The sequence below is a fragment of the Oncorhynchus masou genome, chromosome 29 (assembly GCF_036934945.1).
Source record: "Oncorhynchus masou masou isolate Uvic2021 chromosome 29, UVic_Omas_1.1, whole genome shotgun sequence".
Lineage (NCBI taxonomy): Eukaryota > Metazoa > Chordata > Actinopteri > Salmoniformes > Salmonidae > Oncorhynchus > Oncorhynchus masou.
In genome coordinates, this window is record NC_088240.1 from 52799881 (window position 1) to 52871969 (window position 72089).

At 43.5% G+C, this 72089-nt stretch overlaps 1 protein-coding gene across 3 annotated transcripts; it reads left to right on the forward strand.

The window, feature by feature from the left end:
* The first annotated feature begins 10963 nt into the window (after positions 1-10963).
* On the forward strand, positions 10964-48511 carry LOC135519980 (lysophospholipase-like protein 1). Of its 3 annotated transcripts, none has more exons than XM_064945269.1 (5): positions 10964-11109; positions 43104-43203; positions 45445-45614; positions 47539-47654; positions 47952-48511. In XM_064945269.1, exons 1-5 carry the CDS (start codon positions 11052-11054, stop codon positions 48201-48203), a joined length of 696 nt encoding a protein of 231 aa, XP_064801341.1. In that variant the 5' UTR covers positions 10964-11051; the 3' UTR covers positions 48204-48511. The 3 variants fall into 3 exon arrangements, with proteins under 3 accessions (XP_064801341.1, XP_064801342.1, XP_064801340.1); XM_064945270.1 differs by lacking the exon at positions 10964-11109 and adding an exon at positions 42276-42424; XM_064945268.1 differs by lacking the exon at positions 10964-11109 and adding an exon at positions 42277-42487.
* Positions 48512-72089: the final 23578 nt, after the last annotated feature.

A 72089-nucleotide genomic window follows, 5' to 3' on the forward strand; every position in this document is an offset into this window, starting at 1 on the left:
TCCCCTTTTTCTCTCTGAGAACCCAATTACAGTTTTAGTCCTTCTAAAGCTGATGTTTGCTGTTTCAAGCATCAGGGTCACGGTACTCTATCTTGATTGCATAAAATCAAAACTAAAGCTTCAGCTCTCTGTTCATAATGGTCTTTTCAGTTTGCAGAAACACTGGACACAGACGACTGACAATGTTTTTGTCCATGAAGTCCTTAGTTCTGTAATCCAGAGTTTTTTTTTTTGTGTGTGTGTGTGTGTGTGTGTGTGTGTGTGTGTGTGTGTGTGTGTGTGTGTGTGTGTGTGTGTGTGTGTGTGTGTGTGTGTGCGCAATCGGGAGGTTAGTGTTTTTCGTCATGAATCTTGTTCTAGAGGCAGCTCTGCAGAGTGGTAACTACTTGGCGCAGCCACAAAGGCATACAATCTGATTCTCAACCTAACCCTTAACCCTAAACTTACCACACTGCTAACCCTAATGCCTAACTCTAACCTTAAATTAAGACCAAAAAGCACATTTTTGTTTTCATTCATTTTTACAGTATAGCCAATTTTGACTTTGCCTGGCATATCTAAGGGGAAAATCGCACAGTTCTGCCTCCAGGACAAGACACATGACAATAAATGTCAACCTGCATGAGTGTGTGTGTCTTTCTCTCTCTCTCACACACACACACACACACACACACACACACACACACACACACACACACACACACACACACACACACACACACACACACACACACACACCCCACCCCCTCTTTCGACAGAGTTGTTTGGGTAGGACATGTGAGTCAGCAGTGTATTGAATAACCCAACTCTGCGTTCTCCGTTGTGGAATGGTCCCCCTTATTGAATAGAGCGTTGTCTCCCAGACGAGTCCCGGCCTTGATTCGGAGCCAGGAAACCCAACTGTCCCTGTCCATCAGTGTGACGAGACCAATGGAGGATAAACCCAACGACCTGGCTGGAGAAGTGCATCCTGGGAAGGGGGTGGGAGTCCAGGGTCCGGGGTGCTTCACTATGTTCAGCTTCCACTTGGGTGGGGAGGGGGCACTTAGCTGCAAATGGATCTACTCCCAAGTTGCTGTGTTATCTCAAAGATAGGCCGTGATTCAACAAAATAAACAAAGCATAAAGCGGTTTTAAATATTTGTCAGTAGACACTGTATGTGTGTATTGTCTGTGTGGGAGAGGAGAACAGGAGTAGTAAGGGATAGCGTGTGATAGACACCATGTGTGGGTGTGTGTTTGTGCAGAACTGCTGGTGAATGTCTGCTTCACTGTCAGCAAGAAGTTCTCTCCTTCTTGTATGAAGGCTGACTGTGGTGTCCCTGCCTGGGATCAGTCAAGACGTTTGAGTCAGAGCAGCATGGGAACGCTTCCCCACTGGTTCTCCCATCCCTGGGGTGTCTCTCAGTGTGTGTGTGTGTGTGTGTGTGTGTGTGTGTGTGTGTGTGTGTGTGTGTGTGTGTGTGTGTGTGTGTGTGTGTGTGTGTGTGTGTGTGTGTGTGTGTGTGTGTGTGTGTGTGTGTGTGTGTGTGTGTGTGTGTGTGTGTGTGTGTGTGTGTGTGTGTGTGTGTGTGTGTGTGTGTGTGTGTGTGTGTGTGTGTGTGTGCGCGCGCGCGTCAGTAACCGAAAGGTCGTTGGTTCGAATACCCGAGCCGACAAGGTGAAAAATCTGTCAATATGCGCTTGGGCAAGGCGCATAACCATAATTTTCTCCAGGGTGAGGTATTACTATGGCTGACCGTGTAAAAACACACATTTCACTGGACTTGTGTGTGACAATTTATTTAACTAGGCAAGTCAGTTTAGAAAAAAATATTATTTACAATGACGGCCTACCCTGGCCAAACCCGGACGACACAGAGCTAATTGTGCACCGCCCTATGGGACTCCCAATCACGGCCGGTTGTGATACAGCCCGGAATAAAACCAGGGTCTGTAGTGATACCTCTAGAACTGAGAAGCATTGCCTTAAACCGCTGCGCCACTTGGGAGCCCAAACAATAAAACATGTTTTTGATTTTTTTGTCTCCCCAGTGTCTCGCCCTGTGTCTCTATGTCCAAGTGCCCCTCTCCCCATCCCGGGCCTAGGCAGCTGTCCCCCCCAGCCCCAGTCACCCTCTTGTCCCATTGTCAAGGTCAGTGGAGGAAGTGTTTCTCTGTTAGCAGGAAGTAGAGGTCAGAGGTTAATCTGTCTGCTCTGCAGGAGACGATGCACAGGCCTTGCTAAACACAGACAGCGGCAGGGAGCTGCCGTTTATCAAGCTCAATCACACTTGCACTCATTCTCTCTCTCACATACAAACATGTACGCACACACATGCACTCATACTTTCACTCTCTCAAGCACACACACACACACACACACACACACACACACACACACACACACACACACACACACACACACACACACACACACACACACACACACACAGCAGGCTTCCATCCTCACATAGTTTGGTGTGCGTATGACCCGAGGTCCCCTCTAGCGTGGGTTTGAGTCTACTATGATGTCACTTCACAGGCCCTGGGACGATGGTGACCCAGCTTGGCCTGCAGCGGAACGGAATCCCTTTCAATCTGTCTCTCTTCCTCCCCCTGCTCTTGCTCTCTTATCTCGCTTGTTGAGGGGAAAGCTTTTATCTTTTTCTGTTTGTTGTTGTTATTGTTTTCTCAATGTCACAACTTGATAAACTGCTCGGAAGTGAATCTTAGGGTAGAGTTGTAATCATTTTATTCCCTGCCAATATATACTACATGCTCTCTCAAATACGCACGCACACACAAATATGCTCTCCTTCTCACAAGCAGTGTCCTATAGAACAGTGCTTCCCAAACTGTGGAGTCGGCATGTGGGGCACGGGGGTCCAGCCCCTCACAATATATATATAGTTGAAGTCAGAAATGTACATACACTTTGGTTGGAGTCATTAAAACTTGTTTTTCAACCACTCCACAAATTTCTTGTTAACAAACTATAGTTTTGGCAAGTCGGTTAGGACATATACTTTGGACAACAAAGTCAAGGTATTGGAGTGGCCATCCCAAAGCCCTGACCTCAATCCCATAAAAAATATGTGGGCAGAACTGAAAAAGTATGTGTGAGCAAGGAGGTCTACAAACCTGACTCAGTTACACCAGCTCTGTCAGGAGGAATGAGACCAAATTCACCAAACTTATTGTGGGAAGCTTATGGGAGGCTACCTGAAATGTTTGACCCAAGTTAAACAATTTAAAGGCAATGCTACCAAATACTAATTGAGTGTATGTAAACTTCAGACCCACTGGGAATGTGATGAAAGAAATAAAAGCTGAAATAAATCATTCTCTCTACTATTTTTCTGATTTTTCACATTCTTAAATTAAAGTGGTGATCCTAACTGACCTAACACCGGGAATTTTTAGGATTAGGATTAGATGTCAGGATTAGGATTACATTTTAGGATTAGGATTAAATGTCAGGAATTGTGAAAAACTGAGTCTAAATGCATTTGGCTGAGGTGTATGTAAACTTCCGACTTCAACTGCATATATAGTACCAGTCAACGTTTAGACAAACCTACTCATTCAAGAGTTTTTTTAATACATTTTTTACATTTTCTACATTGTAGAATAATAGTGAATAAATCAAAACAATGAACTAACAAATATGGAATCATGTAGTAACCAAAAAAGTGTTAAGCAAATCAAAATATATTTTAGATTTTAGATTCTTCAAAGTATCTATCCTTTGCCTTGATGACAACCTTGCACACTCTTGGCATTCTCTCAACCAGCTTCATGAGGTAGTCACTTGGAATGCATTTCAATTAACAAGTGTGCCTTGTTAAAAGTTAATTTGTGGAATTTCTTTCCTTCTTTATCCGGTTAAACTAATCAGTTGTGTTGTGACAAGTCAAGTTTAGTGTACAGAAGAAGTCATGTTTGGTAAAGACCTAGTGCATATTATTGCAAGGACAGCTTAAATAAGCAAAGAGAAACGACAGTCCATCATTACTTTTAAGACAGGAAGGTCAGTCAATCCGGAAAATTTCAAGAACTTTGAGAGTTTCTTCAAGTGCAGGTGCAAAAACCATCTACAAGGTAGAACATAGAACATAGTAAACATAAAGAAAAATGTTTGAATGAGTAGGCATAGACTGGTAATGTATATGGAACTCAGTCAGTCTTTCAACGTACTCTTGAAAGTTGTAATAGTAGAAGGTACAAGATGTACAAGGTGAAATTTCAAAATTGGATACTGCATCATCAGTTTTCCTCTTGTCATGTCAGTCATTGCATACCTTGGAGAGCTATTTATAGCTAGTAGCTAGCTATAGTTATAGTCAGAAATGCCCAGATCAACTAGCCCATGTCAGCTATGTTTTTTAGCCCATAGATTTTGTTGTAATTTTTGAGTCACTCAAATATCACATGAATAAACAGACATGGCAAAATGTATAGAATTATAATAAAATGTACTTTAAAACTGCAAGATTTTCTCTGCACCCCATGACAAAATGTGTATAATTGCAGGAAATAAGCTTTAAAACTGGCAACATTTTCTCTCCACCAACAAGAGGGGTGTGACTCGTTTGGGTCATAAAATATTGTGTGGATTAGGATCGGGTGGGTGGTGGGCGGGTTTGAATAAAGGGAAGACAATGCATTCAAATTATTTTCAAGTCTAAACTTTACGTCCTAACTGTAGCACGCCAAATACACGCCAATTGCCAAATGCTTTTGAGAACTGAGGCAAAAAAAAAAAAAACACTGAGGCAAAAAAGGACAATATCGGAGTTTAATTTAATAAGAGAAAAGCTGGAGATAAATAGAAGGGAGGGGCAGGACAGTATTCTAATGTTTGGGAAAGATTTGGTAAAGTGGGATGATATTATTGAGGCGCTAGGCAAATTTGACAGTTACAAGACGGGGACTTCAAAATGGCACGTCAGGGGAACTGTAACAGTACTGTTCAGTTGGGTTAAATGGAATAGTAGCCTAAATTAAATCTGGACTCTAACTATAAGTCTATAATCTCTCACATAGCCTAATATAATGTTTATTGCTGTAAAATGACACACCAAATGTACATTTTGGCACGAGAACAGGAGTGAGAGAATGAATGCCGGTTAGGGAGCGTCTTTAAAGGTGCTATATTTATTAGCATCATAAAGGTGATAGTATTTCAAAAACATAAAATATACATCCAAGCCAAACTGACATCTTATCAAAAACAGCTTTTAATTTTCTCAAAACCGGTCAAACTGATGTCATTTGAAAATTTGACGCGGAAAATCCCTTCCCATTTTTGTGGGGGAGTTATTGCATTTTCTCCACGGTCCCTAAAGTATTTGCTGCACGAGAGAATTAGCGATGAACTCGATTGAAGAATGCATTATATCGATTCATGACGTAATTCTGGTGAGCAGGGGTTTATTTAGTCTTCTCGGGCAACACGTAATTAAAAAAGAGAACCTGCATGTATCTAATTATAGACAAGTTGACCAAAAGCGTACCAAAAATGACGGATATTATAAGCAGAAACATAGGCCTATCTAAAAAGGCCTGTCAAATATCTTTCCGTCATCTCTAATTGTACAGCGTATTTTCTATATTTGTGGGTTAGGGTTGTGGGTGGGCCTCATATTTTCACATATAGTTGAGCAGTTGCGGATGGGTTATTAGCAATTGCGGATGGGTGCAGCTGAACAAACAGCATTACTAACACACACACACACACACACACACACACACACACACACACACACACACACACACACACACACGGAGCTAGTGATTAACTCCTTAAAGGGCAAGTCCACCACTTTACAAATTCATATTCATCATCTCCAGGTACAAACCAGTGTCTACATATGTGAAAAATGTGCATTTCTATGATCTGTGTTTAAAAATATTTTTCAAAAGCTTCTCTGTGACATCACAGGATAGGTCAAAAACGGTGATTTCCAAAACCTACAATGAGTTTCTAGCTCAAGGGAGGGTATTTTCTTTCTCCCCACATCACCGTGAATCTGGTGTTTGAAAATCACTGTTATAACTTTTGATGTCATTGGGTAGAACTTTTTAAATGTATATTTTTTTCTGAAAAACTTAGAAATGCACCGTTTTCACGTACTAAACTCAGCAAAAAAATAAAACGTCCCCTTTTCTGGACCCTGTGTATCAAAGATAATTGATAAAAATCCAAATAACTTCACAGATCTTCATTGTAAAGGGTTTAAACACTGTTTCCCATGCTTTTTTAAAATTTATTTTTTTATTTCACCTTTATTTAACCAGGTAGGCTAGTTGAGAACAAGTTCTCATTTACAACTGCGACCTGGCCAAGATAAGTTCAATGAACCATAAACAATTAATGAACAAGCACTTGTGGAACACCTTACAGACGGTAGGCAATTAAGGTCACAGTTATCAAAACTTAGAACACTAAAGAGGCTTTTCTACTGACTCTGAAAAACACCAAAGAAAGATGCCAGGGTCCCTGCTCATCTGCATGGACGTGCCTTAGGCATGCTGCAAGGAGGCATGAGGACCTCAGATGTGGCCAGGGCAATAAATTGCTATGTCCGTACTGTGAGACGCCTAAGACAGCACTACAGGGAGACAGGACGGACAGCTGATCGTCCTCGCAGTGGCAGACCACGTGTACCAACACCTGCACAGGATTGATACATCCGAACATCCCATCTGTGGGACAGGTACAGGATGGCAACAACAACTGCCCGAGTTACACCAGGAAGGCACAATCCCTCCATCAGTGCCCAGACTGTCCGCAATAGGCTGAGAAAGGCTGGACTGAGGGCTTGTAGGCCTGTTGTAAGGCAGGTCCTCACCAGACATCAGCGGCAACAACATCACCTATGGGCACAAACCCACCGTCGCTGGACCAGACAAGACTGGCAAAAAGTGCTCTTCTCTGACGAGTCACGGTTTTCTCTCACCAGGGGTGACGGTCGGATTTGCATTTATCGTTGAAGGAATGAGCGTTACACCGAGGCCTGTACTCTGGAGTGGGATCGATTTGAAGGTGGAGGGTCCGTCATAGTCTGGGGCGGTGTGTCACAGCATCATCAGACTGAGCTTGTTGTCATTGCAGGCTATCTCAACGCTGTGCATTACAGGGAAGACATCCTCCTCCCTCATGTGGTACACTTCCTGCAGGCTCATCCTGACATGACCCTCCAGCATGACAATGCCACCAGCCATACTGCTCGTTCTGTGCATGATTTCCTGCAAGACAAGACAGGAATGTCAGTGTTCTGCCATGGCCAGTGAAGAGATCGGATCTCAATCCAATTGAGCATGTCTGGGACCTATTGTATCGGAGGGTGAGGGCTAGGGCCATTCCCCTCAGAAATGTCCGGGTGTCTTGGTGGAAGAGTGGGGTAACATCTCACAGCAAGAACTGGCAAATCTGGTGCAGTCTATGAGGAGGAGATGCAAATGCAGCTGGTGGCCACACCAGATACTGACTGTTTCTTTTGATTTTGACCTCTCCCCCTTTGTTCAGGGACACATTATTCCATTTCTGTTAACCACATGTCTGTGGAACTTGTTCAGTTTATGTGTCATGTGTTGAATCTTGTTATGTTCATACAAATATTTACACATGTTAAGTATGCTGAAAATAAACGCAGTTGACAGTGAGAGGACGTTTATTTTTTTGCTGAATTTATATGTTGACATGGGTATTGTGCTGGAGATAATGAACATGAGATTGAAAAGTGGTGGAGTTGCTCTTTAACTCCAACAGATGCATGGTTCCAGGCAGGCTCCCTTTCCGGAGTGTTATGAAAACAGTGGGAAAGAATGTGAAAAATCTGCAGCATTCATACAGAAGACAATAATCTAGCAGGTATGAAGACAGGGGTGGAGAGAGAAGATCTACAGAGGAAGAATCTGTAGTATGTGTGCTCTTTAAGTTGGTGTTAGGTGCCATAACTTCTCTAGCACATTGTCTCCCTGTCGGAGAAGGGAGAGAGGGGCAGAATGGGGTGCGCGGGAGGAGAAAGGTGGGTAAGTGTCCGTTCCTTTCATTGCGAGCCAAGAGAACACCACAGACAAGGAAGTGTGCGAGTCATGGCGCAGACAGTTAGCCTAGGGACATACTGACTGTTGTGACTGGGGTTCAACTACACAGAACCCCTCTCTCTCACACACACTCTCTCTCTCTCTAGCACCCACACACATATACACACATACTGTATATGCATACACACACACTGCCCTTTGGCCAGGTCAGCTCACCCATTTAAGTTATGTAGCTGTGCATAGAACCGTCACTGGGCCCAAGACTTGGTGACTGCGCCAATCAGGCAGGCAACATTTGACTGACACACTCCAGTGACTTTCCTCCAACCCTCTATTTACAGACTATTGAGAGGTAGAGGAGGTACTCTGCTCTCCAAAGTTCTTTTCTCTCCAGTTCCCACAATGCCCATTTTATTCTGTGTCCTCATTAGGCGTGTGCTACAAAAGGACTGCCCAGGGTCAACGGAGCACAACACCATGCACTCTACGCACCCTAAAAAGCTAATAAAAGCTGTTATATTAACAAAGGTTTCCTGTCTGAAGTACAAGAGATTCCCTCAGCGAACCACAATAGTTTCCTGGCCCAGCAGCAGCCACGGCCTTTCCTCCCCTTTATCAGTGAGGGAGAGGGACAAAGACAGAGACAGAGACAAAGACAGAGAGAGAGAGAGAGAGAGAGAGAGAGAGAGAAGGGGATAGAGAGAGAGAGGGGAGAGAGAGACAAAGGCCTGTGTGAGTATACCTTCACCAGTGTTGTTTGTCTGGCAGACAGGTGGAGAGACAGACAGCCAAGTGCTCAGATAGACAGGTACATTCTGGTGCAGCCCAGAGAGAGAGAGGGAAGAAAGAAGAGGAGAGGAGTGGAAAGGGCACGCGACAGAGGCGTCTCCACACCGTCTCCACCATCAATCTGTACAGAAAGACAATCCGGAGAGGTAGCGTGTGAAGCACAGCTCATCTCCACATCGGAGGAAGTCGCCTTTCTCTCTAGCCCAGTAGCAGGCACCAGCTACCACGTGAACCCAACACCCTCCAGGAGTATACAGGCCCCAAGGTGTCACCCAATACACCTCCCATACAGAACAAGGTGTTCCTGCAAGCTCAGGAAATTAGTCCAAACATGAATGCCAGAAATGTTTGTGGCAATGAAAATTACTGCATAAGTGAGTACTGTATCTGTGTTTGGATACCAGTGCTTGTTTCTGTGAGTGGGATAGAGAGTGTGAGAGCAAGGGAGAGAGAGAGAGAGTGAGTGTGGGAGAGAGTGAAAGAGAGAAGGGGAGAGAGAGAGAGAGACAGAAACTCGTCTCAGGTTGGAGTTGATCTGACAGCTGGGTAACATTAACCAGCCTGTATATGAAGCAGGGATTATGGAGTTGAGTTATCTGATATGTTCATAGCTCTCAGACCTCTAAAAGCATAATACTTGATTGCACATGGATTTACTATAATGCTAAATGGAGTCAGATAAACATTTCAATAGGCTACTTGCATAGTCTTATCACAGGTCGATTGTGAAAAATATATTGTATAATATCACATATATGAAATATTACCCCATTACACCCTCGCTCTCTATTTTGAAATACACCCACACTCATAAACACACGTAAAGAAGCATCTTCACGGTCTGGAGGACTACTATCTCACTTGTTGTGGTGGTGTGCTACTGCTGTACAGTGGTGTGGTGTGGAAAATATGGCCGTGTCATTCTGGGAACATTGTTGGACTTAAAGAATGACTAAATAACATTACAGACTTATTACTGTTATTTGTCTTCCATTTTACTGGGAAGGGGAACAGCCTTGGCTACTATCTCACTTGTTGTGGTGTTGTGCTACTGCTGTACAGTGGTGTGGTGTGGAAAATATGGCCGTGTCATTCTGGGAACATTGTTGGACTTAAAGAATGACTAAATAACATTACAGACTTATTACTGTTATTTGTCTGCCATTTTACTGGGAAGGGGAACAGCCTTGGCTGCCTTGTTATACACCCCCCACCCCCCCCCACCCCAGCAGTGGAGAGTGGAGATCCCCAGGCCATTCCAGCAGCATTAGTCTCCTGAGCCAGTGTGAGGCAGGAGATTAATCATAGCGCGGGGAAACACTTGTTAGATATAAATTCTAATAAGGCCGTATAAACCTCATGGAACAAGCATTAGAGGCATGCAGTGTGGAAAGCACTCCCGAAGAGTGTGGGACAGGAGATGGAGGGGAAACGGAGGTCAGAAAAAGGAGGGTGTTTAGGTCTTTCACCTTCGTGTGCAGAAAGAGAGGGGGGAAGAGAGAAAGAGAGAGAGAGTGACTCCAGGAGCGGGGCAAGGCTGAGTTCCCAAAGTGTGGTGTTGATAAGAATGCTATTAGTATAGCTAAGTGACGAGAGTAGGGATGGTCGCTGTCACATTGTTCCCATGAAACCAGATAAATGTGAAAATGACAGTGATTCCTTCAGGAGAGAGATGGCTATGTGATACAAATTAACTACAAAATAACTACTGTAGTCTCGAACACAGAGATACATTATAAAGTGGAACTGACAGCATTTGAACAACATCAAATCTTATACAAATCTGTTTATATACACCCCCGGGAAGAATATGATATATATTTTTTTTTTTTCTGAAAAGTGAGCACTTGATATGGTCATTTTTACATTTTCATAAATTCATAGAATGTTTGGGAATGACGTGTAGTAAGGCATTTGTGAAAATTATATAGAAATATTGAGTGGGAAAGCCGCCGTGCGTTTGTACAATTAATAGACACTGCAAATACTGTAAATAAAACCTAAAAAAAGATCTGTCTTGTCCCAGAACGGAGTCTATGCAGACCAGTGCGCTATAGCCAATCAGAGCTACAGTAGACCTATAGGCAAATAAGCCATTTGCTAGACAGACCTGCCATCATTCACTTTGAACTCAACTGTGTAGGCAGTAGCAATAGTGTGACTTTAGATCATTAGAACGCGTTCGCCAAAAAGCCACCTGAATTGATTTCTGCAAATATGTAAATGCCATGGGAGTCCTCTTACATTTGGAAACTTCAGTCCTATTGACCAAACGACCATTGAAAGGTAGGCTCTCTCTCCCTCAGTTATGCATATCAACAACAACAACTAATGCTAGCCAGAGAGAGATGAGCTCAAATCTAACGAGGGAACATTATATAAACCCTCTCAAACTTTTTCAGCTAGTTGGCAGTCAGAATTTTACTGATAAACGATGGGGAATAGTAGCCTTCTCGTCCTTCTGCATCTTGCCTGCCAATGTATGGTTGCCCCAACCCACATTTTGCTAGCTAGCAAAGCAATTCACATTTGTTGCTTGCTAACCAAATGACACCTGAATCTTGAGCTGTAGCCACCAAAAAACGATACGAGGGTAAGCCTGACACTCACCCACTCCTCCAATCACATTACATCCTCCCAGCAGCTAGCTAACGATAGGCTCTGTCACAGACAGAAGGGGTTAGTTATAAATGCAGTATCGTTGGCTTCGTGTTTTTAGCTTGCTAAATAAATAACTAGCTACATAAACAGATATACTAGCTCAGGGACGTCAAACTCAATCAGCGCACGGGCCATGTAAAAAAAAAAAAAACGAATTCGCGGCACATTGTTTTATTTGAACATACTGTAATATAATGTCCAATTATGCTTTATATAGCATTTTAACGTATTAAAACAAAATACGTTGTTCAGCCTTTGCTGCTATGCTTGCACGTGTGCATTTTTTTCACCTTTATTTAACCAGGTAGGCTAGTTGAGAACAAGTTCTCATTTGCAACTGCGACCTTGCCAAGATAAAGCATAGCAGTGTGAACAGACAACACAGAGTTACACATGGAGTAAACAATTAACAAGTCAATAACACAGTAGAAAAAAAAGGGGAGTCTATATACATTGTGTGCAAAAGGCATGAGGAGGTAGGCGAATAATTACAATTTTGCAGATTAACACTGGAGTGATAAATGTTCAGATGGTTGTGTACAGGTAGAGATATTGGTGTGCAAAAGAGCAGAAAAGTAAATAAATATAAACAGTATGGGGATGAGGTAGGTAAAGTTGGGTGGGCTATTTACCGATAGACTATGTACAGCTGCAGCGATCGGTTAGCTGCTCAGATAGCAGATGTTTGAAGTTGGTGAGGGAGATAAGTCTCCAACTTCAGCGATTTTTGCAATTCGTTCCAGTCACAGGCAGCAGAGAACTGGAACGAAAGGCGGCCAAATGAGGTGTTGGCTTTAGGGATGATCAGTGAGATACACCTGTGTTGCCATCGTGACCAGTGAACTGAGATAAGGCGGAGTTTACCTAGCATGGACTTGTAGATGAGGGCCAGCCGACTAGAGCATACAGGTCGCAGTGGTGGGTGGTATAAGGTGCTTTAGTAACAAAATGGATGGCACTGTGATAAACTGCATCCAGTTTGCTGAGTAGAGCATTGAACAGCGACATCGTTCTGTGCTGGCTAAAGCATAATATGCTGCAACCCGAATCAAAAATTATTTAAAAACTCCAAATAACAAAAACGTAGCTATTAGGTTGTTGTAACATCTAAACATGTAAAATATATATATATATATATATATATATACATATATATATATATTTATTTATTTATTTATTTTCAACTACAATATATATTGTAGTTGAGTAGCCAGCCTAGGCTACTGCTCAAATGTTGCTGTAATAGGCTCATGTTTCTCCTTTGCATAGTGTTTTGTTGCAGGTTTTCTTTCCTTGTCAAGCTTTAAAAACGGATGCCAGACCACAACATTTTCTTAGCCTAGCTAGGACTATGGCATGTGTCTGTAGACTTTCCCTCCACTGCGCGCTGAAAACGGGACATATGAAAGCAGCGCAATTGAAGTTGAATTCACCAATGTGAGCGCATCAGGCTGTACTTTCAGAAAGTGGAAGACTCAACTGTTGACTCGTTTATTTTGTGTTTGATACATGTGCGGTAGGAGGCCTATTAGCCACATTATGACTTACTTGTGATCATTGTCGTTGGTAGTTTGATTGTATTGACATTCTTATAAAGTTGGTTTTGAAGCATAAACTGGGAATTTGATATTTTTTACTGATATTATAATAGTCTGTTTGTTTCATATATGAAAATAAGTTAAATGCTGTCAGTTCCAGGTATCTAAATGTACATTTGGAGCAAAGTTGAGTTTGAATTCCTGCCTTGCTTGGTCTCCCATCATCCTTTGCAAATGCACAGCGGTGTCAGTAGGCTGAAGAGCCAGTGGTCAAATGAACCAGAGGACACTGGTGAACAGCGACATCGTTCTGTGCTGGCTAAAGCCAGCAGACATCTTTACTGTAATCCTCCACTGCCAGACTGTACTACTTCTCTCTCTACTTTACGTGCCCCTAGTTCACTAGAGCTGAGGTCAATATAATGACAGAATGGAAAAACTGACAACTCATTTCTCTCTCTTCCTTATTCTTTCTTTTCGTTTTAACTGTGATGAATTTAATATGTCGAGAAGATCATGAAATCTAACCAAACATGAAAAGCATGGCCACAACGGCCATAGTTTCCAAGTTTGTTAACTCAGTCAAGTAACTATCCCAGAGCGTTTGAAATGCGTCCATCCACGATAAGTGTGCTGCACTTCCTCTGCAATCTGTTGACCGTGGCCTGTCTTCCACACCTCGGAACTTTCAATTTCCTGCAATATTCGGCCTACATTTCCCACCAATAATGAAAAGAAAACTTCCAGGCTGGATTGTAGAGATATTTCCCACATTCAGTTGATTGCGTCCATTCATCTCCTTATGCTGTACCACATAGAAAAGAACCACCACGTTATATGTTTATAAGGATTTTATTGGTGGCTCGAAGGATCCTCATCAACATGTACCATGTAAGTGTATTACCCACGTGTAGGAGATGCACAGCAGTCATTTTTCTGCACTATTGCATGTATCTACCACAGCCTGAGTTGGGGTGGCCATTTTATTATGACTATTTATAAGTAGGGGATTACCAAAGTGCCAGCATGGCTTTTCAAATTGGTGGTAACTCCTTTGCTGTGGACCGCCACGGCTGTCTGTCTGTCTGTAAGGCGCCTCCCTGTACGACTTCTGTATTTCCATACAGGTGTTGCACCTCTCCTGAGTTAGGTGTGCCCTCGATTAACTGCCTGTCAACTGTTTACACCTTCCTTACACCTGGGCGTGTACCATCTGATCCAGCGCCTCGGAGCAGTCACAGCTGGGTCTCTTTCTCTCCCTGTTCTCTCTCTGCCTGTTTGGCCCTTTCTTAGTGAGCAGCTTTTGAGCAGCTCTCTTAGTGTGAGCTTAGTGGACAGATAGGAGCCTGAGGCCCCCTTCGTTGTCTGTATGATTGTCTGCTCAGCCCTTTTCACAGCAGATTAGTGTAAAACCCTTCATTACACAGAAAAGGATTAGGTTCCCCTCAGGGGAGAACAGAATAGGTTAGCTTTGGAAGCCGACAGTTTTTATTTGTGACCATAGGCGTGATGCGATGAGACGCATGAGAGGGTGCCAAGCGGCGTGGAGGTGAGAGTGCATGGAAGGGGATGAGAAGGAGTGAGCAGGGGAGGGGACGGCAAGTCTACCACACTCATACATGCCTCACAGGGGTGTCATGCACCCCCAAAATATGAGGGGGCACAAAGTACGGAAGGATGGATGGTGGGTGGTCCGAAGGGGGGGCCCCCTCTGTAATTAAGTTGGAGAATTTTGCATTTTTCACCTGAAATCTAGAGCCATTATCATTATACTTAATTCCATGTTCAAAAAAATCTATATTTTTCTGCAATATTTTTCTGCATATGGATCTCTGGGTAAAGGATTGAAAGGAATGTGAGTCTTATTCTGTAGGCTAAATGTAGTTATTGCTTGCTTTTCTAAAAACTCTACCAACCTTGCCAGCAGGCATGCCAGCTAAGATGAACTCTTATGATCTTTTTTTCTTTCTAGAACCTAAAAGGGTTCTTTGCCTGTCCCCATAGGAGAACCATTTGAAGAACCCTTCTTGATTTCAGGTACCACCCTTTTAGGAACCGAAAATGGTTCTACGTGGACCCAAAAAGGTTTCTCCTATGGGGGCACCCGAATAACTATTTTGGAACACTTTTCTCTAAGAGAATAGATAGACAAGCTAGCTACTCTAACTTGATTGATAACCTAAAATGGCTTGTTGGTACCTAGTTATGAGGTTGAGAGATTGGGAATCTGTCTGGGCTAGTTAAAGCCAACTTCATAAAATTGCTAGGTGCCTAGTATTATAACAGGACACCTATGATGCCATACCTCTGGAATCCTCTAGGTTGAAAATAATAATTTAAAATGAGTCTGTAATGATTTGTGGGTTTGCAACAGGACACACATGTTTTAAAAGATAGGCTTTTGATTTCACTGGGTGGGCCATTTAAATGTGAAAGAATACTGTATATGTGCAGCCTCAAGCTGGGACATGATCCTGAGACTTATCTGATTCTGGAGACAGATCACATGAGACTGTACTTACACCTGTTTTCCATCCAGCTAAGCTCTTTAAAAAATAAAAAAAGTTTATTTAACCAAGCACGTCAGTTAAGAACAAATTGTTATTTACAATGACGGCCTACCCCGGCCAAACCCTAGACGATGCTGGGCCAATTGTGCGCCGCCCTATAGGACTCCCAATTACGGCCGGTTGTGATACAGCCTGGAATCGAACCAGGGTCTGTAGTGACGCTTCTTGCACTGAGATGCAGTGCCTTAGCCGCTGCGACACATAGGAGCTCCTAAACAAACTGTGGAAACTCTCACACACACACACACACACACACACACACACACACACACACACACACACACACACACACACACACGTGTCACCCACCCATCTCCATGACTCATTAACTACTCCAATACTTGTCTTTTATCTCCTAAACACTGTCAGGATAGAAATAAAGACCTCATGATGGCAACATTACCTTTCAAGTGACAACAACATTTACACTCAACTTTAGGGTTTGTTTTGGCTGACGGAAGGTTAGAGTCATTGTGGTAAGTATGAGAAGGAGTGTTGACAGGGTCCTAATGCTAACTGATGTCAAACTGGAGAAGCATCATATTTGTGCACATCCACTCTTGGAAGCCCAAACGTTAATGGTTCCCCATAAACATGGCCAACACCATGTCTGCCTACCAAAATCAGAATGTAGACTACGAAACAAAAACAAATGGGCTATCATATTATCGCTGGCAAGCAGACTATCCTCTGGCATAGTAGAGCACAGACAAAGAGCAGAGCAATAACATGTTTGGCACTGTGCTAACTGTGGTGGGTATGATGTGCCATTTCTCTCTGAGGCAGTTGTCAGGTTGCTTGACAGAGTCTCGTGCACTTGACAGAAAACCGTCATTGACTCATACGTGCACAGACAAGGGTTGCCCTCATCATGATCATCAACGGCAGCCAAGGGGGCACGTCCCTCATTTTTAGCCTCCATTCATTTCATACACGGTGCCCCCTGTGTGCGCTCCAATCAAGCCCTTTATATCTTCCAAACATATACACAGATATTACATCACACAGCAGGCCAAAGCACAGTGCAACCTTGTTCCTCAACGCAGCACAACACACACAGTCAGTCATCAGATGTGTACAGAGCCTTTCACGGGAGAGAAGGGAGAGGGGGACCAGAGTCCAGGGTCTCCTATGCCCCCCTCCCCCCAGTGAATGGGGGCTGTAGCCTGGGAGTCCATACACAGCACAGGTCTGTTTCTGTGTGTTAGACCTACAGAGAGTAGATACCCCTGTCCCCAATGTACACACACAGCTACATAAAAACCACTCGTAAACACAAACACATTCACTCACCAGGCACAGGGCAACGCATTTATAAACCAACACACGTAAACCCTCCACACTCCCCCTTTACCCTCAGAACAGCTTCAATTCGTTGGGGCATGGACTCTACAATGCGTCAAAAAAGTTCCACAGGGATGTTGGCCCATGTTGACTCCAATGTTGATTCAGTAGTAGCTAAGATGGGGAGAAGTCTGTCCATAATAAAGCGATGCACTGCCTTCTTGACAGCACTATCAACAAGGCAGGTCATACAGGCCCTAGTTTTGTCGCACCTTGACTACTGTTCAGTCGTGTGGTCAGGTGCCACAAAAAAATTGCAATTGGCTCAGAACAGTGCAGCATGGCTGGCCCTTGGATGTACACAGAGAGCTAATAATAATAATATGCATGTCAATCTCTCCTGGCTCAAAGTTGAGGAGAGATTGACTTCATCACTACTTTTATTTATGACATGTTGAATGCACCGAGCTGTCTGCCTAAACTACTGGCACACAGCTTGGACACCCATGCATACCCCACAACACATGCCACAAGAGGTCTCTTCACAGACCCCAAGTCCAGAACAGACTATGGGAGGAACACAGTACTACATAGAGTCATGGCACTCTATTCCACATCAAGTAATAATGCAAGCAGTAAAATTACATTTAAAAAAACAGATAAAAAAACACACCTTATGGAACAGCGGGGACTGTGAAGCAACACAAACACTGGCACAGACACATACACACACACACACACACACACACACACACATACGATAACATTCGCACTATACATACACATGGATTTAGTAATGTAGATATGTGGTAGTGGTGGAGTAGGGGCCTGAGGGCACACAGTGTGTTGTGAAATCTGTGAATGTATTGTAATGTTTTAAAATTGTATAAACTGCCTTAATTTCGCTGGACCCCAGGAAGAGTAGCTGCTGCATTGGCAGCAGCTAATGGGAATCCATAATAAATACAAATGCTTTCCAGAGTTATGTCAAGTTGGCTGGATGTCCTTTGGGTGGTGGACCATTCTTGATACACATAGGAAACTGTTGAGAGTGAAAAGGCCAGCAGCGCTGCACTTCTTGACACAAACCGGTGCGCCTGGCACCTACTACCATACCCCGTTTAAATATTTTGTCTTGCTTATTCACCCTCTAAATGGCACACATACACAATCCATATCTCAATTGTCTTAAGGCTTAAAACTCCTTATTTAACCTGTCTCACCCACTTGATCTACACTGATTGAAGTTGATTTAACAAGTGACATCAAATGTATGCAGATGATACAGTGATATATGTGCATGCAAAGAGCAAACAACAAGCTGCACAAGAACTCACTACTGTAATGGTCCAGGTTACAAAGTGGCTCAGTGACTCGTGTTTGCATCTCAATGTGAAAAAAACTGTTTGCATGTTCTTCACAAAGAGGGCAACAGATGCTACTGTCAGGGGAGAAGCTCCAGGTGGTATCTGATTTTACGTATCTTGGCATCATACTTGATTCCAACTGCTCTTTTAAAAAGCATGTGAAAACCAAATTCAACCTAGCTAATTTCCGATTTATACAAAATTGTTTGACTACAGAGTTAGCAAAACTGTACTTCAAATCTATGATACTCCCCCACTACTGCTTGACTAGTTGGGCCCAAGCTTGCTGTACAACATTAAAACCTATTCAGTCTGTCTACAAACAGGCTCTCAAAGTGCTTGATAGGAAGCCCAATAGCCATCATCACTGTTACATCCTCAGAAAGCATGAGCTCCTGAGTTGGAAAAATCTTGTGCAATACACCGATGCATGTCTTGTATTCAAGATCCTAAATGGCCTGGCTCCCCCTCCACTCAGTGTTTTTGTTAAACAGAAAACCCAAACATATGGCAGCAGATCCACATGAGAGGTGACTGTATAGTTCCCTTAAGGATAAGCACCTTTAGTAAATCCGCTTTCTCTGTGAGAGCTTCCCATGTCTGGAATACACTGTCATCAGACACATAACTGCACCACCTATCACACTTTCACAAAATGTATGAATACATGGCTAAAGGTCAATCAGATTTGTGAACATAATCCCTAGCTGTGTATTGTCACTTTCCATGTTGTCTGTTGTCTGTAGCTTGTGAGGTGTGGAAACACTTTGTTGCTTTTATGATTTTAGTCTTGCTGCCTTTTGTTCTTTGTTGCTCTGTCTGTATGCTATGTCTTGCTTGTCCTATGTTGCTCTGCGTGTGCCCACTGCTCAATGATTGTCTATAATGGAATTGTTTTTAATAACCTGCCGAGGGGCTGCAGTTGAAAATTAGTCAGCTGGCTAAAACCGGCACTTTTACTGAAACGTTGATTAATGTGCACTGTCCCTGTAAAAAAAATAACTAAACTCAAACTCAAGGGATTAAGCTTTCACCGGGATTCACCTGGTCAGTGTGTCATGGAAAGAGCAGGTGTTCTTAATGTTTTTTACACTCAGTATACACACATGCTATAGACATACACAAACCCAAAACTACACACATATTATAATACATTGAAATACATACACACTACTACATGCTGACCACACTGGCCGCGTTACAAAATAAATGCACACATGTTATTATTATTCAATCATTTTTGCCAAACTGCTCACGCGTGAATGAGTGTCTGCGTAGCCAGGAGCTTTTAGACGCTTGACGTGCTGCAAGTCCTGCCATTCCCATCTCCTCATCGTTTTTTTTTACCACCTTTTTTCTCCCCAATTCTAAGTAATTACTGTCTTGTCTCATCGCTACAACGCCCATACGGGCTCGGGAGAGACGAAGGTCGAGAGCCACGCGTCCCCCGAAACACAACCCAACCAAACCGCACTGCTTCTTAACACAGCGCGCCTCCAACCAGCTGCACCAATGTGTCGGAGGAAACACCTAGTGACCTGGTCAGTGTGCACTTCGCCTTGCCCGCCACAGGAGTTGCTAGTGTGCGATGAGACAAGGATATCCCTACCGGCCAAACCCTCCCTAACCCGGACGACGCTGGGCCAATTGTGCATCGCCCCATGGACCTCCTGGTCGCGGCCGGCTGCGACGGAGCCTGGGCTCGAACCCAGAGTCTCTGATGGCACAGCTAGCACTGCGATGCAGTACATTGGACCACTGCGCCATTGGGAAGGCCCCGTCCTCATGGGAGACCCATGAGGCGGCACACAATTGGCCCAACATCGTTTGGATTAGGGGAGGGTTTGGTCAGCAGGGATGTCCTTATCCCATTGTGCTCTAGCGACTCCTTGTGGCGGGCCGGGTGCCTCCGACACATTGGTGCGGCTGGCTTCCGGGTTAAGCGAGCAGTGTGTCAAGAAGCAGTGCGGCTTGGCGGGGTCGTGTTTTGGAGGACTCATGGCTCTCGACCTTCACCTCTCCCGAGTTCGTAAGGAGTTTGTAACAAGTTTGTAACTGTTAATTGAATATCACAAAATTCGGGAGAAAAAGGGGGTAAAAAAATGTTTATAATAATTTAAATGTATATTTAGCCCTATGTTTTGAATTAATCATCACCTTAGAAAGCTCTGTCCATTTTGTTGTGTTAGGCTTTGAAACAACATCCACAACGACCATGTTTTCCACTCAGCTTCAACCCGTTGTTGAACTTCTTTCTTCAAATTGATCAATCATAGTGAGGTGAGTTTTAAAAGCACATACTGTTTTGATGTGTTTGGTGTGATTTTCTATTGTATTTGCATCGAGTGGTTAGAGGGACAACAGTGCCCCGAGTACCAGGCCATTCGCGACTTGATGATCGTTGGCGAGTTGGATACTTTCAGAGGGCATAAAAGGAGATTACAGTGACTCAATGGTCACGTGGAATTTTACTGTTGTCATGACTCATGACTGCCGGTGTGGCAACAGCCCTAATTGTGACCCGACCCATTCCCCCTTCACACACACGCGCACACACACACACACACACATCCTCTCAGTGTTTTCTTTTCATTCCTCTCAGCATAGATCAGACCTGAGGCTGAGGCAATCGCTCCAGGAAAAAAGAGAGAACAAACGAGGAGAAGAAATCATTAGAGCATCCCAACAGACTGCCTGCTTGGCAGAGCTCATTCCGGTTAGCCATAAATCATTAAACCAATCATTAGTGTGAAAGGAACTTTTTAAATAACCGCTAATTAAGTTGATTTGAAAATAACATATTTATTATTGTTGGTAGTGGCTCTGAGGCGGTTTTGACAGGGTAGTAAAGGTTTGTGATTTAGGGACCCTATCGGTTTCCCAACGAGCAGAAAGAAAGTCAGTAGGCTAAGAGACAGTGACATCAGTGTGTCCACACACCCTCCGATTACAGAACTTAAATGTTGCTTTTCATGAATTTTCCAGGTTGTTTAACAAGACATTGATTACACCAGCTTGCACTTACTGTGCATAATTAATTACTTTTTAATGTCCCACCGTTTAACTCTTTCTCAACACCCATTATATCACATTAAAACAGATGTTGAAATTTACGAAATTACTTTGATTTATAAGAAAAATAGATATCTTTTCACAGGTAGAGTTGTTTAAGTAGAGTTAGACTCCAGCTACTCACAATGACACTTGATTCAGACATTTTGCTATTCACTGTTATGACTTCAGCAAGACCACCAAAATATCAGCAAACAAGAACATCAACACTTCATCAGTATAACAGACCACCAGAAAACATCACACACTCAATCATGGCTGTCAATATGTCATAACATAATTTTCTTCAACGTATTCATGTCAAGCACAACAAGGGTCATAGTTCCTAAATCTGTTGGTCTCAAGGTAAACATTTTCCCCTCTTGCTTCAGCCAAAGGGTTTGTTTGTTGTTTTAGGACTGTGCTACCGTTTTCTCTCTCGCCTACTGAAACCCAGACCAGGAAGTCAATGTTATAGGTACAGTGCCTTGCGAAAGTATTCGGTGACCTTTTGCCACATTTCAGGCTTCAAACATAAAGATATAAAATTGTATTTTTTTGTGAAGAATCAACAACAAGTGGGACACAATCATGAAGTGGAACGACATTTATTGTATATTTCAAACTTTTTTAACAAATCAAAAACTGAAAAATTGGGAGTGCAAAATTATTCAGCCCCCTTACGTTAATACTTTGTAGCGCCACCTTTTGCTGCGATTACAGCTGTAAGTCGCTTGGGGTATGTCTCTATCAGTTTTGCACATCGAGAGACTGAAATTTTTTCCCATTCCTCCTTGCAAAACAGCTCGAGCTCAGTGAGGTTGGATGGAGAGCATTTGTGAACAGCAGTTTTCAGTTCTTTCCACAGATTCTCGATTGGATTCAGGTCTGGACTTTGACTTGGCCATTCTAACACCTGGATATGTTTATTTTTGAACCATTCCATTGTAGATTTTGCTTTATGTTTTGGATCATTGTCTTGTTGGAAGACAAATCTCCATCCCAGTCTCAGGTCTTTTGCAGACTCCACTTCTTCCAGAATGGTCCTGTATTTGGCTCGATCCATCTTCCCATCAATTTTAACCATCTTCCCTATCCCTGCTGAAGAAAAGCAGGCCCAAAACATGATGCTGCCACCACCATGTTTGACAGTGGAGATGGTGTGTTCAGGGTGATGAGCTGTGTTGTTTTTACGCCAAACATAACGTTTTGCATTGTTGCCAAAAAGTTCAATTTTGGTTTCATCTGACCAGAGCACCTTCTTCCACATGTTTGGTGTGTCTCCCAGGTGGCTTGTGGAAAACTTTAAAAGACACTTTTTATGGATATCTTTAAGAAATGGCTTTCTTCTTGCCACTCTTCCATAAAGGCCAGATTTGTGCAATATACGACTGATTGTTGTCCTATGGACAGAGTCTCCCACCTAAGCTGTAGATCTCTGCAGTTCATCCAGAGTGATCATGGGCCTCTTGGCTGCATCTCTGATCAGTCTTCTCCTTGTATAAGCTGAAAGTTTAGAGGGACGGCCAGGTCTTGGTAGATTTGCAGTGGTCTGATACTCCTTCCATTTCAATATTATCGCTTGCACAGTGCTCCTTGGGATGTTTAAAGCTTGGGAAATCTTTTTGTATCCAAATCCGGCTTTAAACTTCTTCACAACAGCATCTCGGACCTGCCTGGTGTGTTCCTTGTTCTTCATGATGCTCTCTGCGCTTTTAACGGATCTCTGAGACTATCACAGTGCAGGTGCATTTATACAGAGACTTGATTACACACAGGTGGATTGTAATTATCATCATTAGTCATTTAGGTCAACATTGGATCATTCAGAGATCCTCACTGAACTTCTGGAGAGAGTTTGCTGCACTGAAAGTAAAGGGGCTGATTAATTTTGCACGCCCAATTTTTCAGTTTTCGATTTGTTAAAAAAGTTTGAAATATCCAATAAATGTCGTTCCACTTCATGATTGTGTCCCACTTGTTGTTGATTCTTCACAAAAAATACAGTTTTATATATTCATGTTTGAAGCCTGAAATGTGGCAAAAGGTCGCAAAGTTCAAGGGGGCCGAATACTTTCGCAAGGCACTGTATTTGTCTTTTGTGTGTTTGTGTACAGAAAATGTGTGTACAGTATGTATGTATGTATGTATGTATGTATGTATGTATGTATGTATGTATGTATGTATGTATGTATGAACGTACGTATGTATGTGTGAGATGTAAAGCAGTGGAGGCTCTTCAGTGGAGGAAGGGGAGGGCCATCCTCATTGAATTTCAGAATTTTTTAAATAGTGAAACATATAAAAACGTATCCTTTTTAGCTAAAACTATACTAAATATATTCACATCACCAAATAATTAATTAAAACACACGGTTGGCAATTAAAGTCTACAGTAGTCTCAACAACAATCTGTAGGGTAGCACCATGGTGTAGCTGGAGGACAGCTAGTTTCCATCCTCCTCTGGGTACATTCACTTCAATACTAAACCTAGGAGGCTCGTGGTTCTCACACATCTTGCAGCATGAACTGAAATGTCCACCCATTCAAAGGATCAGATAATTGATATAGTACTGGAAGCATACGCTACAACTAGCTAGCACTGCAGTGCATAACATCTGGTGAGTAGTTGACTCGAGAGAGAAAGACAATAATTGAACAGTTTTAACAATTTAATTTCTTCAGATGGGAGAGAGAGAGCGCTAACTTTTTTTCACTTTCAATTACCTAGCTAGCGAATGCAACTAGCTAGTTTAGCCTACTTAAACACCCAGCTCAAATAGAGAGGGATGCTATGTTATCTGACTAGCTATGGAACTCTTCTGGGTGAATGGAATATGAATGACAGTCATCCAATATGCTGTAATAGAAATAAGGCCATGCTCATTAAAAAATGATCGTCCTCCCTCATCTTTAATGACACTGAACGCAACTGATATAGAGTACAGTAAATGGTTGTGGCGTGGGGAAGGGGAGGGAGTTATCGGGCACAGAGGGTCTTTTGAGCAGAGTGGTGCCAGGGAACTTTCACAATGAGCTCCCAGATGGAAGGCCTGATTACAGATAATGTGCCAGTACGTGCCGCAGAGGCAAAAGAACAAGGGGGCCAAACCCATAGCTCTTGTTTCATGATCTGTCTCTCTCTCTCCCCTGTTGCATCAACCAGCATTTTATTATTAGCATGCCAGAGCCACCATAGCTGTCATAATAACCCAGGTTCCCATCTCTGTGAGCTTCTTCTATGTCTTTAATGACAGGGGATAATAGATCATTGTTCTCTGTACTCCCTGGAGGGAGAAAAACAAGATGAGGTGGGTCCCGCTTACCTGAGCGTGGATCCCACCAGGGGCCCTTCTCTACTGTTTAAAGGCTAGGACAAATAAACAGCCACCGTTGGATGGGTGACATGCAACATTTTATAACTGGGGTAACCCACTTCTTCTCTGTAATAAAGTACATTGGCATATGACTTGTCTTGCAGCCTTGCTAACCCACTTTGCTAAATTAGCTAAGCTCCTAGCTGTGTTTGTAAAATGTGTGTTTGTCCTTTGTGGAAACTGTACCAGGGGAGGTACTCTCGCCCCTTAAGCAGCATTGGAAATTATAATGTTCTGTGTTTCCACAATATACTTAGGGGAGCCTTTTCACAACCTCATAACAAACAATCCAACATCCCTGTGAATTGCTGACCAGAGTAGCTAATTCTTTCTGCAATCCTGGGGGGGGCATACAGTAATAATAGGCAATTGGGAAAGATTTCAGGCCATGGAATATGCCATGGGTGAAAGGTCATATTGAGTCAGAGATAAGGTATGTTGCCCTTTCCAGATTTTGGGGTTCATATAAGAGAGCCTGTGGACAGTAAGGTTGAAGGGGGTGAAAGCCCTCTGTGTCCTACTGGGGGCACATAGAGAGTGATGCCACAAGTGAAGGCAGAGTGAGCTTATTTAATAAATATACACTACCGTTCAAAAGTTTGGGGTCACTTAGAAATGTCCTTGTTTTCCATGAAAACATACATGAAAATGAGTTGCAAAATGAATAGGAAATATAGACAAGTCATTCACAAGGTTATAAATAATTATATTTCATTGAAATAATAATTGTGTCCTTCAAACTTTGCTTTCGTCAAATAATCCTCAATTTGCAGCAATTACAGCCTTGCAGACCTTTGGCATTCTAGTTGTCAATTTGTTGAGATAATCTGAAAAGATTTCACCCCATGCTTCCTGAAGCACCTCCCACAAATTGGATTGATTGGCACTTCTTACGTACCATACCGTCAAGCTGCTCCCACAACAGCTCAATAGGGTTGAGATCCGGTGACTGTGTCGGCCACTCCATTATAGACAGAATACCAGCTGACTGCTTCTTCCCTAAATAGTTCTTGCATAGTTTGGAGCTGTGTTTTGGGTTATTGTCCTGTTGTAGGAGGAAACTGTCTCCAATTAAGCGGCGCTCACAGGGTATGGCATGGCGTTGCAAAATGGAGTGATAGCCTTTGACCTTCAAGATCCCTTTTACCCTGTACAAATCTCTCACTTTAACACCACTAAAGCACCCCCAGACCATCACATTGCCTCCTCCAGAAACTTTTCATTTTTTCTGCATCTCACGAATGTTCTTCTTGTGATCCGAACATCTCAAACTTAGATTTGTCTGTCCATAACACTTTTCTCCAATCTTCCTCTGTCCGGTGTCTGTTCTTTGCCCATCTTAATATTTTCTTTTTTTTGGCCTGTCTGAGATATGTTTTTTTCTTTGCAACTCTGCCTAGAAGGCCAGCATCCACGAGTCGCCTCTTCACTGTTGACGTTGAGACTGGTGTTTTGCAGGTACTTTTTAATGAAGCTGCCAGTTGAGGACTTGTGAGGCGTCTGTTTCTCAAACAAGACTCTCCTAATGTACGTATCCTCTTGTTCAGTAGTGCATTGGGGCCTCCCACTCCTCTTTCTATTCTGGTTAGAGCCAGTTTGCACTGTTCTGTGAAAGGAGTAGTACACAGCGTTGTATGAGATCTTCAGTTTCTCACATGGAATAGCCGTCATTTCTCAGAACAAGAATAGACTGACGAGTTTCAGAAGAAAGTTATTTGTTTCTGGACATTTTGAGACTGTAATCGAACCCACAAATGCTGATGCTCCAGATACTCAACTAGTCTAAAGAAGGCTTGTTTTATTGCTTCTTTAACCAGGGCAACTGTTTGCAGCTGTGCTAAAATAATTGCAAAAGGGTTTTCTAATGATCAAGTAGCCTTTTAAAATGATAAACTTGGAATAGCTAACAGAGCTTGCCATTGGAACACAGGAGTGATGGTTGCTGATAATAGGCCTCTGTACACCCATTAAAAATCAGCCATTTCCAGCTACAATAGTCATTTACAACATTAACAATGTCTATACTGTATTTCTGATACATTTGATGTTATTTTTATGGACAAAAAATGTGCCTTTCTTTCAAAAACAAGAACATTTCTAAGTGACCCCAAACTTTTGAACGGTTGTGTATATTTAACCAAGCAGGATGTAGAAATAACTAGACATCAGTGCCCCGTGTTGTCTGACATCATACTGTAATCAAACAACAATTCTCTCAATAATAAGACCATGGCAGCTGTGTACGATGGCAGCTGTGTCATGGCTGGTTGATCTGGAACCTAGAACGTGGAACTGTAGAACCCTTTCCACATAGGGTTCTACCTGGAACCCTTTTGGAATAATTTTTTGAAAGAGTGTAGAACATAGAAGCTGGAACTGGAACCTAGAACATTGAACATAAAAAAACATTAGGCACACCTGCTCTTTCCATGACATAGACTGACTAGGTGAATCCAGTTCAAATGTATTGTTAAATTCATTTCAATCAGTGTAGATGAATGGGTGGAGACAGGTTAATGAAGGATTTTTAAGCCTTGAGACAATTGAGGCATTGATTGTGTGTGTGCCATTCAAAGGGTGAATGGCCAAGACAAAAGATTTAAGTGCATTTGAACAGGGTTTGCTAGTAGGTGCCAGTTTTGAATGTGTAAAGAACTGCAACCCTGCTGGGTTTTTCCACGCTCATCAGTTTCCTGTGTGTGTCAAGAATGGTCCACCCAAAGGACATCCAGACAACTTGACACAACTGTGGGAAGCATTAGAGTTTGGACACCTTGTAGAGTACACGCCCCAAGTCAATATTAGGAAGGTATTCCTAATGTGTTGTACACTCAGTGTATAATATGGAAATGGAATCTGATCTGGTAGAGTGGATACAGTTCTACACACACGTCTCATAAAAAAAATTATCCTCCGTGCATTTTGGCTACCGTGGCAAAGCATAGTAGCCATATTATGGCATAGCATGGCTGTGTAAATGCAGGCTTCTACACAAGATTCCTCTTGTTCAAATTCACGTAGCTGTTGGGCACACAAGTGCTCACACGCACGCACACAAACGCACATTATACCAAATGAATTCTTTTTTTTAAAAGTATTGAGTACACTCATAACAGGTGTATGAGGAAATGAGAGAAGGAGACACGGCTGTTCTGCTGTTTGTGTCAGAGGTTTGTGCCATTGGTTTCCCACCTGGGACTCCCAAGCCACCTTTATTCCCTTTATTCCTGTTCCCACAAGAGATCTGAGGGATAAATCATCACAGGACTCTGACTTAGGGTCATCTTACAGCAATAAAGACTCAGAGCACCTGGGTAGTGCAGGTGAGAGACAACGATATGGAGTTTATCCTTAGAAACCACAAGGTCACTTAGTTCCCACACACACATATGGATGTAATGTAATGAACCGAATGTAATCTCACCTGCTCTCCTACTCCCTTACTGCACTGTACAGAGAGACACATGCACAGTGGTCCTCTGTAGCTCAATTGGTAGAGCAACACCAGGATAATGGGTTCGATTTCCGGGAGCAGCCATATGTTAAATATACAGTATGCACGCATGACTGTAAGTGAATTTGGACAAAAGCGTCTGCTAAATGGCATATATCAAATCAGGTTTTATTTCTCACATGCACAGAATACAACAGGTATTACCGTGAAATTCTTACTTACAAGCCCTTAACCAACACTGTAGTTTTAAGAAAATAGAGTTTAGGAAATATTTTCTAAATAAACTAAAGTAAAGTAACACTATAAAAGAACAATAATGAGGCTATATACAGGGGGTACCGGTACCGAGTCAATGTGTGGGGTTACAGGGTGTACAGAGCAACACACACTTTGCCTTTCCCTAACACAAACGCATTCAAATACAGGGAACACAGAGACTGTAGGACATAGTGACACAACTCAAGAAATCAGTCCAATAGCAGACCATCACATAGGCTACAACTGTATGTATGGTATGTATGTATGGTACTGTACTGTATATGCATCATATTGTCGACATTGCGTGGGGACCCCATTGAACCCACTCCAGACCCCCTTGGCCCACCTCTGAGGATCAGGTTATACGCCTCTGGAATGGGACCCATGTCTGTTCCTTCACTTATAGCGCACACATTTTCCACACAGCCGGAATATCTTTTATACTTTGTACGATTCCTGCAAAGATGGAAAATAACCGAGCTGAAGTCCAAGGCAGGGCCTTGTTCACACAGGATTATAAATTACTAGCATAATGTTTGTCTTACTGGGCCAAATCATGTTTATATCATATAAGAAGAAGCAAAAGCATGGTGTTGTTTGTCAGCCAGAGAGTAGCACCATAAATCATTAAAATATCTATGAGATTTCCAACCATGTAAACCCCAGTGATTTAGTCAATCTGTATCAGGTTTCCAGTTCCTGCAATAGACAGTGCAATACAGTCATGGCCAAAAGTTTTGAGAATTACACAAAGATTAATTTTCACAAAGTCTGCTGCCTCAGTTTGTAAGATGGCAATTTGCCTATACTCCAGAATGTTATGAAGAGTGATCAGATGAATTGCAATTAATTGCAAAGTCCCTCTTTGCCATGCAAATGAACTGAATCCCCCAAAAACATTTCCACTGCATTTCAGCCCTGCCACAAAAGGACCAGCTGACATCATGTCAGTGATTCTCTCGTTAACACAGGTGTGGGAGTTAACGAGGACAAGGCTGGAGATCACTCTGTCATGCTGATTGAGTTTGAATAACAGACTGGAAGCTTCAAAAGGAGGGTCGTGCTTGGAATCATTGTTCTTCCTCTGTCAACCATGGTTACTAGCAAGGAAAGACGTGCCGTCATCATTGCTGTGCACAAAAAAGGGCTTCGCGGGCAAGGATATTGCTGCTAGTAAGATTGCACCTAAATCAACCATTTATCGGATCATCAAGAACTTCAAGGAGAGCGGTTCAATTGTTGTGAAGAAGGCTTCAGGGCACCCAATAAAGTCCAGCAAGCGCCAGGACCTTTTCCTAAAGTTGATTCTGCTGTGATGTCGGGGCACCACCAGTACAGAGCTTGCTCAGGAATGGCATCAGGCAGGTGTGAGTGCATCTGCGCGCACAGTGATGCGAAGACTTCTGGAGGATGGCCTGGTGTCAAGAAAGGCAGCAAAGAAGCCACTTCTCTCCAGGAAAAACATCAGGGACAGACTGATATTCTGCAAAAGGTACAGGGATTGAACTGCTGAGGACTGGGGTAAAAGTAATTTTCTCTGATGAATCCCCTTTCTGATTGATTGGGGCATCCGTAAAAAAGTTTGTCCGGAGAAGACAAGGTGAGCGCTACCAGCAGTCCTGTGTCATGCCAACCGTAAAGCATCCTGAGATCATTCATGTGTGGGGTTGCTTCTCAGCCAAGGGAGTGGGCTCACTTACAATTTTGCCGAAGAACACAGCCATGAATAAAGAATGGTACCAACACATCCTCCGAGAGCAACTTCTCCCAACCATCCAAGAACGATTTGGTGACAAAAAATGCTTTTTCCAACATGATGGAGCACCTTTCCCTAAGGCAAAAGTGATAACTAAGTGGCTTGGGGAACAAAACATCGATATTTTGGGTCCATGGCCAGGAAACTCCCCAGACCTTAATCCCATTGAGATCTTGTGGTCAATACTCAAGAGGCGGGTGGTCAAACAAAAATCCACAAATTCTGACAAACTCCAAGCATTGATTATGCAAGAATGGGCTGCCATCAGTATGTGGCCCAGAAGTTAATTGACAGCATGCCAGGGCGGATTGCAGAGGTTTTGAAAAAGAAGGGTCAACACTGCAAATATTGACTCCTTGCATCAACTTCATGTATTGTCAATAAAAGCCTTTGACACTTATGAAATGCTTGTAATTATTCTTCAGTATTCCATAGTAACATCTGACAAAAAATATCTGTTGACACTGAAGCAGCAAACTTTGTGAAAATTAATATTTGTCATTCTCAAAACTTTTTTCCACGACTGTAGTTGTGGGGTCTTTCTGTACTACAATATTTTTTACTATTCAACTATAACATCTTTGGCTATACAACTAACATATTTGACTATTTTAGTATTTATTTAACCTTTATTTAAGCAGGGAGTCAAGCTGAGACTACGGTCTCATCTCATTTCAAAATCATGGACATTAATTTGGAGTTGGTCCCCCCCTTTGCTGCTATAACAGCCTCCACTCTTCTGAGAAGGCTTTCCACTATATAGGCTTGCGAAAGTATTCATCCCCCTTGGCATTTTTCATATTTTGTTGCCTTACAACCTGGAATAAAAAAAAAATGTGGGGTTTGTATCGTTTGATTTACACAACATACCTACCACTGAAGATGTAACATATTTTTTATTGTGAAACAAACAAGAAATACGACAAAAAAAACTGAACCTGAGCGTTCACCCCCCCCCAAAGTCAATACTTTGTAGAGCCACCTTTTGCAGCAACTACAGCTGTCTCTTGGGGTATGTCTCTATAAGCTTGGCACATCTAGCCACTGGAATTTTTGCCAACTCTTCAAGGCAAAACTGCTCCAGCTCCTTCAAGTTGGATGTGTTCCGCTGGTGTACATCAATCTTTAAGTCATACCACAGATTCTCAATTGGATGACTAAGCCATTCCAAGACATTTAAATGTTCTCCCTTAAATCACTCGAGTGTTGCTTTATCAGTATGCTTAGGGTCATTGTCCTGCTGGAAGGTGAACCTCCGTCCCAGTCTCAAATCTCTGGAAGACTGAAACAGGTTTCCCTCAAGAATTTCCCTGTATTTAGCACCATCCATCATTCCTTCAATTCTGACCAGTTTTCCAGTCCCTTCTGATGAAAATGGTGGTGTTCTCGGGGTGTTCTCTCACCACCATGCGCCAGATATAACGTTTTCCTTGATGGCCATAAAACTCAATTTTAGTCTCATCTGACCAGAGTACCTTCTTCCATATGTTATGGGAGTCTCTCACATGCCTTTTGGCGAACACTAAACGTGTTTGCTTATTTCTTTTTTCTTCCACAACGATCTTGACCAACCATTTCTGTATAGACCTCACTTTGTGCACGTGGGCATTATAATGCTGAACCAGGAAAGGGCCTTCCCCAAATTGTTTACGCAAAGTTGGAAGCGCAAGGTTGTCTAGAATGTCATTGTTTGCTGTAGCGTTAAGATTTCCCTTCACTGGAACTTAGGGGCCTAGCCCGAACAATGAAAAACAGTCCCAGACCATTATTCCTACTCCACCAAACTTTACAGTTTGCACTATAAATTCGGGAAGGTTCTCCTGGCATCTGCCAAACTGAGACTTTTCCTTCGGACTACCAGATGTTGAAGCATGATTCAACACTCCAGAGAACGCATTTCCATTGTTCCAGGGTCCAATGGTGGCGAGCTTTACACCACTTCAGCCGATGCTTGGCATTGCACATGGTGATCTTAGGCTTGTGTGCGGCTGCTCGGCCATGGTTCGCCCATTTCATGAAGCTCCCGATAAACAGTTATTGTGCAGACGTTGCTTCCAGAGGCAGTTTGGAACTCGGGAGTGAGTGTTGCAATTGATAACAGACTATATTTGTGCATTACGTGCTTCAGCACCCGGCAGTCCCATTCAGTGAGCTTGTGTGGTCTATTACTCCGCGGCTGAAGTGACCATGTCACAATAACAGCACTTACAGTAGACCGGGGCAGCTCTAGTAGGGCAGAAATGTGGCGAATTGACTTGTTGGAAAGATGGCATCCTATGACAGTGCTGAGCTCTTCAATAAGGCCCTTCTACTGCCAATGTTTGTCTATGGAGATTGCATGGCTGTGTGCCGCTGTGATACACTTTCCAACAACGAGTGTGGCTGGAATATTGCCATAGTTAATAACCGGATTGAATGCTCACTGAATATTTTTTTTTGCTGCTATTTAACGAAAGACAGGACCTGTTCCTATGGAAGAAGCCTATTTTATTTCTTAATTTCTTAATTAACTAACTGATCAACATGGTTTTTGAAAGATTGTTTTTTGTCAATCCAGACCATCAAAAGTACATATACAAAAATTATCAGATGCATTTTAAGTGATTTGGAAAATAACATACTTGGTTTTACCTGCATTAAGTACTCATTTCAGTTCAACAAAGGCTTTCTGCAGGGAAATAGAGGCAGATTGAAACTCTCACAGAGCCTGGTTAGCTGTGGGGGCAATAGCATACACCAGACAACTTTTGCCCCTTTCTTGTAAAACTGGCGCCTCTCCCAAAAGTGGTAAACATTTTCAATGTACTCCAAATTCATTGAGGAACAGTAGGATTTAAGCCAGTAGTGTAGCTAGAGGAGATAACTAAAGCATTCTATTGTTGGTAGAGGACCGGAAATGAGTAACTGCTTGCCTGTCTCCTTTAGCCTGCCTATGAGCCCTCTAAAGTCATCTTTTAATTGCTCCAATATAGGAGGATGGATGACGTTTGTATCAACATGAATGACGACTGTGAGCATTCGGGTGCATCTCCATCGCTCCAGGGACCTGGTGGTAACAGGGACCCAGGGAAGCAGAATGTCCTAGCTTTCATGACCACCACATCCCTAACTATGGAGCTCCATATAGCAACCAACACTGGAGGATGACGAGTGGGTCACTGCGAGCCTGTGGGACGTGCTATGGGGGCTGATCCAGGGGCTGGCCGGCTCTGTAACCCAGGACCAGATCCAGAAAACAATGTGTTGTTATGGGAATGTGGTCCAAGGTAGGATCTTCAGTGGCTTATGCAGAGGAGCCCAATCTCGTAGAGTACCCTGGGTTATCTCCTCGGTCATTTACAATTGTCACATCAAAAACTGCATGCAATCTTAGCGTCTCCTTAGCCAAAGCAAGACATTCTTTTAGGATCCTGTTCTCCTCTAGTAGTTCAATGAGCTGGTATTTTGAGGCAACAAGTTGCTTACGCTATTTACAAGTGTAAAAAGTCAGGACACTCTTTTACTCCGGTGAACATTTCACAGGTCTCATATTTCATGGCTACTCCAAATCAGAGTAATCCAACATCCTTATACTTGGGTCAGAAACAGCAGTCCCGGCTACAAGAGCCAACCGCATCACGAAATAAGCTTTTCCTGTGAGGGCTAGGTAACCGAGCTTGCCAAGTAGCCTGCTAACGTTAGCTCCAGGAAAAGGCAAAATCCAGCCAACACGGTATGGAACAGCACTAAACACTCAGTGTAAAATGTACAAAGCACAGAAGCAATGTATTGCCACTCAAACGTCCTCCTTCCTGGTCATGTGACAGTATTCGAGAGTCACCATTTGTCACTGTCCCGTGTGTGTGTGTGTGTGTGTGTGTGTGTGTGTGTGTGTGTGTGTGTGTGTGTGTGTGTGTGTGTGTGTGTGTGTGTGTGTGTGTGTGTGTGTGTGTGTGTGTGTGTGTGTGTGTGTGTGTGTGTGTGTGAAACTGTATAACATCTATAATTATACAACTATAACATATTTTACTAAATAATGGTTTGTAGAGAATGAAAACAATGTAAACCATATGCTATGGCCGTCTCACATACTAGATCTAAAGTCAAATTAACACTTCTGGAAGATTCTGGAGCTGCTCCTGAGATAGCGTTTTCCATCACCATCAACAAAACACCAAATTATGGAATTTCTTGTGGAAGAATGGTCTCACATTCCTCCAACAAGGTTCCAGACACTTGTAGAATCTATGCCAAGATGCATTGAAGCTGCTGTTCTGGCTCGTGGTGGCCCAACACCCTATTAAGTCACTTTATAGTGGTGTTTCCATTATTTTGGCAGTTACCTGTATTTGACTATACAACTATGACATCTTTGACTATCCAATTAAAACCTTTTTGACTATACAACTATAATGTATTTTGCTAAACAACTAGAATATGTTTGACGATACAACTTGTATACCTACCAAACAATGAATGACTAATTGATTCTCACCTGTAACTGCTGTTGTCCCCTGTTTTGCTACATTTACAGCCATCACATTTCCTCCCCCAAGCTCCTGACTCATGTGACATTCTCAGCAATAACATTCCAACCTTTACCGTTATTATCACCTCAACCTGTAACATTACCCGCTGTAAACCTTCACTTTTTGGGGACCAACAATTGATTCCCATTAAAAATCCTACTTTCCCTAACCCCTAACCCAACCTTAATCCTAACCTGAAACCTTACCCTAACCTTCACCCTTAACCCTCACCCCTAACCCTAACTTCTAACCCAACACCTAACCACTAACCCCTAATCCTACTTCTAACTCGAAACCTAACCCCTAAGCCTAAAATAGCCTTTTACAAGTTGGTTTAATATTCTTGTGAGGACTTCTGGCACTCACTAGTATAGTAAAAACGTGTACACACACAAACACCCACCCACACACACAGAAACTGTTACATAGCACATGTTTACCATGAACTTCTGAAATTCTCCTCTCTGAAACACACCCAAATTGCATTTGTGGGATTCTTCCAGGTTGCTATGGCACGGGTAGTTGCTATAGTAGCAAACACAACTTTAATTGTGTTTATAATATTCGGCAGCTCTGTTACTCGCAAGTGTTGCAAATCATTATTAAACCTAGTCCTTACATCACCGGGGGATACACATACATGAAAAGATACGGTTGAAGTCGGAAGTTGACATGCACTTAGGTTGGAGTCATTAAAACTCGTTTTTCAACCACTCCACAAATTTCTTGTTAACAAACTATAGTTTTGGCAAGTCAGTTAGGACATCTACTTTGTGCAAGACACAAGTAATTTTTACAACAATTGTTTACAGACAGATTATTTCACTAAAAATTCACTGTATCACAATTCCAGGGGGTCAGACTTTTGCATACACTAAGTTGACTGTGCCATAAAAGAGCTTGGAAAATTCCAAAAAATTACGTCATGGCTTTAGAAGCTTCTGGTAAACTAACTTCTGACATCATTTGAGTCAATTGGAGGTGTACCTGTGGATGTATTTCAAGGCCTATCTTCAAACTCAGTGCCTCTTTGATTGACATCATGTGAAAATATAAAGAATTCAGCCAAGACCTCGGAATAAAAAACCTGTATACCTCCACAAGTCTAGTTCATCCTTGGGAGCAATTTCCAAATGTCTGAAGGCACCACGTTCATCAGTACAAACAATAGTACGCAAGTATAAACACCATGGGACCATGCAGCTGTCATACCGCTCAGGAAGGAGACGCGTTCTGTCTCCGAGAACGTACTTTTGTGCGAAAAGTGCAAATCAATTCCAGAACAACAGCAAAGGACCTTGTGAAGATGCTGGAGGAAACAGGTACAAAAGTATCTATATCCACAGTAAAACGAGTCCCATATCAACATAACCTGAAAGGTCCTCTCAGGAAGGAAGAAGACACTGCTGCAAAACCGCCATAAAAAAGCCAGACTACGGTTTGCAACTGCACATGGGGACAAAGAACGTACTTTTGGGAGAATGTCCTCTGGTCTGATGAAACAAAAATAGAACTGTTTGACCATAATGACCATCGTTATGTTCTGAGAAAAAAGGTGGATGCTTACAAGCCGAAGAACACCATCGCAATCGTGAAGCACGGGGGTGGCAGCATCATGTTGTGGGGGTGCTTTGCTGCAGGAGGTACTGGTGAACTTCTCAAAATAGATGGCATCATGAGGAATTGAAAAATTATGTGGATATATTGAAGTAACATCTCAAGACATCAGTCAGGAAGTTAAAGCTTGGTCGCAAATGGGTCTTCCAAATGGCCTCAAGCATACATCCAAAGTTGTGGCAATATGGCTTAAGGACAACAAAGTCAAGGTATTGGAGTGGCCATCACAAAACCCTGACCTCAATCGCATAGAAAATTTGTGGGCAGAACTGAAAAAGCGTGTTATAGCACGGAGGCCTACAAACCTGACTCAGTTACACCAGCTCTGTCAGGAGGAATGGGCCAAAATTCACATAACTTATTGTGGGAAGCTTGTGGGAGGCTACCCGACACTCGTGACCCAAGTTAAACCATTTAGAGGCAATGCTACCAAATATGAATTTAGTGTATGTAAACTTCTGACCCACTGGGAATGTGATGAAAGAAGTAAAAGCTAAAATAAATAATTCTCTCTACTAATTATTCTGACATTTCACATTCTTGAAATAAAGTGGTGATCCTATCGGACCTAAAACAGGGAATGTTTACTCAGATTAAATGTCAGGAAATGTGAAAAACTGAGTTTAAATGTATTTGGCTGAGTTGTATGTAAACCTCCAACTTCAACTGTATGTTGAACATAACATTATTTCTTGGCATTTCTTTATAAACAAACATAATAAAACTTGGGTTTTCTCCCGTTTTCATCTCAATATTGCAACTCGATTGCAACTCTACTCACTACTATCCACCCTATCACTAACAAGACCTCTGACCCTTCACCATTGAACTTTCCACTGCCAGAGAACGTGCCAAACCCAGTCCCCGGCTGCACAGCTAAAATCAGATCAGGGAGTTTAGAGTGTGGGGTGGGGGGGCTGTCTCCAAGGACCTCATATGTCACTGCTGTGTTGATAAGTGAGATTTATGACCCTTCACCTTAAAACCTGGTCGCCCAACTATTCTCTCTCCATCACGGCCACTTCTTGTGTTCTTCAGGCCCAAGTGTTTGGAATTCTGCCTCTGTCTCTGGGGAAATCCCTGTCACCTGTCAGTGAAACCCATTCAGTGTTGCATGTGAACCTGTAACTCAAGACTCCAAGTTGATGATCCCCATTGCCCCCCATACCACCACTCTCTCTCGCTCTCTCTCTGAAATCAAGTCACTCCTGTTGGAGGGGGCACCATCATCTTCTGGCCCTTTTTATATTCTGGCTGGCAGATTCCCAGCATCATCTGCTGCTCGGTGGCGACAGGAATAGAAGCTGGGTGGGGATGCTAGAGTGGACATTGGTTAGCAATAGCCCTACAGTGTCATTTTGGAAATTGCCAGTGGCAGGTGAGCTGACACGGAATGAAAGCGATAGTCAAAGCTGAGGCTCATGGCCATGATACCTGAGGTTTCAAGTACTCTACCGTGGCGCTACTTCAAAGACACACACGGTCAGTGTCTCAAGGGTGCATGGACCATGGTGCCAACAGGGCTTTAGATAGACTATGACCTTTTTAAAGAGACATAAACAGTCGAACAGTGGCTTGTGCATTGAGTTTAGCCAGGGTTGAGCATCTCAAGAGAGGCACAAAAGTAAGGCTACCCTGTTAAGCAGGGGATGTGGCACATTTGCATCACACCACCATGACATTTATTTTGATCAATTATTTTGTGGGAGGGGGGGGGATAACACATAACTTTGTATTTTCTTCCCGCGTCAGATTTCAAAGCAAGGTTAGAGGAAGGGCCGGGATGTGGCACTTAGAGCCCCTGGGATGGGACATCAGAATTGAATGACGTGGGAACAGAATGTTTTGGGGTGGGGTAGAGGGGAAAGGGGGAGATTAGATCAGGAGTCGGATTTCACATTTCCTCCTGTATCTCTCCATATTCAGCCAGTCAGATAAACGACAGTGATTCCAATGACTCGGTCGGGGCTTATCTGTTTGAATATAATATAAATTCAATATGGTCTCGGACACAACCAAAATATTACAAGGGTCATTCTAATTTGTTGGGGGGTTCAAATGAGTCATTATACAGAACTGTGTGTTGCATCACTTTCTCTCTGAATTTCTCTCTCTATTTCATGCCCCTCAACATTTTTGCTTCCCAGTCATTCTCCATGACATGTCCTTCAAAACAAAGAGGGAATCTCCATTCCAGAGGGCCTCCCCCATCCAAAATCAACCCAGAGAAGAGCCTGTGCTGTGCAAAATGCTGTGGTGATGCTCTAACTTCACCCTTTATTTTCCAAAAATACAGTTGGAAGTTGGCATGAGCGCAAACTGTGACCGCTCACAGCTCAGAAAACACTGCTTCCCACTTTTCCTGTGTAATAGAAACCTTTCTGAAGTCAGAGCTACAGAAGCTCTGTTATGGTTAAATCATAGGCCCGGGGAGAGCAGGTGCTTCCCCAATACTCTGGGGAGACGTTGCCCCTGGCCCTGAGCGCTGGTCTAGGATCAGCTTTCCCTAGCCCACGTCTGACCTCAACTACTATTAGCTAATGAAGCAAACGTTTAGAGGCAAACTCTATACCCCAAGTTTTTCCTGCACTGACAGCAGACTTTCATAGAGGGAACAATGTGAGAGAAGGGCGGCTACAGTAATATGGCAGGGCCAATGGGGTTGATGAGGTGCAGCTATGGATGCAGTGGTATCTGAGAGAGGGTAAAGAGAGTGGATATTCATAGCTCTGATAAAAAGGCAAGGAGAGCATAAAGCTTATTCCTTCCAAACTCTGCTCTTAAACTTAGATACAACTATCACATCAAAATGGTTGTGTAAACCAAAACTTCTCCATAAAAGTACACTTTTCCCAGTTGACCTTTGTGCTGGCATGTATGCTTCTGATTTTCTCGTTAAGGGAGAGAATGGAGAATACATCCATCCACATCAAAGTGAACCCTGAAAATAAAATCACATCGGCAAAAAATTCCTTGGCCTCCCGTGCACATTCCTGAAAACCCAATACCTCTGCACCGCTGTAGGTAGGAGGAATTATGGATTGGGTACATAATGACAATACATTTACAGATATTAAAAGCGAAACCGTCAACAGCTGACTTGGCTGGTTCCAAAAGAACATGGGCAGAGGCGGTGGCATTGTTTCTCCGTTCGTTTGCTTGTTAGGAGCCCATTGTGTTTACTTAGGTTTTTTTCTCCGTAAAAATTTATGGTCGGCCATACTTTTATGTTGGCTGAGTTATGTGGCGCTCTCTGGCAGGGCTGCAAGCAGGGACCTTTGAAGTGAGGCCATAAAACGCGGTGAGAGAGCAGCCAAGGCAGCACACTGTATTGTGGGTTGAGGCAGGACACGCAGGTCAGTAGAGTCAGCGGCAACGGCACTATACAGGATGTGAGGACAGGTCCTGATCATACAGAGACCTGGAGCATCTGCCAAGAGGACACTAACACCTGTACTGCATCCACGTCACAGATCACATAGTAGGCATAAATAAATTGTTACTGCCAAGAAGCCTTGGCAGTACTACAGTAATAAAACACTGATATCTAGATGACACAAGGCCATACTGTAGATATGTATATTCCCAGAGCTGGGAGTCCAATGATGTCATTCCTATCATGTGTAAGTGTGAGTCAAAGTGGACTGAAGTATGATTCATATGTGACTGCTGTGTTGAGTCCATGTTGAGTCCCTTTGAGTTATGAGTGTACTATGTAAGATCAAACCAATCCCCTTTAGCCTGCCTAACTGGAAAGGGGAGAACAAGTTTCCATTGCTGGCATTTTTCCTTTTGCTAACTAAGTTCCCTCTATAAATAAAAACCCTGTCATGGACCTGAATCACAGAAAGACCTCTGAGTGTAGTTGGAGTGTGGTGATTATTTCATCAGCACTGATCAATGTGAAGAAGCTACCTTTCCACGGCAGCCCCCAACGGGCTCACCAGTGAGCTCACATTTAGAGAGAAAAAAGTGAAAAATGAAAGGCAAAAGAAAAACAACAGGGTGAAAAATTGCTGCGATCAAAGTGCTAACTCCCCAGTCAAACTTTCCAATATGATAAAACCAGAAGCAGGAATTAACAGAAGCAAGGATTGTCCTCTACGGCTTAATGTCTCCCATTTTTATTTCACTTTGAAAAAAAATATATATATAGTTAGGAGAGGACAGCATCTGGTGTAAAGCTCTGGGGGATTTGGGTCCCTAAATGAAGACAGATCAGCTATTTCTTTCCCTGAGAAACGTGTGTGTGTGTGTGTGTGTGTCATGTTTAGTTCTGACTCAGTCTATAACAGCACTACTGAAAAAATCACAGTTTGATTTACGTCTTCCACAGCTACTGTCGGTGGGCCACCAGAGCCTCTACTGTTTACTGTTTATAACAACCAACCTCTGAAAGCCTGAGAGAGCGCCAAACCCACTGCAATGCTTTACTTACAATCTGACCCCACTCTAAATCTTTATTTTCCTCTCTCTCTCTCTCTCTCTCACTCACTCACTCACACACTGTCACACACACACAAATACTGAGAGTTTTAACAAATTGTTCAATCTCTTTTGGACTTGTATGTGCTATTGCTATTAGTTATTACTATGAGCCACATGACTTAGCCACTTATAGGGTGCATGGGTTAACCTGAGTTAGAATGAGCGAGTGCTTGTTTGTGAGGGGCAGGGGTATGAGTGCTAAAGTTATCTTTGGAACATATTTTTTCACTGTCTGGTTTAAACCTGCAAAAACTCAAACATTTGTTATGACACTGCTGCAACGGGTATCTCACGGAAGCAAGGTAGCACACTTTAACACCAACACATGCACACCCAGATGCTATCATAGGCAATAACAAGCAGGTGAGGATAGAGCTGGGCAAGGTAGGCACAGGGACATGAGTACAACACTGATGATAAAGTGTGAGGTGAGATACTTGTCACTTATCAGTCAGCATCACCTATCAGTCAGCATGATACTTATCAGTCAGCAGCATGAATCACTCAGAGGGAATTCATTCCAGCGTGCCATCCAAAACATGAGCCATCCATAACAAGGCCACACAATGGGCTTCAATTAAATGTAAAATACATTTTGTTCTTTTGAACAACTCACACAAAACCCACATTAGATGTATTGAATATTTATTTCACCTCTGTCTCTGTAGTGAAGCTACTTATACCAAGAAATAATCATGAAAACAATTAAAGCACACATTTGTGGTGCTCACTGATTTAAAAAAAAATATATATTTTAAAGTTTGTTAATGATTGAGTGAATGTGTCATGTTTCACACCATATTCCACATCAACCTCCAAAGAGACCTGTGCATTCCTTTGTCATACAACCATTGTGCAATGTCAAATAAGGAATAAAAGGACAACAACGTTACATGGCACAGACACCATGACCCAGACATGTAGGCCTAATATCAAGTTTCACATCAACAAGCCTGTTCTAAAGAGGGGAGCTTCCCATGTAAAACATGTTAGTGAAAGGTTAATGAATTATTTATAGTCTGTTCTATTACACAAAATGGAGGTAATGACCCCTGAGTGGGTTTATAGTTTTGGTATTTGGCACAGCAAGATAGCCACCCACTTTCAAGCTGATCCCTCTCTGCAACATTATTGAGGGTCAGGGTTGGGACACAGTTTGTGTGGTCCAAGGCAAGTGAAAATGACCTGAATCTGAGTAAAACAGGCCCATGTTTATAAAAGATAAGACATTAGAATGTGTTTAAACGTATTTGTAGATCCAGACATTCCATTAAATCACTGCACACATGATAGAGCACACTGACATCAGTTTTTGTGGGGCTACTAAAACTCATACTTTAGTGGCTCTAAATCGCATCAGGGGGAAATTGGTCCTTGCCCATGAATTCTGACATACTCATCCTACAAAGGGGAAGTGAAAATGTATTGTAATCATTTACCAAACGTAGCCTTCATAGCTGCCTTGGAGCATGCGCATATGCATCGTAAATTCCCTAATCTTTGAGTCTTCCGGATTGAGAAAAATGTGCATTCGGAAACAACCTATCGGGAGTTTAGGTTTTGGTCATCTGTAAACCGCATCTATCCAATCACAGAGGCCTGTCCGTCTGCTCTGTCGTCTCGCAAGACACAGAGAAGTCATGGCTGCCGTACCGAGCAGCAAACTTCTAGGCAAGTGTGTTGCATCTCCAACCGGGAAACACTCCGCGTCGGTCATCTTCTTACACGGCTCAGGTGGTTACGTTTTACACAGCTCCCGATGTTTTAGTGACATTTCTTCAACGGTAACTACGCTGAACTAGCCTCATAATAACTAGGAGTTTTGGTAGGTTAGCGACCTGTAGCCTAGCCTGTAGCATTGCCAGAGTACCTTCGATTTAGATACTGAAAGCTTGTGTACAGTGATGGACAGACAGGACTGGCTGTCTTTTGAAATGTATAACTATACAATGTGGCTTCCACGCAACCTTTAACTGCGTTATGATATGGCCTACTGTGGCAAATTAGTAATGTAGCTAAACAGAAGCTACGTAGATCGATACATTCAATTGAGTGGTCAGCATTGGGAAATGTTAGTCTAAGGATACTTAATACTTAGACTAACATTTCCCAATGCTGACCACTCAATTGAAAGGATACTTAATACTTGGGCTTGATCACAAGAGAAAAAAACAGAATGCTATATGTATTTATCTGATATCTCCCAGATAAAATACATGTTAAATAAAATACAAATATTCACCAGTCAGTAGCATGTGAACGGGATGTTGGTGAAACCAAGGTTCTGCTCTGTAAGCCTCGTGACTGGTGAGTCAGTTATATTGGCTAACTGTTCACTTCTGCCATGCAGGAGACACTGGACGGGGAGTGCGAGCATGGGTCAAAGAGGTTTCGGTACCAGACCTGGCTTTCCCCCACATCAGAGTGGTATATCCCACAGCTCCAGCCAGGTATTTTTATTTGTTTTATTTTACCTTTATTTAAATAGGCAAGTCAGTTAAGAACAAATTCTTATTTTCAATGACGGCCTAGGAACAGTGGGTCAAATGCCTCGTTCAGGGGCAGAACGTCAGATTTTTAACTTGTCAGCTTGGGGATTCGATCTGGCAACCTTTTGGATACTAGTCCAACGCTCTAACCACTATGCTACCTGCCGCTAAATGCAGTACTGCAGTCAAGCTGCTGAAACCCCTCAACACACAGACAAAGCCCTTCAACTGTTGTCTTTGAAATAACTGAACTAACCCAGACAGGTGGAACATCTGGGCATCTATTCATAAAGCATCTCAGAGTTGGTGTTTTGATCTAGGATCAGTTTTGCCTTTAAGATAATAATGATTATGATTATACACTGCTCAAAAAAATAAAGGAAACACTAAAATAACACATCCTAGATCTGAATGAATGAAATATTCTTATTAAATAATTTTTTCTTTACATAGCTGAATGTTGCTGACAACAAAATCACACAAAAATGATCAATGGAAATCAAATTTATCAACCCATGGAGGTCTGAATTTGGAGTCACACTCAAAATTAAAGTGGAAAACCACACTACAGGCTGATCCAACTTTGATGTAATGTCCTTAAAACAAGTCAAAATGAAGCTCAGTAGTGTGTGTGGCCTCCACGTGCCTGTACGACCTCCCTACAACGCCTGGGCATGCTCTTGATGAGGTGGCGGATGGTCTCCTGAGGGATCTCCTCCCAGACCTGGACTAAAGCATCCACCAACTCCTGGACAGTCTGTGGTGCAACGTGGCGTTGGTGGATGGAGCGAGACATGATGTCCCAGATGTGCTCAATTGGATTTAGGTCTGGGGAACGGGCGGGCCAGTCCATCGCATCAATGCCTTCCTCTTGCAGGAACTGCTGACACACTCCAGCCACATGAGGTCTAGCATTGTGTTGCATTAGGAGGAACCCAGGGCCAACTACACCAGCATATGGTCTCACAAGGGGTCTGAGGATCTCATTTCGGTACCTAATGGCAGTCAGGCTACCTCTGGCGAGCACATGGAGGGCTGTGCAGCCCCCCCAAAACAAAATGCCTCCCCACACCATGACTGGACCCACTGCCAAACCGGTCATGCTGGAGGATGTTGCAGGCAGCAGAACGTTCTCCACGGCATCTCCAGACTGTCACGTCTGTCACATGTGCTCAGTGTGAACCTGCTTTCATCTGTGAAGAGCACAGGGCGCCAGTGGCGAATTTACCAATCTTGGTGTTCTCTGGCAAATGCCAAACGTCCTGCACGGTGTTGGGCTGTAAGCACAACCCCCACCTGTGGACGCCAGGCCCTCATACCACCGTTTGAGCAGACACATGCACATTTGTGGCCTGCTGGAGGTCATTTTGCAGGGCTCTGGCAGTGCTCCTCCTGCTCCTCCTTGCACAAAGGCGGAGGTAGCGGTCCTGCTGCTGGGTTGTTGCCCTCCTACGGCCTCCTCCATGTCTCCTGATGTACTGGCCTGTCTCCTGGTAGCGCCTCCATGCTCTGGACACTACGCTGACAGACACAGCAAACCTTCTTGCCACATCTCGCATTGATGTGCCATCTTGGATGAGCTGCACTACCTGAGCCACTTGTGTGGGTTGTAGACTCTGTCTCATGCTACCACAAGTGAAAGCACCGCCAGCATTCAAAAGTGACCAAAACATCAGCCAGGAAGCATAGGAACTGAGAAGTGGTCTGTGGTTATCACCTGCAGAACCACTCCTTTATTGGGGGTGTCTTGCTAATTGCCTATAATTTCCACCTGTTGTCTATTCCATTTGCACAACAGCATGTGAAATTTATTGTCAATCAGTGTTGCTTCCGAAGTGGACAGTTTGATTTCACAGAAGTGTGATTGACTTGGAGTTACATTGTGTTGTTTAAGCGTTCCCTTTACTTTTTTGAGCAGTGTATATCCTAGGTGAGCATTCCTACTCCAATGCTTTATGAATATGGACCCTGAATAGCATTTTAAATAGGCTAAATAGCCTAATACCCTTTTCATACTACCGCACTGAGATGAATGAACCATGTGAATAGATCATTTCCAAGCCAGTGCGGTTCGGGTCAGCACAATATTTTGGAAAGGGGTACATCTTCTTCTCCTCCTCCGATGTGACCCTCACTACCCAAACCTTTCCTCATTCCATAGCTAAACTTTGAATCTTGTTCTGTCTTCTGTTGACCCCTCAGGCCATACACACCCATGCGGGGGGCTCTGTCCAATGTGTGGTTTGACCGCTACAAGATCTCACACGACTGCCTGGAGCACTTGGAGTCTATAGACGCCATGGCCAACTCCTTGGGAGCGGTTATACAGGAGGAGATCAGGGCAGGAGTACCAAAACACAGGATGATCATAGGTACTGTCTCACACACATACACGCTAATTCTGCTGCTACTAGAGCTGTTTGTTTTATTTCCCTGTCTCTTTCCGACCATATGTCAGATTTGGCTGTATGGTCTCTCCTTCACTCGTTACCTTCCTCATGACTTCCTAACTCCATGACCCCCTCCTGAATGTGTATTATGCACCTATCCACTTGCCCATTTGCTTGATCTTGCTCTTTCTCTCTCTACACACATCACTCTCTCTCTCTCTTGGCCTTGGTGTTCTCAACTCCCTCTGTCATGATATAAAATGAAGAATGCAAGTTATCAGGTTTCTTTACCCTTTTATACGCTGCCAATTATGAACCGTAAAGTATTTCTGGAGGGATTCTCGGGTTCAGCAAATCCTTTTTCCCAAATAGTTTGGTTATCAGGTTCGCGTGTAAATGACAATGACATAAAACCGCTCGGATCAAGCTCCATAAACACTATTTTAGAACCTAGGTAAGAGTTCCCACAGGAAATATGTGGGGGGGCCATCGCAAGTTTTATGTCTCTGTAAGAGAACAAATGATAGCGTCCATGAAAGGGGAAACCGATGGGAACATTGGGAAAAGGGTTAACCTACAAGCCCTGAAATATATAAATATACGGAAATAGTTGTGAGTAGAAGAAGAAAAAAGAGCTGAGCGTTTGTGTGAAAGGCCCAGTGTGGAACGCCAGAAAAGCCCCTGAACTCCACTCGAGAAAGTGATTCAAAAAACACATGTTCCTGGGAGAAATATTATCTTCCTAAATCATAACATTTTGTCATTAACTATAAATACTCATTGGAATCAGTCGGCATACTGGAGAAACGGGAGTGGTCTGTACCCGGAGTCCACTTGCAGGGCTGACGGACTGACAAGCGGCAGAACTTTCCATGGAAAAAAACTTTCAAGTACAAGCCGCCGCCGCAGGCTTGTGTGTTCATGTTTTTCACTCTTTAAAAAAGCACGGATCCGTTGGGAAATCTCAGAAAAGAGAAGCTATCGCCACAGTCATGATTTCACACATATAGGCTCACACACACACACACACACTGAAAACACACAGCAGCACTCTACCAACCAGCACAGCGGAGGGGTATACGAAAGAAGGAGACATTAGAATGTGAATGTATGATTGAGGTTTGTTATCGTGGATTGGAATGAAGACTGAGAGTATACCAGAAAGACAGTCTCAGAGTATGTACTCTTAGAAAAAAGGGTTCTTCAGCTGTCCCAACAGGAGTACCAAAAAGGCTTCTACAAAGGGTTATCCTATGGGGACAGCCAAAGAACCCTTTTAGGTTCTAGATAACACCTTTTTTTGGTTCAAGGAGTATAGCCGGTGAAGTAATGAAAGAAACAGAATCTCATGGACAAATGTTTTATTCGTTGGGCAAAGCGTGTGAACTCCCCCCATATCTCCATTCTTCCCTTCCCCCTCTGACAGGATGATGGGTACTTTCACACTTTCCCAGATGTACACCGTGTGCCCAGATGTACCCAGATGTGTGAGATTAAGGACGGGCTCGTGAACGGATGCCGACTCCTGAGGAGCGAAAAAGCTGATGATGTGGAACTATGGAGTCTGTTTCATTTTTGATGTTTTTTTTATTGTCTTTCTCAGTCAAAGGCAGAGTATTTTCCACTTCGGACCGCTTAAACTGCCAGGATGGCTTAAACTACTGTTACTCATACATAATAATAAATGAATATATTTATTATTATGTTCCTATCTTATATTATTGCCAGTATGCACAGTTGGAAAAAATGTGATTTTTTTTTTTTTTTTTTTTTTTTTTTTTTTTTTCTGGGAAAAGCACTTTGGATACAATATTCAATACACATTTTCAGTGAATACCTGTACAAAGACACCTAATGGAACCCAGTGCAATGACATGTTCTGTTTTGTCTTGTTCCTTGTCCAAAGGGGGTTTTTCTATGGGCGGAGCTATGGCCCTCCACCTGGCGTGCCGTTATCACCCTGACGTAGCAGGAGTCTTTGCTCTGTCCAGCTTTCTCAACAAAGACTCTGTAGTATATCAGGTAAGGCAGGCTGTCACTGGTATGTCTACTAAACTGTCCAGAAAATATTCTAAATCTTGATTAGAGCGCCAGAAAACTACAACTACATACTCAACTGTCCTTTGAATGACAGATAGTGGTAGAGAAATATTGGTGTATTGATATACAGTTTCCCAATTCAAAGATGCTCCATGTCAGTCCCAAGATCTTGCATTTATCAGGAGTTGGCTGCACTTGGTTCTGACAGAGATATTGGGCCTATAGAATGTGCTAGTAAGCAGTCTAGAAGTGTCTGACTGATTCTTCTCCCCCTGCTAGGCTGTGGAGGAGCGGGCAAGGGCGGGGAGCCCCCTCCCAGAGCTATTCCAGGGCCATGGGACAGGAGACGAGTTGGTGTTCCATAAGTGGGGAGAAGAAACTACGGCCCTGCTGAAGAAGGCTGGGATGACTACCACCTTCCACTCGTTCCCAGGCCTCCAGCACCAGCTCTCCCGGCCAGAGATTGAGTTACTGCGCTCCTGGATCCTCACCAAGCTGCGCCCGGACAGTCTAGGCGCCAGTGGGCAGTGACCAGTCAACCCCACACCACTAAACAGACACATTAACAACACGCTATTAACATGTTAATAACACGTTCACAGTATTGAGCTGCTTTAAAATGAGCCAAACCAAACGGTACTGCGCTGGCCTGGTAAAGAATTGCCCATAGTTTCTGGAACAAAGCTGGAAAAGCGAGCCAGCACGGTCAGGTCGGTACTATAGTGTGAAAAGGATATTAACATGCTGAGTGGGCCGTGGACCACCTCCTCACAACCTCTGTTGGACACAATACCGCTTTTAAAAAAAATCTGTCAATAAATGTTTTTTTTTTGCTTGGACACTGTCAGTTGTGCTTGCTTAGTGTCCTCAACAGCTGTGTGGTTCCCTTCAAAAGAGAACATGTGATAGTTGAGTGCTTATAACCACTCCCTCTGCGCTTGTACAGTCTCCACTCTTAACACTTCAGCCTCGTCTGTCTAACTCTGATAGGATATGGGAGCATGCTCTGCCTCCACCCCTATCGTCTAACTAACACTAGAGTCAAATTAGTACCGTTGCTGTAGAGAGAACAGGAATTGTTTAGTCAATCTTGCTCGCTCTGTTTTTTTTTATACACCATTATCGTTTTGCGCTGGGGAATGTGTTGAACATGTGTGGGGAAGGAGGGAGCGGAGGTCTGTTCTGTTTGCTCAGTAGTTCTGCTCCGTAGCACACATCGCCTCATTGATAGTTATTGGGAAGAAGCAGTTAGCTATTCTTCCCTTCTTCCTACCTGCAGCCTCTCGGCGTTGTGCTTAAGGTAGTCCGGATGTTGGGCTGCCTTCACTAGTGTAGGGCTGCAGGCCAGGGTCAGAACACAGGAAGATCATGAGTGAGCAGTAGTAACACCAAACATAATGAGTTATGGAAATGATTCCCGTTTCTTGTGTAGTCCTGGCTATAAATTAAACATCTGTCAACATCAGCAGTCACCCTTTGGAAAATACTTTGAATTATGATTTTTGAAATTGTATCCACAAACCTTTAAAATTAACATTATTTTAATGAGTTTATTATATATTTGTGGGTTACATGATATAGTCTATAACAAATCACCAACTTAGACATGAATAAGGTGGGGGCCTCCCGAGTGGTGCAGTGATCCAAGGCACTGTATCGCAGTGCTAGCTGTGCCACCAGAGACTGGGTTCTAGCCCAGGCCCTGTCGCAGCTGGCCGTGACCGGGAGGTCCATGGGGCGACGCACAATTGGCCCAGTGTCGTCCGGGTTAGGGAGGGCTTGGCCAGAAGGGATATCCTTGTCTCATCGCGTACTAGCGATTCCTGTGGTGGGCCGAAGCAGGTCGCCAGGTGTACGGTGTTTCCTCCGACACATTGGTGCGGCTGGCTTCCGGGTTGGATGTGCGTTGTGTTGAGAAGCAGAGGCTTTCGACCTTCGCCTCTCCCGAGTCCGTACGGGAGTTGCAGCGATGACACAAGACTGCAACTACTATCAAATAAAAGACATGAATAAGGTATGAACAATGATAGCTGCTCAGTTGAACCAGCTAGAGAATGTAACAGGTCCCCCTACACACAAGAACACCAAACCAAAATGTATCTCACTGCAAAGGAAAATGCATGTTTATTACGTGACAGCCGTGCATGCTTTCATTCCAACATGTAAACTGTATGTCCAAAATGCTTTGGCATCTAGCTGTTTTTACAGTAGCAGTAAGGCTATTTGAATTCAGTTAGAAGTTGGCCTCAAGACCATCCACCATTTAGGAAGCGTTCACCTCCAGCATCTGTTTCATCAACGTGTGTTGAACTCAACACTGATTAAAGTCTCTGTGCTCCCACTATACTCTCCACTTTCTAATCACCCAACAAATCATGTGCAAAGTTTATTTGTCAATCATGCTCTCTCCCCCTTTTCTATCTAGGTTTTTCATTCTCTGTCTCCTTCAACTGGAGAGGATGGAAACGTGAGTATCAGGTGAACTCGGATTAGGCAGCAATGTTGAGATCATTCTTAGTGGTTTGGTGTGGCTGGGATGGGCGGCTGAGAAAGGGAGAAGAGAATGGGGAGGTGGAAGATGGGGGTGCGCTCAGGGCCTCAGCCCATGTCGAGGGGAAGGGAGAGAAAGAAGAGAGGGTGGGAGGTGCGGCCAAAGCAAACAGACTGAGCTCTGAATTTTTCTCTGGCCCTGATCGCTGATTACTTCCAGCTATGTGTGAAAGAATGCTACTGTTGAGCGGCCAGCAGTTCTCCCCTACACCGACTGGCACACTCCCCTTCTCTTGTATGCCTCCTTAGCCATCGCTCCTTACTCGCTCCCTCCATGCCCCCACACGTTCTCTCTTTTTCTACCTCTCTTCCCCTGGCCAGAGGCCTGGGCTGTAGCCTATTTGCCATCCATGCGTTTTGTGATTTAATGGAGGGAATAGATGTAGGTAATGAAGGAGGCCTTGAGCGGTCTACTCCTCTCTAGGTGAAATTTTGGTGAAGAAACAAGTGTTTGTCGACGCCTCTAAAAACGCTGCATTTCGAAACGATACAGCCTTCACCTTGACAACCCTTTTCCACTGTAGACTTTAAGTCCTCTCAACACTCCTTATCCAATACCTTACTTTCCACCACTAATTGGCGTATGATATGCCACTACAACTCCCGTCACTGTTTCTGAGGCTCCTACAATACTAGCGGATCGTAATTACATAGCCACCCTAACTTGTAACTGGCCCCTTAACCCTTAGCCTACCTCACTCCTCTCTCACTGGCATTTCTAACTTCACCCTTCTGTTCTCCACCTTCCCTTCTCTTTGCTTTCTTGTTCTCTCTTTTCCTGAGGTATTCCCCCTTCCTCTCCTCCCCTCCCTCCTCCTCTAAAGTGCGTCCCCTGTCGGCTCAGATGATAATCTGCTTCACGGTGCATGTGTCAGGGGGAAGGAATGCTAATCTGGAAGAGTTGCGGACTGCGAAGTCGGGGCTTTTTTGGCTGCCAGTTTCCACTGTGCACTACTTTCCATGTGGACCTGCTCCAGAGTGGCCATGCTACAGCAGAAGGAATTCCCGGCTGAGGGAGCCGAGATGTTGAAAGATTCCAGATCAATTCATATGGTCACCCCCCCCCTCCCCCATTTAGAGGTCACCACTCAATTGGTCTATCGCAACGCTTGACCATCCGTCGATGATTTGTAGTTAGATACTATGGATTCCAATCCAGTATTAAATGATTTGTGGTCTAGGGATTAGATTATTGTTGTAGTGTCTAATATATTCTTCTAACATTTGTTTTGTACAGGGTGCCAGCCAAATTAATTAGGAAATGTGTGAGCAAGAGTGCCAAAATCTGATTGTATTCTCATTTTATTCCAATAGCCCATTTATTGTAGATTAGGATTTATAAATAGTCTGAATTGAAGAATAGGGTCTAACTTGATTTAATGTTACTTTATAGAAAAACTGTTCCGACCAGCAAAAATAAGTTCTGAACCGGTTCGAACCCCAGAAAAATGCTGGTTCCTTTCTGTTCCTTTTTTTAACCTGTGAAATAAACAGTTTTTAAAAAACACTTAGCTCATTCAATTACTTAACCAATCAGTGTGGGTAGAGCAGGCAAGCTAGTTGTTTACATGCATGATGGACTGACATGTGTAGCCTATGGCGCAAGATGCGACTGACATTTTGCAGAGGGTTGAGGAGGCTTGAAGCGCTGGGCTGACATGCACATCTGAATTAGGTCCACAGAATTATACTGTACCTAGGAGGGGGAAGCTTCTATGGAGGAACTTTGAATGTCCATTGAGGTTTTTAGTTTCAAACCAGTTGTTTTTTTATTAGCCTTTTATCATGTCTTTAACTACACACATGCTGGCTACCTGATGTCCTGCCCTGACCTCTCCCTTTTGACCTTTCCTCTTTCTGTGCGTTGAATACATCCTCTGTGCCACGAGACCACAGTCAGAACATGGCCATGGGGAAGGGAGGCAGGTCCTATGTAAAAAAAAAAAATGTTTGCAGCTTTAGCTCTCCTCTCTTTGATCTGAGGACCCAATAGACAGAGCAGAGCTGTAGTCCCCCCAGAAGAACTAACTGGCTTTTACAAAAGGCTGGATCTGGGCTCTGGACAGAGATGTCACTGGGGCTGCAGCCAGGGCCAATTTGTGATGGTGATCTCCCCACTCTGATGAAAGTTAGAGGTAATTGCAGGTGATTTACACTGAGTATACCAATTAGGAACACCTTTCTAATATTCAGTTGGGGTCATGGACTCTACAAGGTGTCAAAAGCGTACCCCAGGGATGCTGGCCAATATTGACACCAGCTCTCCTTCGGGTGGTGGAACATTCTTGATAAACAGGGGAAACTATTGAATGTGAAAAGCTCTGTAGCTTTGCAGTTTATATATATATATATATATTAGTGCCTTGAGAAAGTATTCGCCCCCCTTGAACTTTGCGACCTTTTGCCACATTTCAGGCTTCAAACATAAAGATATAAAACTTTTTTTTTTTATAAAACTTTTTTTTGTGAAGAATCAACAACAATCATGAAGTGGAACGACATTTATTGGATATTTCAAACTTTTTTAACAAATCGAAAACTGAAAAATTGGGCGTGCAAAATTATTCAGCCCCTTTACTTTCAGTGCAGCAAACTCTCTCCAGAAGTTCAGTGAGGATCTCTGAATGATCCAATGTTGACCTAAATGACTAATGATGATAAATACAATCCACCTGTGTGTAATCAAGTCTCCGTATAAATGCACCTGCACTGTGATAGTCTCAGAGGTCCGTTAAAAGCGCAGAGAGCATCATGAAGAACAAGGAACACACCAGGCAGGTCCGAGATACTGTTGTGGAGAAGTTTAAAGCCGGATTTGGATACAAAAAGATTTCCCAAGCTTTAAACATCCCAAGGAGCACTGTGCAAGCGATAATATTGAAATGAAAGGAGTATCAGACCACTGCAAATCTACCAAGACCTGGCCATCCCTCTAAACTTTCAGCTCATACAAGGAGAAGACTGATCAGAGATGCAGCCAAGAGGCCCATGATCACTCTGGATGAACTGCAGAGATCTACAGCTGAGGTGGGAGACTCTGTCCATAGGACAACAATCAGTCGTATATTGCACAAATCTGGCCTTTATGGAAGATTGCAAGAAGAAAGCCATTTCTTAAAGATATCCATAAAAAGTGTTGTTTAAAGTTTGCCACAAGCCACCTGGGAGACACACCAAACATGTGGAAGAAGGTGCTCTGGTCAGATGAAACCAAAATTGCAACAATGCAAAACGTTATGTTTGGCGTAAAAGCAACACAGCTCATCACCCTGAACACTGTCAAACATGGTGGTGGCAGCATCATGGTTTGGGCCTGCTTTTCTTCAGCAGGCACAGGGAAGATGGTTAAAATTGATGGGAAGATGGATGGAGCCAAATACAGGACCATTCTGGAAGAAAACCTGATGGAGTCTGCAAAATACCTGAGACTGGGACGGAGATTTGTCTTCCAACAAGACAATGATCCAAAACATAAAGCAAAATCTATAATGGAATGGTTCAAAAATAAACATATCCAGGTGTTAGAATGGCCAAGTCAAAGTCCAGACCTGAATCCAATTGAGAATCTGTGGAAAGAACTGAAAACTGCTGTTCACAAATGCTCTCCATCCAACCTCACTGAGCTCGAGCTGTTTTGCAAGGAGGAATAGGAAAAAATTTCAGTCTCTCGATGTGCAAAACTGATAGACATACCCCAAGCGACTTACAGCTGTAATCGCAGAAAAAGGTGGCGCTACAAAGTATTATCTTAAGGGGGCTGAATAATTTTGCACGCCCAATTTTTCAGTTTTTGATTTGTTAAAAAAGTTTGAAATATCCAATAAATGTCGTTCCACTTCATGATTGTGTCCCACTTGTTGTTGATTCTTCACAAAAAAATACAGTTTTATATCTTTATGTTTGAAGCCTGAAATGTGGCAAAAGGTCGCAAAGTTCAAGGGGGCCGAATACTTTCGCAAGGCACTGTGTAATATATATATATAATATGTTTATCTTCCAAAAAGAGAACGAGATACAAACATTGACTTTCACTGTAGTGTTGAATGGGATGGCAAATTTAGAGGACAAAACTTAACTCGCATATGCAAAATAAAAATCCTATTAGGTGGTACATATGATAAGAAGACAGCGTATAGTCATTCCAAGCAGTGTAGTTTAACCAGAAGTAAATATTGAGTGGAGTACAGCACAAAGTAGCATCAACCCAGTTATGAAGGGGGAATAGACCATTTATCCCGTATCGGCTGCCATATATTGTAAAACATTGGACTTCTATTGGTATTGTATCGACTCTTTTTCCATTAGCATTACATATCCTAAATCCGATCATCCTATTTTTTCAACTTAATTGAGGAACATAAGATTTTTGATACTGATGCAAAGCTGACCAAAAAGCAGCATTCCCCAGGAGAGGATAGCTTTCACTTAAACAGTGAAAAATTCATGAACTTCTTTGACGAAAATATCATGATCATTAGAAAGCAAATTACGAACTCCTCTTCAAATCTGCGTATTCCTCCAAAGCTCAGTTGTCCTGAGTCTGCACAACTCTGCCAGGACCTAGGATCAAGGGAGACACTGAAGTTTTTTAATACTATATGTTGTCACACATTGATAAAAATAATCATGGCCTCTAAACCTTGCATACTGGACCCTATTCTAACCAAACTACTGAAAGAGCTGCTTCCTGTGCTTGGCCCTCCTATGATGAACATAATATATGGCTCTCTATCCACCGGATGTGTACCAAACTCACTAAAAGTGGCAGTAATAAAGCCTCTCTTGAAAAAGCCAAACCTTGACTCAGAAATTCTAAAAAACTATCGGCCTATATCGAATCTCCCATTCATCTCAAAAATGTTAGAAAAAGCTGTTGCGCAGCAACTCACTGCCTTCCTGAAGACAAACGATGTATACGATACGCTTCAGTATGATTTTAGACCCCATCATAGCACTGAGACTGCACTTGTGAAGGTGGTAAATTACCTTTTAATGGTGTCAGACCGAGGCTCTGCATCTGTCCTCGTGCTCCTAGACCTTAGTGCTGCTTTTGATACCATCAATAAACACATTCTTTTGGAAACCCAAATTGGTCTACACGGACAAGTTCTGGCCTGGTTTAGATCTTATCTGTTGGAAAGATATCATTTTGTCTCTGTGGATGGTTTGTCTTCTGACAAATCAACTGTCAATTTCGGTGTTCCTCGGGGCTCCGTTTTAAGACCACTATTGTTTTCACTATATATTTTACCTCTTGGGGGATGTCATTTGGAAACATAATCTTAACTTTCACTGCTATGCGGACAACACACAGCTGTACATTTCAATGAAACATGGTGAAGCCCCAAAATTGCCCTCCCTGGAAGCCTGTGTTTCAGACATATGGAAGTGGATGGCGGAAAATGTTCTACTTTTAAACTCGGAAAAAACAGAGATGCTAGTTCTCGGTCCCAAGAAACAGAGGTCTTCTGTTGAATCTGACAATTAATCTTGATGGTTGTACAGTCGTCTCAAATTAACCTGTTGAAACTCTAGGGGCGCAATTTCATTTTTGGATGAAAAACGTTCCCGTTTTAAACAAGATATTTTGTCACAAAAAGATGCTCGACTATGCATATAATTGATAGCTTTCGAAAGAAAACACTCTGACGTGTCCAGAACTGCAAAGATATTTTCTGTGCGTGCCCTAGAACGTGAGCTTCAGGCAAAACCAAGATGAGACGGCATCCAGGAAATGAGCAGGATTTTTGAGGCTCTGTTTTCCATTGTCTCCTTATATGGCTGTGAATGCGAGAGGAGTAAGTCTGCCCTTTCTGTCGTTTCCCCAAGGTGTCTGCAGCATTGTGACGTATTTGTAGGCACATCATTGGAAGATTGACCATAAGAGACCACATTTACCACGTGTCCGCCCGGTGTCCTGCGCCGAAATTGGTGCGCAAAAGTCAGCTGCAAGTATTTTTCCACAGAATTCAGAGGAGAATGCAGGCTTCCACGAACGATATATCAATGAAGAGATATGTGAAAAAACACCTTGAGGATTGATTCCAAACAACGTTTGCCATGTTTCGGTCGATATTATGGAGTTAATTCGGAAAAAGTTTGACGTTGTAGGTGACTGAATTTTCGGTTCATTTTGGTAGCCAAATGTGATGTACAAAACGGAACGATTTCTCCTACACACAGACGCTTTCAGGAAAAACTGCGCATTTGGTATGTAACTGAGAGTCTCCTCATTGAAAACATCCGAAGCTCTTCAAAGGTAAATGATTTTATTTATTTGGTTATCTGGTTTTTGTGAAAATGTTGCGTGCTAAATGCTACTCAAAATGCTAAGCTAGCTTAGCATACTCTTACACAAATTAGTCAATTGCTATGGTTTAAAAGCATATTTTGAAAATCTGAGATGACAGTGTTGTTAAGAAAAGGCTAAGCTTGAGAGCAGGTGCATTATTTTCATTTTATTTGCGATTTTCAGAAATTGTTAATTTTGCGTTATGCTAATGAGCCTGAGGCTTTAGTCACGATCCCGGATCCGGGATGGGGAGTTTCAACAGGTTAAACTGTGAAGGACCTCTGCGTTACTCTGGACACTGATCTCTCTTTTGACAAACATATCAAAACTGTTTCAAGGGACAGCTTTCTTCCATCTACGTAACATTGCAAAAATATGAAACGTTCTGTCCAAAAATGATGCAGAAAAAATAATCCATGCTTTTGTCACTTCTAGGTTAGTCTACAGCAATGCTCTACTTTTCAGCTACCCGGATAAAGCACTAAATAAACTTCAGTTAGTGCTGAATACGGCTGCTAGAATCTTGAGTAGAAACAAAAAATATAATATTACTCCAGTGCTAGCCTCCCTACACTGGCTTCCTGTTAAGGCAAGGGCTGATTTCAAGGTTTTACTGCTAACCTACAAAACATTACATGGGCTTGCTCCTACCTATCTTTCTGATTTGGTCCTGCCGTACATACCTACACGTAAGCTACGGTCACAAGACGCAGGCCTCCTTACTGTCCCTAGAATTTCTAACAGCTGGAGTCAGGGCTTTCTCCTATAGACCTCCATTTTTATGGAATGGTCTGCCTATCCATGTGAGAGAAGCAGACTCGGTCTCGACCTTTAAGTCTTTATTGAAGACTCATCTCTTCAGTAGGTCCTATGATTGAGTCTGGCCCAGGAGTGTGAAGGTGAACGGAAAGGCACTGGAGCAACGAACCTTACTTGCTGTCTCTGCCTGGCTGGTTCCCCTCTTTCCACTGGGATTCTCTGCCTCAAACCCTATTACAGGGGGTTAGTCACTGACTTACTGGTGCTCTTCCATGATGTCCCTAGGAGGGGTGAGTCACTTCAGTGGGTTTAGTCACTGACATTGATCTTCCTGTTCGGGTTGGCTCCCCCCTTGGGTTGTGCCATGGGGGAGATCTTCGTGGGCCATACTCTGCCTTGTCTCAGGATGGTAAGTTGGTTGTTGAAGACATCCCTCTCGTGGTGTGGGGGCTGTGCTTTGGCAAAGTGGTTGGGGTTATATCCTGCCTGTTTGGCCCTGCCCGGGGGTATTGTCAGATGGGGCCTCAGTGTCTCCCGACCCCTCCTGTCTCAGTCTTCAGTATTTATGCTGCAATAGTTTGTGTCAGGGCTAGGGTCAGTCTGTTATATCTGGAGTATTTATCCGGTGTCCTGTGTGAATTTAAGCATGGTCTCTCTAATTCTCTCTCATTTTTCTCTCTCTCTTTATTTATTTCTCTCTCAGAGGACCTGAGCCCTAGGACCATGCCTCAGGACTACCTGGCCTGATGACTCCTTGCTGTCCCCAGTCCACCTGGTCGTGCTGCTGCTTCAGTTTCAACTGTTCTGCCCATGGCTATGGAACCTAACCTGTTCACCGGACGTGCTACCTGTCCCAGACCTGCTGTTTCAACTCTCTAGAGACAGAAGAAGGGGTAGAAATAGTCTGAATGATTGGCTATGAAAAGCCAACTGACATTTACCCCTGAGGTGCTGACCGGTTGCACCCTCTACAACCACTGTGATTGTTATTATTTGACCCTGATGGTCATCTATGAACATTTGAACATCTTGGCTATGTTCTGTTATAATCACCACCCGACACAGCCAGAAGAGGACTGGCCACCCCTCGTAGCCTGGTTCCTCTCTAGGTTTCTTCCTAGGTTCTGGCCTTTCTAGGGAGTTTTTCCTAGACACCGTGCTTCTACACCTGCGTTGCTTGCTGTTTGGGGTTTTAAACTGGGTTTCTGTACAGCACTTTCTTTGTGACATCAGCTGATGTAAGAAGGGCTTTATAAATACATTTGATTGATTGATTTCAAAGGTAGGTACAGTCTACAATTTCCAAAATTGCAATATGAGCCTTTTAGCTAATAGAGTACAAAGAGAAACAGCCTTCCCTTCCTGGTTATTCCCATCAACTGTACCAAACAACGATCAATTGGTCTGGGGCTATAACTTTAAGGCTTTAGATATGTTATCAAAAATGAGAGCCCAGTAAGCATGTAACTTAAGACATGTCCAAAATAAGTGTGTCAAAGTCTCCTCATCCTGCTTGCACCTCTCACACAGTAATGAGGTGTCTGGGAATATTTTATGCAGTTTAACCTTTGAGTAATGTAACCTGTGTATCACCTTAAACTGAACAAGTTTGTGTCTGGCATTCACTGAACTGTAGTTTATATTCATGAGAGCTTCTTCCCAGTCTTCATCTGAGATTTCTGAACCAAGTTCCTGCTCCCAAGTCCTTTCAAATCAAATGTATTTATATAGCCCTTCGCACATCAGCTGATTTTATTTATTTTATTTTACCTTTATTTAACCAGGCAAGTCAGTTAAGAACAAATTCTTATTTTCAATGACAGCCTGGGAACAGTGGGTTAATTGCCAGAACGACAGATTTGTACCTTGTCAGCTCGGGGGTTTGAACTCTCAACCTTCCGGTTACCAGTCCAACGCTCTAACCACTAGGCCACACTGCCGCCCCACTTTGATATCTCAAAGTGCTGTACAGAAACCCAGCGTAAAACCCCAAACAGCAAGCAATGCAGGTGGAGAAGCACTCTGGCTAGGAAAAACTCCCTAGAAAGGCCAAAACCTAGGAAGAGACCTAGAGAGGAACCAGGCTATGTGGGGTGGCCAGTCCTCTTCTGGCTGTGCCGGGTGGAGATTATAACAGAACATGGCCAAGATGTTCAAATGTTCATAAATGACCAGCATGGTCAAATAATAATAAGGCAGAACAGTTGAAACTGGAGCAGCAGCACGTCCAGGTGGACTGGGGACAGCAAGGAGTCATCATGTCAGGTAGTCCTGGGGCATGGTCCTAGGGCTCAGGTCCTCCGAGAGAGAGAAAGAAAGAGAGAATTAGAGAGAGCACATGTGGGGTGGCTAGTCCTCTTCTGGCTGTGCCGGGTGGAGATTATAACAACATGGCCAAGATGTTCAAATGTTCATAAATGACCAACATGGTCGAATAATAATAAGGCAGAACAGTTGAAACTGGAGCAGCAGCACGGCCAGGTGGACTGGGGACAGCAAGGAGTCATCATGTCAGGTAGTCCTGGGGCATGGTCCTAGGGCTCACGTCCTCCGAGAGAGAGAAAGAAAGAGAGAATTAGAGAACACACACTTAGATTCACACAGGATACCGAATAGGACAGGAGAAGTACTCCAGATATAACAAACTGACCCTAGCCCCACGACACATAAACTACTGCAGCATAAATATTGGAGGCTGAGACAGGAGGGGTCAGGAGACGCTGTGGCCCCATCCGAGGACACCCCCGGACAGGGCCAAACAGGAAGGATATAACCCCACCCACTTTGCCAAAGCACAGCCCCCACACCACTAGAGGGATATCTTCAACCACCAACTTAACATCCTGAGACAAGGCTGAGTATAGCCCACAAAGATCTCCGCCATGGCACAACCCAAGGGGGGGCGCCAACCCAGACAGGATGACCACATCAGTGAATCAACCCACTCAGGTGACGCACCCCTTCCAGGGACGGCATGAGAGAGCCCCAGTAAGCCAGTGACTCAGCCCCTGTAATAGGTTTAGAGGCAGAGAATCCCAGTGGAAAGAGGGGAACCGGCCAGGCAGAGACAGCAAGGGCGGTTCGTTGCTCCAGAGCCTTTCCGTTCACCTTCCCACTCCTGGGCCAGACTACACTCAATCATATAACCCACTGAAGAGATGAGTCTTCAGCAAAGACTTAAAGGTTGAGACCGAGTTTGCGTCTCTGACATGGGTAGGCAGACCGTTCCATAAAAATGGAGGTCTATAGGAGAAAGCCCTGCCTCCAGCTGTTTGCTTAGAAATTCTAGGGACAATTAGGAGGCCTACGTCTTGTGACCATAGCGTATGTGTAGGTATGTACGGCAGGACCAACTCAGAGAGATAGGTAGGAGCAAGCCCATGTAATGCTTTGTAGGTTAGCAGTAAAACCTTGAAATCAGCCCTTGCTTTGACAGGAAGCCAGTGTAGGGAGGCTAGCACTGGAGTAATATGATCACATTTTTTGGTTCTAGTCAGGATTCTAGCAGCCGTATTTAGCACTAACTGAAGTTTATTTAGTGCTATATCCGGGTAGCCGGAACGTAGAGCATTGCAGTAGTCTAACCTAGAAGTGACAAAAGCATGGATTGATTTTTCAGTATCATTTTTGGACAAAGTTTCTGATTTTTGCAATGTTACGTAGATGGAAAAAAGCTGTCCTTGAAATGGTCTTGATATGTTCTTCAAAAGAGAGATCAGGGTCCAGAGTAACGCCGAGGTCCTTCATAGTTTTATTTGAGACGACTGTACAACCATTAAGATTAATTGTCAGATTCAACAGAAGATCTCTTTGTTTCTTGGGACCTAGAACTAGCATCTCTGTTTTGTCCGAATTTAAAAGTAGAAAGTTTGCAGCCATCCACTTCCTTATGTCTGAAACACATGCTTCTAGCAAGGGCAATTTTGGGGCTTCGCCATGTTTCATTGAAGTGTACAGCTGTGTGTCATCCGCATAGCAGTGAAAGTTAACATTATGTTTTCGAATAACATCCCCAAGAGGTAAAATATATAGTGGAAACAATAGTGGTCCTAAAACGGAACCTTGAGGAACACCGAAATTTACAGTTGATTTGTCAGAGGACAAACCATTCACAGAGACAAACTGATATCTTTCCGACAGATAAGATCTAAACCAGGCCAGAACTTGTCTGTGTAGACCAATTTGGGTTTCCAATCTCTCCAAAAGAATGTGGTGATCGATGGTATCAAAAGCAGCACTAAGGTCTAGGAGCACGAGGACAGATGCAGAGCCTCGGTCCGATGCCATTAAAATGTCATTTACCACCTTGACATAGTGTAAATTGTGTCTGTAGATTCCTCTATGTGGGCAGGTAGCACATCATAAAGTCGAGAGACCGACCCTGTTGAATGGGGTTTGACAAGGATAAGGCTATCTAAAAAATGTTTTAAAAAATCCAAGATGGCGTAGCAGTCAGACGACTTTGTCCTGTCCCTTGTGTAAATATATTTGTACTTATTTTTCCTCGCATATCTTTTAAAAATATTTTCCTAAGCCTCAACTTCTAAATACTCTCCTGCAACCCGCCTCATCCAATGTGGCGTGGATCTGCTTTTTTCTAAAATATATCTATTTACTTCGGATCTGGAATCCCTCAACTGAAGCCAGCTAACTACCTACCAGCTATCAGTTAGCAAACCATTGCTAGTGGTCATCAGCTAACCTTTAGCTCGGAAAGCTCTCACCAGTTAGAACAACGTGACTCAAACCAGAGCATAACGGACCTATCTCCATATCCCCAGATTCCTACCGCAAACTCTGAATATTTTCATCTGGATCTTCGCAACTAACTAACCACAAACCCGGGTGACCATTCCTGGCTAGCATTTCCATCACGGAGCAAGAACCAATTAGCCTGAAGCAAGCCCGCCCAGAGCTCCGGTGCTACCATCGAAGCCCACTCCTGGGCTACAATATCCGGAACCCTCCTACTGCCGGTACGGGGTACAGAACCCTGCCGATCCTCTATGACTGGAATACTGACTTAATCTGCCCGAGGACTCCAACAGGCCCCTCAGGTGCAACGCCCACTGAAGGCTCATTCTGCTAACCTGCTAGGTCTGCTAGCTACATAGAGCTACCTGGAACCCTACTATCTCCACGACTGGTCTATCGACATCACCGCACGAAGAGGCAAAAACAGACTTACCCCCATCGCGACGTCCCTCAAAGGCTAACTTGCTAGCCCCGGTCTGCTAACTGCTAGTTTGCCTGCCCTGGTCTGCTAACTGCCAGCCCCTGCTAACTGCTTGCTTGCTAACCCGGTCTGCTAACTTCTAGATTGCCAGTCCCGGCCTACTATCTGTTAGCTTGTTAGCATCGGCCTGCTAACAGCCTGAATCGCTGTGTCCCGAGTCAGCCCAACCACTCACTGGACCCATATGTTCACTTGGCTACGCATGCCTCTCTCTAATATCAATATGCCTCGTCCATTACTGTCCTGGTTTGTTATTACTGTCTTATTTCACTGTAGAGCCTCCAGGCCTGCTCAATATGCCTTAACCTACCATGTTGTTCCACCTCCTACATATGTGATGACATCACCTGGTTTAGACGTCTCTAGAGACTATATCTCTCATCATTACTCAATGCCTAGGTTTACCTCCAATGTACTCACATCCTATCTTACCTTTGTCTGTACACTATGCCTTGAATCTATGCTATCGAGCCCAGAAACCTGCAAGACGGCGTATAGCATTTAGCCGTACCCTTATCCTACTTCCCTTCTGTTCTTCTGGTGATGTAGAGGTTAATCCAGGTCCTGCAGTGCCTAGCCCCACTCCCACTCCCCAGGTGCTCTCGTTTGTTGACTTCTTTAACGGTAAAAGCATTGATTTCATGCGTGTTAATGTTAGAAGCCTACTCCTTTGTTTTACTCACTGCTTTAGCACACTCTGCCAACCCGGATGTCTTAGCCATGTCTGAATCCTGGCTTAGGAAAACCACCAAAATCCCTGAAATCTCCATCGCTAACTATAACATTTTCTGCCAAAATAGAACTGCCAAAGGGGGCGGTGTTGCAATCTACTGCAAAGATAGCCTGCAGAGTTCTGTAGTACTATCCAAGTCTGTACCCAAACAATTCAAACTTCTACTTCTAAAAATGTACCTTTCCAGAATCAAGTCTCTCACTGTTGCCGCTTGCAATAGACTCTCTGCCCCCAGCTGAGCCCTCGATACCATATGTGATGTAGATGTCATCGTAACTAACTTGCCCTCCAAATACACCTCTGCTGTTTTCAATCAAGATCTCATCGATCACTGCCTCATTGCCTGCATCCGTAAAGGGTATGCGACCAAACGACCACCCCTCATCACTGTTAAACGCTCCCTAAAACACTTCTGTGAGCAGGCCTTTCTAATCGACCTGACCGGGGTATCCTGGAATGACATTGACCTCACCAGCACAAAAACATCCTGTGGCATACTGCATTAGCATCAAATAGCCCCCGTGATATGTAACTTTTCAGGGAAGTTAGGAACAAATATACACAGGCAGAAATATACACACGCAGTTAGGAAAGCTAAGGCTAGCTTTTTCAAACAGAAATTTACATCCTGTGGTACTAACTAAAAAAACGTTCTCTGGACACTGTAAAGTCCATGGAGAATAAGGGCACCCCTGTCGACAGCCTTTGAACAGGCGGAATGACTGCAACATCTCCTGATTGGTTACCACGGATGCCACTGGGAGTGCATAAATAATTCTTATCCAATTAATAGATTCCTTTACAAACCCGAAATGCTTCAGAACCTACGACATATACTTCCACTCAATCTGCCTTCTCTACATCAAGAGCAAATAGCACTACTTCAACTTTATGACCATGATACTGTGGTATCCCGGGAGGTCTACCCCGAGGGTTGGTGATAGAGGGGAGCTGCGTACCGTATTTGGCCACTTAGCAGGCAGACACAGCAGTTCTGTATCCTCAGCCAGTCCCGATGTCTCGACTGTCACCTTAAATCGAGCTGGGAAGAAGAATCCATATCGGGTGTTGGCCGCCTTGCATTTCTTGCACAACTCATCATACTCTTTCCGTTCTCACCTCCAAAGTAAGATCTGGGTAGAAAGACACCCTGCCTCGTTGTAGTTAAGGGGGAACTTTTGACTAGCCAGCTTGAGGGTGAGATCCCTGGTCTGGGGATAGTGCAGCCGTGCGATGAATGGCCTTGGTGGCGCGCCTGTGATCTGTGTGCACCATCGATCAGGATGGGCCGTTTTGAAGTGTTCACTCCCCAGAAAGATCGGTATCTGCTCCAATACAGATTCCGTGGGTTTCCCTTTCTCAGTGTCCTCCTGGATCCCAAATATTCGGATGTTCGGGCGTCTTGAATGCGATTCGACCATTTCTTGTCGGGCTTTCAGTGTTTTGTTGTCGTTTTTGTCCTGTAGCCTGGCCTCGTGATCATCTGCTCGACCTCATGCACCCTTGGTTGCCTTCACAGTTTTAGACAAAGACCCAATACTCTTTGAGATATCGGCCAACCTGTGTCCACCTCTTTGTTTAGTGAGTTTATAGTGGCCAGTAGGTCACTTGGAGTAGGTTCTGTGGAGAGCTAGTATCTTCAGCTAACTCCTCGTGGGTCGATGTTGACATTGGTTTGTTTTCTGTCTCATCCAAATTATCTTGTTTAGCGCCCCCTTTTTTGATGCCTTTTCCTTTTGTCACATTGCCAGACAATGTTTGAAGTTATATGTGGTGAGAGATTAAAATAAATATGATTTTGTTTCAAAAGTGAGCAGATCTCTACAAAACACGTCTATTCCATAGCACACTCTCTAGCGCCCCTCCGCGTTACAGTTCTTGACATAAACCGGTGCGCCTGGCACCTAATACCATACTCCATTCAAAGGCACTTAAATGTTTTGTCTTGCCCATTCACCCTCTGAATGGCACACACACACACACAATCCATGTCTCAATTGTCTCAAGGCTTAAAAATCATTAATTAACCTGTCTCCTCCCCTTCATCTACACTGATTGAGATGGATTTAACAAGTGACGTCAATAAGGGATCATAGGTTTCACCTGGATTCACCTGGTTAGTCTATGTCAGGGAAAGTGCAGGTGTTCTTAATGTTTTGTACACACAGTGTATCTTTTCACGTGCCTTTGCATATAGAGAAGATGCTTTGTCAGTTTTGTGGACAACACACTCAATTTCACTGTTCTCTTTCCCCCCATCTCTCCTCACGCACGCACAAACACTCTCCCTCTCCTTTCATTTTGCTCCATTCACCCTCTCTTATAAACTACTGACGAAGTGAAGCAGTAGGATGCCCAAGAAATTGTTCATAATCAGATGGCAACAGAATGCCGTGTAGTCAGTGATGATAATAATAGCTTGTGTGACTGGCAGACCACCTTGAAGTGCAAAGTATCCAGTGTTGACTTATTTCCATTTTGTTATTTTTTTTAATGCCTTCCAAAAGGCATCATTGGCAGAGTTTAGTGAGAGGACATGAAAACATTATACCTCCTTTACCCCAGAGGCAGTACACAACCACTGGCATGGAGCCTCCATCCGGGCACTTCTCCATGGGTACGCACCCCAAACATTATACCCCTACCCCCCTGCCCCTCTATCTCCAGGGCACTTTTCCAACAAGAGATCATTAAGAGGCTTGTTTTATGCTCATCAGAATTGTTTTAATTAAATTTGTCTGTTCATGTTGCTAAAAGAAGGGGGTGTATGACCATTAACACAACATTAACAAGCCCTTAAAAACCAACGCAATACATTATGCATAAAGCTCTAGCCACATAAACAAGCTAACATTACTGTTTGGCAACATTGACATGCAGTTCCAGCAACAGCAAAATACTCCCAAATCGCAGAATTTTTACCATAGGGCCTTGGCGTTTGCACTGTTGCCTGTTGTCCATTCAAGTATTTTGTACAATAATATGATGTTATATTTGATTGAATGATCGGTTAAATGTTTTTTTCTGTATTGGACTACTGAAATATTATGTGATTCCTTTGAATCAGACGTATCTGTATATAAAGAACATGCAGAGTTTGTAAAAATGGCACCAATAACAACCGAATAAGTGCGATAATTTTGACTTATCAGCAGACCGTTCCCTTAAAGTGTTTGACTCCAATTCAAAGCTATGCTTCCCTACTAGACCATTCTTTGAAAGTAGTAATATGTCATGTTTGTGGTGTCACCCTTCAATTACAAAATTGGATGCTTTCTAAGAAGGCTTGAATCTTTGTTTGATACACATGGCACAAGATAAAATATTCCAAGATGGCGAAGCAGTCTGATGTGTGTTTGTCTTTGTCTTATCCCGTGTCTTATCCTGTGTAAATATATATTTTTTTCGTATATATTTTAATCTCATTTTCTATCTACGAAACTAAGTATAATTTCCTGCAACCCGCCTCACCCAATGTGATACGGATCTGCTATTTTTATTCCTTATAACTGGAACCTCCATCAAGAGCTAGCAAGCTAACTAGCTACTAACTATCAGTCTTTGTTAGCCACGGCAAGCGGTTAACTGTTTTCACTTTTAGCTCGGACACCAGCCAGCTTTAGCTCAGACAATACCTGCCAGTTTGCACAGCGCGATATCAATCCAGAGCATATCGGACTGCTTCTCTCTACCACATCACCGGATTCCTACCGCAAGCTCTGGACCATTACACCAGATCATCGCAGCTAGCTAGCTGCAATCGAGTGGCTACTGTTAGCTAACGCCTCTCCTGAAGCCAAGCACCAGTTAGCTTTGAGCTAGCCTCGAGCTAGGCCCATATACCAGTTAACTACTTGGGCTACAATACCTCTTTTGCCAATTGGCCCAGACCCTTTATTGTCGACATGGTGCCCCGCCAATCCATCACGAGTGGTCTGCCGACGTAATCGTCCGATGTGGTTTCAACAGGCTTTTCCGTTGCAATGTCGCCGAAGACCCATCCGTTTGCCTTGGTCTGCTAGCTTTCAGAACGCCATTGTCTCCCGCTCACCTAGCGTAGTAGTGAACGGCTCCCTGACTCACCAATTGCTGCTCTTTTGACTCTATGATCTCTCGGCTACACAGCTGGTGCCTGCTGGACTGTTCACTAACGCAATACTTCTTTTTGTTTATCTGTCGGCCCCAGCCTTGAACGCAGGTCATGTGCGTACCTGACTGACCCTCTCTGCCCATTTATCGCCATTTACCCATTGTTGTCTTAGCTCTCCCAACCAAACCCCCACACATGCGGAGACCTCACCTGGCTTAACTGGTGCCTCCAGAGATATAATCTCTCTCATCATCGCTCAATGCCTAGGTTTACCTCCAATGTACCCACATCCTACCATACCCTTGTCTGTACATTATGCCCTGAATCTATTCTACCACACCCAGAAATCTGCTCCTTTTATTCTCTATTTCCAGTGCACTAGATGACCAGTTCTTATAGCTTTTAGCCGTACCCTTATCTTACTCATCCTCTGTTCCTCTGGTGATGTAGAGGTTAATCCAGGCCCTGTAGCCCCCAGTACCACACCTATTCCCCAGGCACTCTCATTTGTTGACTTCTGTCACCATAAAAGCCTTGGTTTCATGCATGTTAACATCAGAAGCCTCCCTAAGTTTGTTTTATTCACTGCTTTAACACACTCCGCCAACCCCGATGTCCTTGCCTTGTCTGAATCCTGGCTTAGGAAGGCCACCAAAAATTCTGAAATTTCCATCCCCAACTACAACATTTTCCGTGAAGATAGAACTGCCAAAGGGGGCGGAGTTGCAATCTACTGCAGAGATAGCCTGCAGAGTTCTGTCATACTATTCAGGTCTGGGCCCAAAGAGTTCGAGTTTCTACTTTTAAAAATCCACCTTTCCAGAAATAAGACTCTCACTGTTGTCGCTTGTTATAGACCCTCCTCAGCCCATCAGCCCAGCTGTGCACTGAACACCATATGTGAATTGATTGCCCCCCGTTAACTTGGCTTAGAACCTTGAGCGTGGCTGAGTTCGTACTGTTAGGTGACCTAAACTGGGATATACTTAACACCCTGGCCATCCTACAATCTAAGACAGATGCCCTCAATCTCACACAAATGATCAAGGAACCTACCAGGTACAACCCTAAATCCGTAAACACGAGCACCCTCATAGATATCATCCTGACCAACTTGCCCTCTAAATACACCTCTGCTGACTTCAACCAGGATCTCAGCGATCACTGCCTCATTGCCGACGTCCATAATGGGTACGCGGTCAAACGACCACCCCTCATCACTGTCAAACGCTCCCTAAAACACTTCAGCGAGCAGGACTTTCTAATCGACCTGGCCCATGTAGGATATTGACCTCATCCCGTCAGTAGAAGATGCCTGGTCATTCTTTTAAAAGTACTTTCCTCACCATCTTAAATAACCCATTCCAAAATGTTTTAACTAAGAACAGATATAGCCCTTGGTTCACCCCAGACTTGACTGACCTTGACCAGCACAAAAACATCCTGTGGCGTACTGCATCCGCATCGAATATCCCCGCGATATGCTTCTTTTCAGGGAAGTTAGGAACCAATATATACACAGTCAGTTAGGAAAGCAAAGGCTAGCTTTTTCAAACAGAAATTTGCATACTGTAGCACAAATTCCAAAAGGTTTTGGGACACTGTAAAGTCCATGGAGAATAAGAGCACCACCTCCCAGCTGCCCACTACACTGAGGCTAGGAAACACTGTCACCACCGATACATCTACAATAATCAAGAATTTCAATATGCATTTTTCTACAGATGGCCATGCTTTCCACCTGGCGACCCCTACCCCGGCCAACAACTCTGCACCCCCCCGCAGCAACTTGCCTTCACCCAAATCCAGATAGCTGATGTTCTGAAGGAGCTGCAAAATCTGGACCCCTACAAATCAGCTGGGCTAGACAATCTGGACCCTCTCTTTCTAAATTATCTGCCGCAATTGTTGCAACTCCTATTATTAGCCTGTTCAACCTCTCTTTCGTATCGTCTGAGATCCCTAATGATTGGAAAATATGCCTGTGGTCATCCCCCTCTTCAAAGGAGGAGACACTCTAGACCCAAACTGTTACAGACCCATATCTATTCTGCCCTGCCTTTCTAAAGTCTTCGAAAGCCAAGTTAACAAACAGATCACCGAATCCCACCGTACCTTGTCCGCTATGCAATCTGGTTTCCGAGCTGGCCATGGGTGCACCTCAGCCACGCTCAAGGTCCTAAACGATATCATAACCACCATCGATTAATGACAGTACTGTGCAGCCGTCTTCATCGACCTGACCAAGGCTTTCGACTAAGTCGATCACCGCATTCTTATTGGCAGACTCAACAGCCTTGGTTGATCAAATGACTGCCTCGCCTGGTTCACCAACTACTTCTCAGATAGAGTTCAGTGTGTCAAATCGGAGGGCCTGTTGTCCGCACCTCTGGCAGTCTCTATGGGGGTGCCACAGGGTTAAATTCTCGGGACGACTCTTTTCTCTGTTTTCGGCCTTCGCTGCGGGTGATTCTCTGATCCACCTCTACGCAGACAACACCATTCTGTATACTTCTGGCCTTCCTCTGGACACTATGTTATCAAACCTTCAAATGAGCTTAAATGCCATACAACACTCCTTCCGTGGCCTTCAACTGCTCTTAAATGCTAGTAAAACTAAATGCATGCTCTCCAACCGATCGCTGCCTGCACCTGCCCGTCCGACTAGCATCACTACTCTGGACGATTCTGACTTTGAATATGTGGACAACTACAAATACCTAGGTGTTTGGTTAGACTGTAAACTCTCCTTCCAGACTCACATTAAGAATCTCCAATCCAAACTTAAATCTAGAATCGGTTTCCTATTTCGCAACAAAGCCTCCTTCGCTCATGCTGCTTAACATACCCTCGTAACACTGACTATACTACCAATCCTTGACTTCGGCGATGTCATTTACAAAATAGCCTTCAACACTCTACTCAGTAAATTGGATGTAGTCTATCATAGTGCCATCCGTTTTGTCACCAAAGCCCCATATACTACCAACCACTGCAACTTGTATGCTCTAATTGGCTGGCCCTCGCTTCATATTCGTCGCCAAACCCACTGGCTCCAGGTCATCTGTAAGTCTTTGGTAGGTAAAGACCCGTATTAGCTCACTGGTCACCATAGCAACACCCACCCGTAGCACGCACTCTAGCAGGTACATTTCACTGGTCATCCCCAAAGCCAACACCCCCTTTGGCTGCCTTTCCTTCCAGTTCTCTGCTGCCAATGACTGGAACGAATTGTAAAAATCCCTGAAGCTGGAGACCTACCCTCACTAACTTTAAGCATCAGCTGTCAGAACAGCTTACTGATCACTGCACCTGTACACAGCCCATCTGTAAATAGCCCATACAACTATCTCATCCCCATATTATTTATTTTTGCTCTTTTGCATCCCAGTGTCCCTACTTGCACATCATCATCTGCACATCTATCACTCCAGTGTTAATGCTAAATTGTAATTATTTTGCCACTATGGCCTATATATTTCCTTACCTCCCTAATCTTACTACATTTGCACACACTGTATATACATTTTTCTATTGTGTTATTGTTTGTTTATTAAATAGAAAAATGAAGATGTGAATACCTTGCAACAGATCAGACTCTGGTCTTACGATGATGATGAAACTCTGAGTCGAACTCATAATGCAGGCATTAGTCATCCAGGTTTTTGTGTATGTGTGTCCGTCTGTGTGTGTCCCACAAGAGTGTATGACAGAGAGACTAGAGATCGAGTGGAGTATGTAGTCTGCTGGTCTGTGTCCGCACTATGCTGCCGCTTATAGGCTTTCCTGTGATTAGAAAACCAGCTGCAGGCGTCCGCCAGTGTTGACTCAGGTCACTGCGGGGGCCGCCATGTTTTCTTTCGCTGTTTAGGGGGCTGGGCAGCTGGAGTACCCGGGGTGATAGAAACTCACCAAAGAAAATTTGACGTCCACTGCTTTATTTGAGCCTTTTTGGATCATCCCTGCCAGAGAAAACCTTCCTGAAGCAGAGAGTGAGGCCAAAATGCAGGATAAACACTAAACCCTCCAATCACAATACGCCCCTCCCTGCTGCTGCTGCTTATTTTTAAGAGGGATCACATTCAAATTTTGCCCTATTAACATTTCAAAGCGTGATCAAATAATGAAATACCTCAAGTTCTCGTGCAAAATGGGTGCACCTTGTTTGAAAGTGAAACCTCGGAACCCAATAGGAGGAGGAAATCTAATTTAATTTCTTCCCTTGTTGTCCATTACAGTGATTCGATTTAAGTGTTTCAAAAGACCTTTGACATCAGAAAGAGAGACACTGAAAGTCCTCTGAAGTTTATACAACTGCCTCGAGTAGGCTCCATTTTTAATAGTGGGCCCTCGTCCAACGTATATATTATTCCAACTTTCTTACTGCCACGAGACAGTGCCTGCTCTGTTCACATAGAGCCCATAGATGGCCCTCCCCATCTGCTACGCTCTGCTCCACACTACTCTACCAAACCAGTCCAATCACACAGCTGCCAGTGGAGCACACACCGATTTGCAGTTCAAGTACATCCCGTGTCTTATGCTGGGATGTGGCATCTGTACACTTTTCAAGCTAGCCCACTCAGGAGCACACTTGTACATTTTTATTTTCATTTCGTCGTTTCTTTTCATCATGCTGTTTTCCCAGGAAATACTTAGGTTAATGCAATGTGCAAACAAACACCTTGCCCTTTCATCTAGAAATATTTTGCAGTCGTTACAGTACTGTACAGAAATGTTATGTTATTTAAAACGTG

Excerpts from the sequence above, each read along its gene's own strand:
- LOC135519980 (XM_064945268.1), top strand. The coding sequence starts at position 42,394 with ATGGCTGCCGTACCGAGCAGCAAACTTCTAGGCAAGTGTGTTGCATCT. Across the intron at positions 43,204-45,444 it reads TATCCCACAGCTCCAGCCAG|GCCATACACACCCATGCGGG; the intron begins GTATTTTTATTT and ends TTGACCCCTCAG. Across the intron at positions 45,615-47,538 it reads AAAACACAGGATGATCATAG|GGGGTTTTTCTATGGGCGGA; the intron begins GTACTGTCTCAC and ends CCTTGTCCAAAG.